The sequence below is a fragment of the Amborella trichopoda genome, chromosome 9 (assembly GCF_054954075.1).
Source record: "Amborella trichopoda isolate Santa Cruz 75 chromosome 9, AtrichopodaSantaCruz75HAP2 v2.0, whole genome shotgun sequence".
NCBI classification, from domain to species: Eukaryota; Viridiplantae; Streptophyta; class Magnoliopsida; order Amborellales; family Amborellaceae; genus Amborella; species Amborella trichopoda.
In genome coordinates, this window is record NC_142344.1 from 32,792,898 (window position 1) to 32,864,986 (window position 72,089).

Sequence of the window (72,089 nt, forward strand, 5' to 3'; positions counted from 1 at the left end):
GGTACAAGCCTAGACTTGGACCCATAGCGTTTTAATGATCAGACCAAGTGTGGACCTGGAATGGATCAAAGATGAGTCAGGAACGAGCTTTCAGCTCAGACCAAGAGGGGGCCTAGGTTCGGACCTGGGTGTGAACTTGGTTAAGACCTGGGCTATGCTGGGTACAAGCCTGGACTTAGACCCAAAGAGTTTTAAAGATCAGACCAGACGTGGACCTAGACTGGATCGAAGATGAGCTAGGAATGAACCTTCAGCTTAGAACAAGAGGGGGCCTAGGTTCGAACCAAGATGAAACCTGGTTGGGACCTGGCCTAGGCTGGGTACAAGTTTGAACTTGGACCCAGAGGGTTCATCTAGAACCAAAAGTAGATTCGAGCTGAGACCCAAGATCAATAAGCAAGAAAGCACACGAAAACGTTTGACCTAATATAGTACTACAGGTAAGCTTGGCTTGAGAGTGGGTTCTAACTACTGAAATGTGGCTAAGCTGATATAGATCCCCGCATAGGTCCTGGCCTCCTGTTATAGGATTTCGCTAGGTCCTACTATACACAGAATTGCTTTGAGGCAAAGGATTATGGAGGGGTGCTCACAATTAAAGTTGTGCAAATCCCAACCGCCTCGGCTCTCAATGATAGGTTCTCCTCACGATGTTAATGCAGATTTTGGGGGTTTTTGAAAAATTTGTTTCCTGATTTTCCAGGATTTCCAGTCGGTGTGTGCTAGAGTCTATAAAGAAGAACGAGCGCGGCCCGAGTCAATGGTGAATCGAACAGGACACGGTTCAGGGAGGGTGCAAGCACCTATCGATGTATATTTTTTTTATTTTTTTTACTTATTTTATTTTAAACTTTGATGAAATATAGTTATACTAAGCATGGTGAAAGTAGAGAAAAATGATTTCAGCCAAAATTAATAAATTAAAATAAAAAAGAAAAAGTCAGGAGCAGGACAGACTTATCTGAAGCAAAATATTTGTTTTATATTTTGAAAAATTTTATTTTCATCCAAAAATTTGTGAAAAAACATAAAAAATACCTCTGGGATATGGCGGCACGGGTCATGTCGCACATGTAGGTTGGGCGGCACGGGTTGTGTCGCCCAAAAAAAAAAATTATTTTTTATTTTTTTTATCTTGTTGATCTTGATGAAATAAGACTACTGAAACTTGCAGAAGAAGAAAAATCAGACTTTTTGATGAAATAAAATTAAAACAAAGTGAAATAGAAGAACAGTAGATATAAAAAACTTATATCAAGCAAAATATTTTTTTGATATTTTTAAAAATTTTATTTTGCTCTGAAATTTTGTGAGCAGCCACAAAAGAGACCCAAGACCTAGCCTAAAAAATTTCAAAAAAATTTGAATTCGGTGATGTGGGAAATAGCAAATAAAATATTTTTTTATGAAAATAAATTAAAATAAAGCGATAGGAGGGGACTGCAGATTTAACAAATTTTCATTTTTTTTGTATTTTTAAATATTTTATTTTGACCTGAAACTTTGGGAATAATCACAAAATGGTACTTAGAACATGCCCTCAAAGTTCCAAATGATTCTAAGACTTTTGAAATTTTGATGCTCAGATCATGCTCGATATGCCCCACGTTGGGCTCCAAACTGTTTACCATGAAAAATCAGAGAGATCTTAATTGATGATCTCTCGGATCTGACACTTTAAACTGATAAAAAATAAAGGAAATAAAATGGTAAGGAGTGTAGGAACAATCGAATTCAGATCTGGCTCTCAGATCTGTGGTGGAGCCAGCTTGATCAAAAGCATTTAAAATATGATTTTAAATCAAAATAACCAAATCCAGATCAAGATTAAGAGAAGAAAACAAAAGAAAAATAGTAAAAGGGGAAGAAATGTTATCGGACCAGGCCGGATGGCCTTAGCTTCTCGAGCCCTTAGGGCTTGCTTGTATCAGAACCAGCTCCTCTTGCCCTTCTGGTCCAGATCTCGATCAACAAGTCTCTAGTAGTGAGTTCCATCCTAAGGGTATATCTGGGGTTTCTCTCAAGAGGCCGAGGCTCCATAACACTATTTCCAGGGTTTTCTCTCTGTGTTTTTCTCTCTGTCTCTCGTAGTCTAGGGTTTCAGTCTCTATATCTAGTCTCTCATCTCTCTCCCAAAAGAATCTCTTGTTTTCAGTCCCCCCTTGGCTTTCTCTCTCTATTCCCCCTAAATGGTCCCCAAAAGAAGCTAAAAAGTGGAAAATTTTGTTGGGGAGAATATCCTCCTGTAACCCACCAAAGGCTCAGTCAAAACGTGTTTTTAAGAGGTCTCGAATCTGGGCGGCACGGGGCGTGTCCCACGGGCGGCACGGGGCATGTCGCACGGGCGGCACGGGGCGTGTCGCACAGGCGGCACGGGTGGTGTCACTTGGGCGGCACGCCCCATGTCGCACAAACAGAAAATGCTCCAAATTCAAAACTTTCTTTTCAGGTGTGTTTCTTAGCCACTTGTGAATCTCTCAGAGAAAATTTGGGTTTTTTACTATTTTTAATGTTGTTTTCTGTAAAACAACGTGTTTTCAGGGTTTTAGGTCAAAACAGGGCGTAATAGGGTTTCTGGGCTGACATAATGGTTCTAGGTCCAAGGGTAAGTTGTGTGACCTATGGATTTTGGGTTCACTAAGTCAATGTGATCCTAAGAGTCTAAGAAAACCACATAATTTGTCAGATTTAAAATGGGGTGTCTACAACATGTCACCCGATCGCCTAAATCCGGGTAGGGGACATCGAGGCATCTGACCATTGAGAGCCACTCTTGATAGTGGGTCTAGGTCCCAAGTGACCCAGAGTGTGTGAGAGACTCAAAGTAGCTTTTTGTTTGCCTCAAGAAGACGAACCAACAGCTAGGTCGTTAGTCATAGTGGTTGTGTAAGTGTGTCGAGTGATCTTGTGGTCCTTTGACTGAGATGGGCCAACGATTGAACCATCGATTTGGGGTGTGTGAGATGCAATGTCAAGACAGGCAGCACGTGTGTAGAAAGAAGAGTTAGAGGTGACCTTCTTGGTACCCACAAAAGAAACGGCTTTAGAAGAGTCGATAGAGGAGGGGGAGTGGCCTTAAGGGCATGCTTAGGCTTGAGACTGATGGAGGATCCATCAGTATCTGTGTGAGCATGAGAAGTGGTGGTTTTAGAACCACCCATGCATTTAGCATCAATGGACAGGGCATTGATGCTGTTAAAGGGGGAGTAAGGAGTTTGAGAGCCCTTGCTCGCCTTAGGTTGGGCCAGAGCACGAGTGTGAGCAGTATGGTCGCTTCGCAAAAGAAAGGAGGGAGTTGTAGGTTGAAAACCCTTACCCCCAGGGGACATGTTCATGGGTGTGGGAATCATGGAGTTCCCAACCCGAAAATAGGAGTTAGTAAACCCCAAAGCCATTCTTAAGTGTGAATTAAGTGTTGTGAAGGTTTACGAGCAAACTGAACCAATGATAGGGTGGCGCATCCCCAGTAGCATCGCCAGTTGGCTGGGCCTAATTCCGTGTCGTCTCGAATCGGCCTGAATATGAGTGATCCGGTTGAAGGAATCCTCTCTCAAACAACTGCGAGGCCCACACGCTTGTGTACACGTGGGTTTGTAGTGTGAATAGGAACCAACAAAGAGAAATATTTTAATTGACAAAGAAGTGCTCGAGCACCTACCTTGTCGTTTTGGGTTCGAGGGACGCATCCTGGCGATTCACTCTTAGATCATTTCAAAAGCCCTCTGGCTGTCCTCGAAGCACGATTTGAATTTGGCTTCCTCGCTTCCTTGCACAGCACTCGAATCAACACCCTAAAAATGATGGCCTTCAGGATACATCTTCTGGGGTCTCCTCCTATTGGTAATAATAATATGGTAGATTGGGGGTCCAAACTAAGGGTTAGAGGGTAGATAAAGGTGTGTTCAAGACAATGTAGGTTCAAATGGGTGAAGTGCAAGTGGAAGAATGTGAAAGGGGTGCAGAAGAGAGTAGAGATAAGAGTGTATGGTAGAGAAAAAGAGCATGTAACGTGAGTGTGAGTGGAATTTGTAAGAGAGGGAGTGTATGATGTGAGGGTGTAAGTGAGAGTGTGAGTGTGTGTGTGAGTGAGAGTGTGTGAGTGTGAGTCGGACATGTAAGACAAAGAGTGTGTGATTTGAGTGTGAGGGTGAATGTGTAATATGAGTGTAAGTGTAAGAGTGAGCGTGAATGGAAGTGGGAGTGTAAGAGTGAGTGTGAATGGAAGTAGGAGTGTGAGAATGAGTGTGAATGGAATTAGGAGTGTGAGATTGAGTGTGAATGGAAATGGGAGTGTGAGAGTGAGTGTGTATGATTGTGAGTGTGTGCGATTGTGAGTATGTAATGTGAGTGAGAGTGTGTAATATGAGCAGGAAAGGAAGTGGGACTGTGAATTGAAAGTGGGAGTGTGAGAGTGAGTGTGTGAGTGAGAGTGTGAGTGTGTAAGTGACAGAGTGTGTGTGAGTGGGACGTGTAAGAGAGGAAAAGATTTGAGAGAGAAAGGACGAGAGAAAGGTTGTGTGGAGGGGAGAAGGAGAAGACAGAGAGATACTTGATGCTTTGTTGAGGGGATTGAGAGAGATAGGGGTAAGTGGGATAATAAGGGGGAGAGATTAAACAAGATAAGAATGAGAGAAATATATACGTATAAGAGAGAGAGAGAAAGGCATTTGAGAGAGAGATATGTGTAAGAGAGAGGGGGAGATTTGAGAGAGAAAGGAGGAGAGATTGGCGGCGTGAGGAAAAGGAGAGAGAAATACTTGAAGGAGAGGAGAGGGAAATACATGAGGGAGAAGAGAGAGAGGTACATGAGGGAGAGAAAGAAATTCAAGGGATTGGGAGAGCTAAAAGATATAGAGATGATTTATTGGGAGAGTTGAGAGGATCAAGATGGTGAGAGAAAGGGTAAGATTTAAGGAGAGAAAGAGATAAGTACTTATGGAGAGAATGGAGAGAAAGGGCAGATGGGGAAGTTAAGAGAAATCTGATTGGGAGAGAGAGAGAGAGATTTGAGAGAGAGGGACATAAACACGCAAGAGATAAAAGAGGGAGAGAGTTACGGTTGTTGCTAGGCGCGGCCCTTGGTACAGAGGAAGATAGCCACACAAGAGATAAAAGAGGGAAAGACTTAGGGTCGCTCTACGTAGAGAAGGGGATAAGCACACAAGAGATAAAAGAGGAAAAGAGTTAGGGTGGCTGCTTGGTGCGGTCCAGGTAGAGAAGGGATAAGCACATAAGAGATAAAAGAGGGAAAGTGTTAGGGCCGCTGCTAAGTGCGGACCTTGGGTAGAGAAGGGATAAGCACACAAGAGATAAAAGAGGGAAAGAGTGAGGGCCGCTACTAGGCGCGGCCCTTGGTAGAGAAGGGATATAAAAGAGGGGGAGAAAACAATGGCAACAAAGGGGAAGGTATGCGGGGGCTGCCCTCAGGTGCTACTCTGGTTTTAACAACTTATAACAAGGGGGGCAAAGGAGAGGAGACGTGAGGGGGGAGCTGGGGCCACTGCTACGTGCGACACTGGCCGCATGTGAGAGGAGAGAAGAGAGAAGAAAGAAGAAAGAAGAGGAATACAACATATAAGAGTCGGAGTTGCTGCTAGGTGAGGCCCTGGGCGTGCGTGAGAAGGAGAGAGGAGAGAAGAGAGAAGAAAGAAGAGGGAAACAAGGGAGAAGAGCCGGGGCCACTATTTGGTGCAGCCCTGGGCATGTGTGAGAAGGAGAGAGGAGAGAAGAGAGAAGAAAGAGAGAAGAATTGGGGCTGTCGTTAGGTACGGCGTTGGGCTTTGGTTCAGGAAAGAAAGAAGGAAGAGAGAGATGGGGGAGAGGAGAGAGAATGGACTTGGGAGTGTCCTAGCGTAGGTGCACCCCCATGAGTCCTCTCTCATGCACATGAGAGAGAGAAGGGTTAAGTTTAGGTCAAGGTTAGGGTATGGACTAGGGATGTTGGCCAGGGTTTATGGTGTATGGTGTAGTGTAGGGTGCAATGTTTGGTATAGGGTCCAGGGTGTAGTGTATGGTCTAGGGACTATGGTGTCGGGGTTTTTTCTCTCTCTATCTAAATTTTCTCTCTCCTCTCAATTTGATCAAGAACTTAGAAGCAAGGGAAAATAATAAGCTAAAACTCACTCTTCGTTTGCGACGGAATTCAGGCAATCAAATGTTGTAGAATCGATGCTTGATCCATCATTTACATTTTAATGCCCTTTGAGCATCTTAAAACGGACTCTTCATGAAGAAACAAAAATCCGACCAAGGCTATAAACTTCGACCACCAATCTGGTACGAACATTTTGATCACAAATTGAAGAGGACAATTTCACGACCATTTTTCACTAAATTTCGTACAATTTGGTTTCCGTTTGAGCGCATTCCAAATTTGGGAAGTAGCTTGAAAATGGGAATCTGACGATCGAAAAAAATTTCCTTTGTCAACCTTGAAATTTGCACTATCCGGCCTTCAATTGTGTGCAAAAACTATACCAAATTGTAACCCTTCACGATACGGTCGTAACGGACCCATATTTGTGACGATCCGACACCGGGATCTTGAGTTATAACTTCATGAAGTATGTAATATATTCTTGTATAAAATCTGATTGTTAACCTTTCGAGCTCATCTTCTCTCTAGAAATTCTCTTGTCTAGGGCCATGTCATTATGCACACCGTATGTCAAAATAACCAGGTCGTCGAGACCTAGCTTGTGTCAAAATTTGAGCTTGTTTTGAATTAAAACAAACAAGTTATGAGCATTTGAAAATCATCATGACATGGGAAAACATAGTTTCCATAAATGGAAACTAGTTCACCTAGGCTGCACCGTAATAGTATAAAACCCACCCTTTTATGTTAAGTTAGGCCCATAATGGTCATGGAAGGTCTAATTGACCCCAAATTTGGTCCTTGAGGTTTTGACGTTCTGAATTTATGACTAGTCTGGTACTATTTTGACGCCCAGAAAATAGGGTTGTAGTTATAAGGTTCCTTTTTAGCATGAAAGAAACTGGATTTGAGAGCTGAGCTTCATCTTGATCATATCAAAACTTATTGGAATGTAACGAAACTTTGTGAGTGTCCTTTGGGCATCCCAAACTACCCTTTTCATTCCTTTTGAAGCTGTTTCAGTACTCTTTCAGAGGTTGCCCATTTTTAGGCTTATTTTTGTAGTGTTCTCATGGTTTGGCAGTGTCTTGGGTATCGGTGGGACCAGGTTGCTACTGGCTCTCTCCATATGCAACTCAGGGCTACAAGTACATCAAAAATGATGTATAACATTGTTCTCTCTACACCAATTTCAGGGAAGCCCCCCATCTTATATGTGGATGCAGTAGATGAGTCACTCGGTGCCTTGCTAACTCAAACAATGGTGAAGGTAAAGAGACAACTATATACTATTTGAGTCGAAGAATTTAAGGAGCTAAAGAGAACTATTATGCCATAGAGAAGATGTGTTTGGCTTTGATATTCATAGTATAGAAGCTCAGACACTATTTTCTCCCACATCCGGTTCCGATCGTCTCTCGAGTTGACCCCATTAAATTTCTCTTATAGCACCTTTATCTGTTGGGACGACTCTCGAAACGGTCATTACTCCTCATGGAGTTTGACATTACATATGTGTCGTAAAAAGCTATCAAAGGACAAGCCATTGCAGATTTCTTGGTTGCACACCCTCTCCCAACTGGTTCTCCCTTATGACTTACCAGATGAAGGTGTTTCATACCTAAGCTTCGTATGATTGGAAGATGCACTTTGACGGGTATTTCAATCCAAAAAAGGTAGTGTTGGAGTAACGATCTCCACCCTCGTGATGACCTTGTCCCATCATCATCCTATCTCCTGGAGATAGAGTCACATAACAAAGCAGAATATCAAGCGCTCATTATAGGATTAGAGATTGCTTCCCATACGGGCTTGAAATGCTTGACCATTTATGGAGATTCAGAGCTAGTTATCAGGAAACTCAAAGGGGTGTACGATGTGAGGAAAGATAAACTCAAGCCTTACTACAACACCGCCAAATTCTTGATGTCAGAATTTGAAGAAGTTGCTCTTGAGCATGTACTGCAAAGGCTTAATGAACAAGCCGATACACTCGTCAAGTTACGGGCAACAATTCAAATCCCACTAAAGGAGCCCACACTAATAAGGGTAGCTGAGTGGAGATGTGTTGAGTTTATCAAAAAAATCGACGATGAAGATGAAGTGCAGTCATTTAAAGAATGCCCTCCTCACCCATTTGGTGCATTAATTGTAGCCATGTCGGCCTCGAGCAGCTCTCAAAAATCTCCCACGATTGTGGAAGAAGAAAAGAAAGATGAGGACGAGTCAGAATCTTAGGATCACGTGTGTGCAGAAGTTGAACCAATAACAAACTGATGCACCCCTATGTTGTACGTCATGTTTAGCGTACTTCCATGAGCCCATGTGAATAAGGAGAGAGCCGGCTACAGTCTGGTCTCGCGAGTTCAAGAAACACCCTCAGACCAAGATTGTGCTAAAAATAAAGCCTCCAGCCTGGTGACCTGGGTGTGCCTCCTTCTCACTAAAGAAAGACCCTTCACTGTAGCCCTATGCTAGCGGTTGCAACAGGGGACCAGACCACCGCCATTACGCTTAGAAATCAAAAAAACCCCGAGGACCAAATTTGGGCTTAATCAGACCTCCCTAAAGGGGTCTACGCTCATGTGGCCTCGCAACTTATAGGTTTTACCATAGCGCTGTGCAGCTTCACCAAACCAATCCCAAAAATGGGGACTGCTACAATGCTTTTCAGCAATAACTTCGCCAACCCACAACACCTTCCTCCTAAACCAGACAGAGCTAAAACGTTGATATGTTCCAGATCACGCCAGCCCCGTTATTTTGACATACGAGACACACTGTGGCGTGACCGAGAACCCCCATTGCTCTTGAGAAGAAAGTGACCGGATAAACTAAGGAGCAAACAGGGTTCAGTGAGCTCTGGACTCAATGAACCATATCTCAACATCCAAGATTGACACGAGGAGTTCAGCAGAATCCCCTCACAAAAACTACATTCTGGTACAACTCTTGCATTCAATCCATGGTTCGATGAATGCAAGTCCTCAGGTCACCAAACAAGCAAATCCAGTAGGTTGCCGGAATCCCTTACTCCGGCAACCTTCAAAATTTGGCAAATGCACAAATTGACACCAAATCAGCCCAAACTTGGTGCAAAACGACTATAGCAGCCTCCTTTATGACTTGCAAGCAGAGCTAGGAGCCAAAACGCAGCCCAAAGATGCATTGGCAAACAAAGTTCGCAAAAATGGTCGAACTTTCACCCTAGGGAAAAAGGCCACCACAGCACAGTTGGAGGGCATCAAAATGCTCACAATCAAGAGAAGAACGAAGATATGTCTCTAAAATAGCCGAACAGTTTCCACAAGTTGAAGAAACATCTTCCAAAGTCTTCCCATGGCAGAGCAGCCTGCATGTGGGGACGGTCTCATCATTCGGGCAAAAGATCACAAGGACATTTTGGATTTATTTTTTAATTGTAATTAAGCTTGACATTTGAGCGTTCACCCCTATTTGGTGAATCCTCTATATAAGCAAGCTTAACTTGCTTGTAGAAAAGACCTTGGGATCATCCTTTTTGGAGATACTCCATAATCTTAGCCCCTGAAGGCTAAGAAGAGTCAAGGCTAGATAACGTTTGTTGGTTTGTCTTTCTTCGTGAGCCCCTGAGGGAGAGGAGAGTGAGGGAGAGAAATTTTTGAGGAAAAGGGGATACCCTGAGTGTAGGTCCCGCGGGCACCCCGGTCGCATGGGTCCCCCCACCTCTCCTAAGCCAAGTCATCTCTCTCTCTCTCCCTTTCTCTCTCTCTCTCTCTCTCTCTCTCTCTCTCTCTCTCTCTCTCTAGCCTCCGCGCATGTCCCCATCCACGCGACAGCCCGCTTCCATCCGCGAACCTACGAACATGAGCGAACCCGCGGCTCTTGTCCCTTTGGTTTTTCCACATCCCCTCTAGCGGCCAGCAGGTCCCCTCCATAAAGGGGGACCAAGGAGGAGGGATTTTCGGATCCCATCCTAAAAGCACAGAAAGAGTGATAGGAGAGAGGTTGTAAGCTTGAAGAGGGCTCCCATCCAAACAACGCTGAAGAATAGCCATAGGGCTAAGTAATTGCTCTAAGAGGGCCATCCACCCGGGCATGTCCCCGAACCCCCAAAGCGGCGCAAGAGCTTTAACGCTCCAGTCGCAAAATCTCTCTCACAGTTGGCTCCCTATCCACTAGCACTAGGGCCCACACATGCGTCGCGTGTCGGACCTCCAAGGTTGTTCGGGAGAGGGTTTCTGCCTCCTCGCATGGAGGGAAACCAGGACCCCCGACATCAACTGGCGACTCCACTAGGGACACGTCACCCTATCGTTGGCTCGAGCTATCTCCAGGTACCAACCTCTTCTTTTTCCTCTTTTCACTTTTACTATGGGATCCGCTTATCCCTCTTTCCTCCGGGTTGGCGAGCTTTACATCCCCATACCCGCAGCTACTCATGTGCATGCTCGACCATTTGGGCCTCCCTCCCGTGCATGCCCTTTATGTGGCCATGCTGGCCCAGCCATCTCAGCCTCGGCTGAGGAAGTTCGGGTCACGGTTCCTCAGGCCCCTCACCCCGCCTCTTCTGGCATCCAGGGAAGACCCCTCTATGTCCACTGTGCAGGTGACTTTGCTGTCGTCCCCTCACTAAAGCACCCCGTTGCTTACGGGCACCCTGTTGCTTAAGGGCACCCCACCAGCCACTGGTCCCAAAGCAACCCCTGTGCCGCCCCTCCTCCTCACTTCGTAGGTCCTAATGAGACTGCCATCACCGCGAACAGCCAAAAGGCTACCACACCCGACACCCCCATGCACATATCACCCGCTGGCAATCACCATGTCAGCTCGCGCGGTTACTCTACCGCGCGTGCTCATGTCCAAACGCTGCTTGGCGGCCTGACCACCATAATAATGAATCAGGGCAGGCGGCAGGCTACCCCGGTCCCTCAAACTGCTTCGGGTCGCGCTCGACCCAAGCATGGCGTTGGTGGTTCTCACGCCACTGACACCATGCATGTGAGCTCCAAGGCTGGGGGCAACTTGAGAGCCGACCCGCGGCCAACACGCGACTTTTGGGACAATCAAAAGCCCATCAAGCAAGCGTGCATGCATTCAGGGGACCCAACGATCTCACTGGCTAAATGGGCGGTGGTCACACGCGCTCCGCCCCTTAATACACAAGGGGTTGGCCCTATGGCCACCCTAAATGCCACCGTGGATCACACACACGCATGCAGGGCCGAAGAAATCCTCGACAGTAGAGAAGGGAGGATGGCGGTTATTAAACCACTAGCCACCTTCTCCCTCCCACCGTGGGCTCCCAGCTTGCATTACTAACGGTAGAAACGCCTGCCTTGGGTGTTTCACTTTGCTTGACCTCGTCGTTGCTGCCTACTCATCGATAGAACAGGCCTACTAAGAAGGAGACCAGACCATCCTCCAGATCGGGGGGAGAGTTTATTGGAGCATATAGGTCGACCAGGCTTTGGAAATGGAGCTTTACTTCCATGTAACAGAGATGACATCCTTGACCTTCGCGGACCTGGCCCGAGGCTTGGAAGCGGGCCAACTATGGGGTGGCCAAATCAACTCCCGTGCTGGTCAATTGATAAGCTTAACCAGCGCAACGACACCAACCACCTCCCAAACCTAGCCTAAGGCAATCCCTTCGCCTGTGTTGGACGCCCCCCAAGTCTCAGGGCCGCGAAGTCGAGGGGCAGTGCAGCAACAACCGCCCCTAAGTCAAGACTACAGTAGGGTGCCCCCATCGAAAAGTTATCAGCAAGTTGAAGAGTCTAAACAGGGGTTCGACCAACAACACACCATCAGCAAAATGTGGGTGCCGACCCTTCTGGGTATGCTGATTGAACAGGACATGGGGATCCTCCCTCCTAGCAAGCGGCCTGACCATGCAAAATGGGTTGGTCATCCCAACTATTGTGATTTCCACCGAATGTTGGGACATCCCATCGTAGACTGCCTTCAGTTGAGAAACTACATCGAGGCGTTGGTCCGAAAAGGGCAGATCAATCTTGAGGACCTTGAAAAAGCTGTCGGGACACCAGGAGCCCACCCCGTGGCCACTCTCCACAAAGAGCTGGACAACGAAGTGCTCGAGATTGAGTTTCCGCCCTACTAGCCATTTGCTCTCACCTCCTCGACTTATGATGCATGACTTCATCCCAAGGCAGGCTCAGTTCGCCAAGGGAGGTTAGTGCATCACCACGATAACCCCTCAAGGTTCTCCCCACATGAGCACAAGCTCCTAAAGGCGCACATTATTGTCAGTCCCAAGGACAGGGCTTTAAATAAGTCTTATGCAGTCACGGGGGTGCGACTCTAAGCAACCCCCCAAGAACGCAATAAGCACTGACATAAGTCCACGGTGCCCCGGGGAAGAACTAAAGAGGCACCTCCTCAGTAAGTGCCCGAATTTTTTCTGTGACTTCTCTTTCCTCAGAAGAGGTGGAGAACGAAGTGCAAAAGAAATAAAAGGCACGAAGAAAAGAGAAGCCACAAACGCATCACATTCAAAAGAATAAGACAAAATCGTTGTCTTATTTACATGAAAATGAGGTTACAAAGTCTGGATGGGCCGCCGGCCCTACACAAAGAAAAAGGGGAAGAAGACAACAATCAAAAGTGGTCAAGTGCGCAGCATATCTTCTCCCCCAGTGCCAACATGTCGTCTAGCTTTGCATGCTTTTGCGCCTTGAAAAGTGAGACACTCTTTTCAATGCTTTCGGATGTCCCGAGGTGTTTCCTTATCTCGAACATCAGATGTCTCAATCGTCGCGACCTCTCGGTCATAGCCTCCCTATTCTGTTGATGGCGAACTCCTAAATCTTCTGCGCAGGCCTGTAGGGATGAAATCTCATTCCTTATCGCCGCTATCTAATGAGAGAAGCCAACCTCCTCCTCGAGGGAGGGGGCATTCACGGCCGAAAGGTGTTGTCTCTCCTCCTCACATGATCGCAAGGAGTGCGCTCCCTCGCCAATTTCTCCTGAAAGGAAGTGATATGTGCATCCAAGGCTTGCGACATATCAGTCCCACTCATGACGGCTGCGGACCCCCAACCCGTGAGTTCCTCTGATAATTACCTCAACTGGACTGAAATTTCCCCTTCAGGGTGCACGGCCTTTAAACTCGCCACGTAGACCCTAAGAGCTTCAATTCCTCCCTTCAGATCAAGGGGGGCACATTCTCACAGCCTCTGGAGGCCCGCTCGGATCATGCGCCTCACGGTTAAGTCCCCAGCATCAAGCATTGAGGAGGCTGGAGTTAGGGGCCCAGCAGAAACGCGAGGCTGAGCATTGGCCAGGGGAGCCCCATTAGCAAGGACTAGAGTAGTCGGATGGAAGGTATTGTGCTCAGAGAAAGACTCCCCTACATGCATCTCCTCCATAAACTGCTCGAGACCCAATGATCTCAGAGGGAGGGCCACTATGCCTGGCCCTGTCCCCTATGACGACCCAAGTATGGCCGGGACAGGCGCCCCCGGGTCCACCACAAAGCCTTCTCCTTCACTCTTGACGATGATCAGCGATGTCATTATGAGAAAAGAAGTTGAAATATGAAGGGCTTCCAATTTCACCTGTTTAGCTGCTGCCGCCACGACAAAAAAAAAGAAAACCTGGAGGAGGAGGTCGACTCCTGTTGGCCATGGTTCCTACTCTACAGTGCTGCTTCAAAAAGAGGCGAACGCCAAAAAGGAGGCCTGAGCAAAAGGCACAAAGGGTGTTTGCTCATACTTGGGATCCCTAGGTAAAAGCGAAAGGAAAACACCCATCTTTTTATAAAGTTCAGCAGCAGGAGAGCCAATCGATGGGCAACGTGCCCTTCAATCGCAGAAGAATGCCGGCAGCACGTGAAGCGAAGCGTTGAAGGCCGGACACAAAAGCACCACCGGCATGCGAATCAAAGTGTCGCATGAGCCAGCACCACGTGCCTCGAAGGCTCATTCAGAGCACCCAGGGCATGCCCCTACACCACTCTCCTTGTGGACAAGCAAACCTTGTTCCTTGTCTCTCCCAAGTGTAGAACCCTCTGCGGTCCCAAAAAAAAAAAATGTGGGGTCTTGTGAAAATCAGCAATGACATATTCCTCAAGGGTTGGGGTGAGAACCCGCAAGGGTATCCCAACGATCACATGGCAAGCTGCGACTACCCCACGGGCACAACGGGAACTTCATCGGCAGGGATAAGGACGGCACTGGTCCACACAAAAAAGAGGAGCAGCAAGCAAAGAGGCAAACTAAAAAGGAAGGAGTTCTTTTTATTCCATGAATGAAAGGATTACAGCTTTGTGGTTACAGTTTATAACTACAAGACAAAAAATGTCAATCCGTTCTGGGGTAAATCCCTCCACGAACTCCGCCACCTCCTCACCGGGGTGGCCTCCTCCAGGAGAGGGTATCACCCTCTCCAAGAATGCTTTGGAGAAGAAAGCGAGTTCCTCCTCCTCTTTCTCGTCACCTTACAAAGGTGAAGAGTCGGGCACTCCTCAGAGGAATTAATACATGAGTCAGGTCTAAGGGCACCACCCCCACCAACAACGACAACAGGCCCCCAGCATCCTATACACGACCGCGGGCCTCACGCCATGGGTCTCGTACAAACAGAGGAGCTCCGCAGCAACAAGCTCACCCTCTGTCATGGGTCCATCGTCTCCTCCGCACGGGTGAACACCTTCTCGACAACGCTCAACGCCTGTGCACATACCAAAGGCCAATGTCAAGCAGTTAGCCCCCTTAGCGGGCATCGCTCACCGACTAAGTTCTTCAAAGAAAACGAAGTCTCTGCACTGCCTCCACACACAGGAGCATCAAGAAAGGGACTTCGTCACAAAAGGGAAAAATTTGCCCTCACGCTCTCCTCCCTAGCCCAAGCAGCATGCCGACCAGCTGCTCGACCATGTTTCACTACAACGGCACCTTGTTGACTGCGACATTTAAACCTTCTCACGCGTCACCCACCAGGTGTTGCTCATGAAGCGTCACAGTTAAATCTCACGCTGCTTGCTGCCAGCCTGGCGTTATCAGCAGATCACTCAAGCGAATCTTGTGCTAAGGAAAAACCATCCACCTGGAATCCTCCATCTGACCTCACCCTACCATGCAAGTGCCTCGTCAATCGAATGCCACCTCTTTAAGCACGCTTTCTTTGGGGCAGTCCATCATACGACCTCTCGCGGGTACCTTCATCACTTCACTCCACTCCACCCCCCCCCCCCCCCCCCCCCCCCCCAACCAACCCCCCGCGGGTGCCTCCATCATACCACCCCCCGTGGGTACCTTCTTCTTACCACCCCCCACGGGTGCCTCCATCATACCACTCCCCGCGAGTGCCTTCTTCATTCCACCCCCCACGAGTACCTTCACTCCACCCCCCGCAAGTGCCTCTTCATTCAACCCCCCGCAAGTGCCTTCATCATACCACCCCCCGCGGGTACCTTCTTCACACCACCCCCGCGGGTGCCTCTTCACTCCATCCCCCATGGGTACCTTCTTCACACCACCCCCCGCGGGTGCCTCTTCACTCCAACCTTCGCTGGTACCTTCACTCCACCCCTGGCGGATACCTTCTTCATTCCACACCCTGCGGTACCTTCACTCCACTCCTCGTGGGTGCCTCTTCACTCAACACCCCGCGAGTACCTTCACTCCACCCCCAGTGGGCACCTTCATCACTCCACCTCCCTGCAGGTACTTCCAACATCCCACCACCGCGGGAACCATCCCACACCTCCTGCGGACACTCCATCATCAACTCCGCATGGGCACAAACCACCTGGGTCACAATAAAGCTACTCTTCGAGGCAATACCCAAAACAAGAGGAGAGGACCCCCTGCCTAGGCCACCAGCCGCTACAATCAACTCGGGCCAGGGCCACACCCTCAAGACTCCTCCGTCAAGGCTCACTACACTAGTGACCCCTCCTCCCCCTTAAAAAAAGAAATAAAAAGAGAAAGAAGCCGGGACATATGGCAACCATCGTGAGTAAAATTAAATGAGCTTCAGGCAGACATAGCAAAAAAGGCTATGGGTAAAATTGCCCAAAAAAAAAATACAGGGGCATGGTGAAAACCTGCAAAGGGTACCATGAGTAAAAATGACAGGTGGGAATGGCTACGAAGCCATGAAAAAAAGAGTCCTAAAAGAAATCCCGGCATGGTGAAACCCACAAAGGGCACCATGAGTAAGAGCATAAATCAATGGGTGGATGTGGCCTCGAAGTCACGAGTAAAAACGCCCCAACAAAGGGTATGTTGAAAACCACTCTACTGTTTCCATATCCCCTCGATCCAGGTGACAACCCACAAAGGGCGCTTGGACCGAGCCTCCCTCTTTCAACCTTCGGGCCAAACCTCCGCATTTTGGCCCCTGTGCCTTACACCAAAAACTCCGGCTCTAGTGCCTTCAAAAAAAACTCCAGCCCTTGTGCCTTCCAAAAAAAAATTTGGCCCCTGTGCCTTCAAAAAGCAAAAATTATGGCCTCAATTCCTTAAATAAATAAATAAATAAACTTCTACCCCAGTGCCTTCATAAAAAAAAAACTCTGGCCCCTGTGCCTTCAAAAATTAAAAACTCCAGCACTAGTTCCTTCAAAAAACTCCGGCCCCAGAGCCTTCCAAAAAAAAAAAGACCTCCAGCCCCAATGCCTTCTAAAAAAAAAAACTTCCAGCCCCAGTGCCTTCCAAAAAAACGTTCGGCCCCAGTGCCGTCCAAAAAAACCTTCGGCCCCAGTGCTTCCAAAAAAAAAAACTTCCTGCCTTTATGCCTCAAAAAAAAATACTTCTGCCTCTGTGCCTCCAAAAAAACTCCGACCCCTATGCCTTCCAAAAAAAAAACTCCCACCCTAGTGCCTTCCAAAAAAAAAAAACTTCTGGCCCCAGTGTCTTCATAAACATTTTCGGCCCCAGTGTCACCTTTTTGTTTTATCCCGGGCCTTAGTGCAGCCTTCTTATTTTTGGCATTGGAGCCTTAGTACCTCACGCCACCCTTTTATCCCGGGCATTAGTGGGTCCTCCTTATTTTAGACATCGGAGCTTTAGTGCTCCGGTGCCACCCTTTTATCCCGGGCCTTAATGTCGCCTTCTTATATTTGGAATTGGAGCCTTAGAGCTCCGGTGCCACCCTTTTATCACGGGCCTTAGTGCCGCCACAAAAAAAAAAAAAATCCTCTCCTCCTCTTCTCTTCCATTAAGCTCTTACAGCCAGGGTGAAGTCCCCTAAAATAGGACCACCTCAGAGGCTATCCTCCTATCGAGTATGGGTAATTCGAGTGACCCCCAACTAGACTTGTAGGACATAAGCCAAAGAGGTACCTTGCCTGCTGTTCTTCTCATCAAACTCTAGCATCCGGGGTGAAGTCCCCTAAAATGGGACTGCCTCAAAGGCCATCCTCCTATCAAGCCTGAGCAATTCAGGACGCGCCATGAAACCCACAACCAGGCCAGCAGGATGTAAGTAAAGAGGTACCTTGCCTGCCTTTTCTTCCTCCACCAACCTTCAAGCATCCAGGGTAAAGTCCCCTAAAATGGGACCACCTCGAAGGCCATCCTTTTTTCATGTCTGGGTAATTCGGGAGACCCCCAACTGGACCTATAGGACGTAAGTCAAGAAGTTCCTTGTTTTCTCTTAGCGTTTTTGTTTGGCTAAGAATAAAGCTCACAAGAAGGGCCCCTGCCAACTGGAACGTTAGGACCTCCCTGGCCAGAATGGGATAAAGCTCACAAGAAGGGCCCCCACTGGCTGAAAAATCAGGAGTTCGTGTTGAGAAGTCGTAAGCCCATCGACGGCAGAATATCAGCGTGATCTCCACAAAAACATAAAAACGGATTCTGGCAAGACCCTGAGAAAGCCCCTCAACAAGGCACCGGACCACTAGAAGCAACTTTGGTTGCCCCCCAGTCAAGGGAAAAGCTAAGCAAAGTTTACCCCTTAAGGATTACGCTGTGCCGGTGATAAAGAGAAAAAATATTGATCGAGAAACAATAAACACATCTTGGCAAGGATTCGTCAGAGGAGCTACGACGTTAAATTTTTTTGAATGTTGCACTTTTCGCTTCTCTCGAAGCGCAACATTCGGCAGGGCAAGTTGTTGTACGTCATTTTTTATGTACTTTCATGAGCCCATGAGAATAAGGAGAGAGCCGGCAACAGTCTGGTCTCAGGAGTGCACGAAACACCCGTAAACTAGGATTGTGTCAAAAATAAAGCCTCCAACCTGGTGACCTAAGTGCAGTTCCTTTGCACCAAAGAGGGACCCTTCACAGAAGCCCTATGCTAGTGGCTACAATAGGGGACCAGACCACCGCCATTGTGCTCAGAATGTCAAAAAAAACCCTAAGGACCAAATTTGGGCTCTAGCGGATCTCCCTAGAGGGATCTACGCTCATGTGGCCTCAAAACTTATGGGTCTTACCATAGCGCGGTGCGGCTTCACCAAACCAATCCCAGAAATGGGGATTGCTACGATGTTTTCCGACAATAACTTCACCAACCCACAACCATCCTCAGAAACCAGACAAAGCTCAAACATTGATATGTTCCAGATCATGTCAGCCCCGTCATTTTGACCTACGAGACGCACTGTGGTGTGACTGGGAACCCCATTGCTCTGAAGAGGAAAGTCACCAGATAAACCAAGGAGAAAACAAGGTTCAATGAGCTTCGAATTCAATGAAGCATAGCTCAATAACCAAGCCATGGATTAACACGATGAGTTCGGCAAAATCCCCTCACAAAAACTACATTTTGGTACAACTCTTGCATTCAATCCGTGGTTCGATGAATGCAAGTCCTCAGATCACCAAACAAGAAATTTCAGCAGGTTTCCGAAATCCCTTTCTCCGATGACATTCAAAATTAGGCAAATGCACAAATCGACACCAAATCAGCCCAAACTTTGTGCCAAATGACTGCAGCAGCCTCCTCTCTGACTTTCAAGTAGAGCCAGAAGCCAAAACGATGTAGCTCAAAGATGCACTGGCAAATAAAGTTTGCACAAACTGTCGGACTTTCACCCCAGGGAAAAAGGCCACCACAACACAATTGGAGAGCATCAAAATTCTCACAGTCAAGAGAAGAACGAAGATATGTTGCTGAAACAGCTGAACAGTTGCTACAAGTTGTAGAAACAACTTCCAAGGTCTTCCCATGGCGAAGCAGCCTGCATGGAGGGACGGTCTTGTCATTCGGCCAAAAGATCACAAGGACATTTTGGTCATTTGAGCCTAATTTTGGATTTGTTTTAAATTTGTTTAATTGTAATTAAGCTTGAGTTTTGAGTGTTCACCCCTGTTTGGTGAATCCTTTATATAAGCAAGCTTAACTCACTTGTAGAAAAGACCTTGGGACCTTCCTTTTGGAGAGACACCATAATCTTACTCCTGAAGGCTGGAAAGAATCAAGGCTAGATTCTGTTTGTTAGTTTGTCTTTCTTTGTGAGTCTCTGAGGGAGAGGAGAGAAATTTTTTAGGAAAAGGGGATACCCTTGAATGCACGGTCCCACGAGCACCCTGGTCGCGTGGGTCCTCCCACCTCTCCTAACCTGAGTCATTTCTTCTCTCTCTCCTTCTCGCTCTCACCTTCGGGCGAGTGACCCCCGTCCACGTGACAGCCCGCATCTATCCGCGAACCTGCGGACACTAGCAAACCCGTGGGTCTCATCCATTAGGTTTCTTCACATCCCCTCTAGTAACCAGTAGGTCCCCTCCATAGAGGGGGACCAAGGAGGAGGGATATTCAAATCCCATCCCAAAAGCATAGAAAGAGTGAGAGGAGAGAGGTTGTAAGCGTGAAGAGAGCTCTCGTCCAAACCACGCTGACGAACAATCGAAGGGCTACTTAATTTCTCTAAGAGGGCCATCCGCCCAGGCGTGTCCCCGAATCCCCAAAGTGACGCAAGAGCTTTCACGCTCCAGTCGTAAATATCTCTCTCACTGTCGACCCCCTATCCGCTAGCACGATGCCCCACGCGTGCGTCGCGTGCCGGACCTCTGTGGTTGTTCGAGAGAGGTTTTCCGCCTCCTCGTACAGAGCGAAACCAGGACCCCCGACATCACCTTATAAAGGAGTATTTGAAACATAACCGGCTTCCTGAAGACCCTATTAAGCATAACAAGATCTGAAGGTCAGCCACACGATATGTATGTCGTGACGGTATCTTGTTTCAAATTTCTTACAATGATATGCTGCTTAGGTGCATTGACCAGCAAGATACAAATTTGTACTCAAGGAAGTTCATCTAGCCCTACGCTTTATGACACGAACATCAGGATAGGCTATTAATAAAGATAAAGCAGAATTAGTTGTAAAAGGGTTTAAACAAAAGAGGACATTGATTGACTAATATGTACTTGTGGCAAGAATTGCTACTATTAGATTATGCTTAGCAATAACCTCTATCAACCATCTTGTCATACATCAAATGGATGTAAAAACTAATTTCTTAAATGGTGACTTAGATGAAGAAATATATATGAAACAACTCGAAGGGTTTGTGATACCAGGATATGAGAACAAAATCTATAAATTAGTTAAATCTCTTTATAGACTTAAACAAACACCTAAACAATGGCATAAGAAATTTGAAAACATGTTGATGTCAAATAGTTTTAAAAGAAATGTGGCTAATAAGTATGTTTATAATATGCAATTAAAGTCTTTATGTGTCATTATTTGTCTATATGTAGATGATATGCTTATCTTTGGCACTAATCAAGAAATTGTGGAGGAAAGTAAAAGATTCTTCACATCTAGCATTGATATGAAGGACTTAAGAGAGGCTGATGTGATACTTAGTATCAAAATAGTGAGAAAAGAAAATAAATTAATTTTGACTCAATCTCATTACATTGAGAAAATACTCAAAAAGTCTGAGCATACTGATAGTAAGTAAGTTTCTACCCTTATAGATTATCATGTTAAATTAAAGAAAATGATGGAAGATGTATATCTCAACTTGAATATGCTAGAGTGATTGGTAGTTTAATGTATGCAATGACTAGCACGAGGCCTAACACAACATATACAGTGGGCAAACTTAATACATATACAAGTTGCCCAAGTAATGAGCATTGGGATGCTATATCTCGAGTTTTAAAATACTTGAAAGGAACTTTCCCGGAGAGTTTGAAGGGTATAGTGATGCTAAATGGAACAAAGAAATCCAAGTTTCACTATCAACATCCAGATGGATATTTACATTAGCGGATGGTGCGATATCACGCGGGCCACATAAACAAAAGTGTATTTCGCACTCTACTATAGAGTTTGGAATAATTTCTTTTGACTCTATTGGCAAAGAGACCGAATAGCTAAACAATTTATTACATGACATTCCTATTGGCTAAAACCAATACTTGCAAAAACAATATATTGTGATAATCAAGCTACTATAGTGAGAGTTTGTAATGATGTATATAATGGGAAATCTATACGTATTGTGAGAAGGCATAACTCCATCAAAATGTTAATCGGAGATGGAGTGATTGGTGTATAATATGTATGATAATAATTGATCATTTGACAAAAGGCCTTATAAGGGATGACATTAGTAAGACGTCAAAACAAATGGGGCTAGAGTCCATTGACTAATCATCTATAGTGGAAACCCAATTTAGTCTTTTGTAACCTCAAAATTCTAGGTTCAATATAGTAAAACAAATTTTATGTATGATTAGTTTGGTTAGTAGATGACAAAAATATTATAAGTACCTATTCTTAGAAAATCCATACAGTGGATAAGTCTCGTGATATCCATTATGCTAGTAGGTTGAGTTATACTTTTAATATGGTCTATGGACGATATATAAGTCACAGTGTTTTAGATACGAGTACGATTTGTATACAGCTGAGGCTCTAAACAATCAAAGTAAAGCACACCTTCAAATAGTGTCGAGAAATGTGGTTTCAATACTGAAAATCTTTGTGATAGCCTTAAAATATATTTTCATCTTTTGTTATAAAATTTAAAGCTTCGAAAATAGTGTAGGTCGAGCAGATCTAAGAAAAATAAAAAATGTTCAAAATTGACGGTTCAAAAATGCGCTATAAGATGTACTATTTTTAAAACTTGAAATTCATTTTTTCTCTCATGTCCATGCATCTTGATGTTGTGATAATCAATTTGAGGATTTGGGCATCAAAACAACCTATTCTAGGGAAATTTTTGAGATGGGCTCTATTTGATTGTTTAGAGCTTCGACTCTATATAATTTTTTTCTTTTATATATGGGGGTACTCTTGATAGACACACCTATATAAGTATGGAAATGAGATCGCTTCCTATGAGATAGGACGTGTATCTAGACCACTTATGAAATACGAATATATGCACAAGGCCCAAACATTATAGCAGCTAAAAAGACACCAGACTTGAATATTATTTGTGAGTTATACTGCCGGTCAGTTACATAAGCAACACGGTTCAAAACTATATGCTATTACGGTACTTGATGAAGTTTGCAGTGCACACACACACTCTAAGTGAAAGTTCAAATTGAAAGGTACTTCCATGGTATGCAAATAATATGTTTCCTATGCTTTTTCTTGTTATTTTAAAATTCTGAAGGAAAATATTAGTATTTTAGTTTGAAAAATACTTGTGTGTATTTCAAAACAACAATATGGTTATGTGGTATTTCTTAAGCTACATTTTGCAGAGATTTTTTTATAACCATTTGCATATCTCTAAAAACACCATTCTCTACAATTTCCAGGGAGCAAAACCAATGGACTCCTCTTTCTCTACTCGTTTTTCCTTCTTTCTCTCTCTAAACAAACCCAAGACTCTGGTGCTAATGTGTGGATTCCAAGCTTGCGTGCATAAAGTTTAGGAATTGTCCTTTTTATACACATCAAAATAGTATCGAAAGGGGCCAAATATCGTTTTGAGATAACATTCATATGTGCCCCAAAATAAGATGTGCTCGAACCTTTGATTTTTTGAAATAGTAGTACCTTTTACCCCTATTTCGCCCACGAATTTTTCAACACTAGAAGCACTTCACACCCGCGTGGAGACCTCACAGACTGTTGAAAAGCGTAGCAGGCACTACAACATGCTAGATCCTTGACGGGGTAGAAAAAGTAATATATAAAAGAAAAAGATCCTAGAAGATGGTAGAAAAGGAATATATAAAGAAAAGGATGGGAAAACGGGTACCCGGTGGGCACGTCAAGGAAAGGACGTTAGGGATTGGTCTTTACCCTCTTGGCAGCCGGTGGGCACGTGAAGGAACGGACGTTAGGGATTGTTTCCTTACGTAGATTTGAATACGATTACATGAAGAGTGCATATATTGTCCTTGAGAGCGCATTGTGTATCTACTCCCTTACTCAGAAAACCTATTTAAGATGGGTTTTTTGGCTTGACATTTTGGAAAAAAAAACGACTAGATCATATTTTTAAAAGAAAATTTTTGAATTTTAAATTGAGTTTTTTAGCAGTCTCTATTCAATCTTGATATATTATTTTTTTTAGTGTTTAAAGATTTTATTTCATAATTTTTTATTATAGTGATAGCAGTCTTTGGTAAGTTGAAAAGTCCATGTTCGGAGTCTTTTTTGTCTAGTGGGATGAACTTACCATAACCTTTAAAAAATTGAAAAGTCTTTATTCAATCTTGACATATTTAATCTTTTATTTTTATTTTTGGAACATATCACTAAAGGACGTGGTCGGCATGAGGCAAAGGCCGCACATGTACAAATACGGGCTTGACAATAAATATATTTTTTAAATATAATTTGATCTTAAAAAAATATATAATTTTTAACATGAACATCATAAATATGAAAATTAAATAAATTTTAAAAATTAAAAATAATAATTATATTAAAATTTTTTTTGAATTGTTAGCTATAAATGTCTATAAATGAACCACTTATTTGTATCCATATTTAAGATAAATGATTTATACATCGACCGTATATTGTACAAATCCAGTTCAGCCCAGATGGAACAATTGTTCATCACTAAAATGGTACTTATTTTAAAGCATCCATGACGTGATCAAGTTAAGCAATTTAGTATTTACTTTATGAAAATGATTGATTTATCCACTAGAGTAATAGCACGTCAACTATTACAGTGTAAGTACCCAAAATGTTCATGTCTTGTCTTACACTTAGAATTGACAAATTTTTTGCTTTAATAAGGTGGCTCAAGGAAAATGATTTAAATACTCATGTTAGTTCTAAGCTCATGGGATTTATTTATTTTTAACTAATACCTTGGTTATATTTAAAATTAAAAAAAAAAATAGTATTTGCATCACTTGGTTGGGATTCAAATGATGAAGCCTTGCACGACTTTTTTCATTACACCGTTTCAAAATGGGTGTGGTTTGTATTGAGTGGAGGCTCTAAACAATCAAAATAAAAGATGTAGCAGAGAAATATAGTTTCAACATTAAAAATATTTATAATAATTTTATAAAATATATTTTTATTTTTAATCATAAAATTTAAAACTTTAAAAATAATATTTATCCCACGTCAAAAACGGCCACTTCTAATAAATTTTTTGAACTGCGCCTTGATTGTTCAAAACTTGACCTTTATATAATATTTTTTCCAAATATTAAGTGACATAACCTAGTGACGGCACTTTGGTAAGTTCATCCCACTAGCGCTCTATGTCATATTACTAAAATACCCCTAACAATAATTAAATATATTCCCTCACTCTCTCCCAAAATATCTGCCCTAAAGAACACGGGTACCATTTCACCAGACCCGCATAGGAGTCGCGCTGAAAAAAAAATTAGAAAAAGGCGGAGATCAGAGAAACAGACAAAGCGCTTTAATGACAGCGCTGTATATAAACAAACAACCGCTCCATTAATGCCACAAACCCCACTCTCCCGTCCTGATCTATCCATCCCCCTTCGACCTTAGGACTCAACCCACTTGGTTTCCTAGTGAGAGAAAGAAAAATAGAGAGAGAAGCTAGAAGATGGGGAGCGTCGCTCATGTTTGTGCCAAGGCGGTGAACGGGAACGAGACGGGAGGCAAAGTCATTAGTTGCAGAGGTAGATAGAGGACATTTCTCTTCTTTTTGTGTTATTCAGTTTCTCCTTAGGGCCATGTTTCTCTTCTTCTTCTTCTTCTTCTCATCTGATTTCTCTCTCTACGAAGCTGCTGTTTTATGGGGTCCAAAACAGCCACTCTATATAGAAGAAGTGCAGGTCGACCCGCCTCAGAAGATGGAGGTTCGGTTAAGGATCCTTTACTCCTCTGTTTGCCACACTGATCTTGGCTTCTGGTTGGGAGAGGTCAGTTCGCCCGTCGTCTGCAACCCTAGATAGAGAGAGAGTGATTTCTGTGGTTTTATTTCATTTGTAAAAGCTGAAAACTTTTATTGTACAGAACGAAAGCCAGCAGGCATTCCCTCGAATATTGGGTCACGAAGCAGCAGGGTAAGTACACTGTGTTATTTCATTGTCTCCATTTTTTGCATGAATCAGTCTCTCTTTCTTGGGTGATTTGTTTTTTTTGTAAATCAAAGCAAAGGCCTATATCTCTCTATAAAAGTTTTGATCCATTTGAATCTTTCGCTCTCTAAAAACGCAATGGAGTTTTATTGGTTGGTTGACAGGGTGGTGGAGAGCGTGGGAGAGGGGGTGACGGGCTTGAGTGAGGGGGACCACGTTGTGCCCATTTTTAACGGAGAATGCGGAGCATGCTCATACTGTGAGTCTCGAAAGACGAACCAGTGCGAGAGGCTGAGGTGCAAACCTCTGAAGACCGTCATGGATAGTGATGGCAAAACCAGGTTTTCTTTAAATGGAAAACCCATTTACCACTTTCTGAATACCTCCACATTCAGTGAATACACGGTTTTGGACGCTGGTTGTGTAGTTAAGATCGACCCCACTGCCCCACTTGACAAAATGTGCTTGCTCAGCTGCGGCGTCTCCACTGGTTCTCTCTTTCTCTCTCTCTCTCTGTCTCCCTCTTTTCCCTGTTTATTGGCTAATGCGTTTGGAATATAGGGGTTGGAGCTGTGTGGAACACAGCAAACGTCGAGACCGGAGCAACTGTTGCTGTGTTCGGATTGGGTGCCGTCGGCATAGCTGTAAGTTTGCATTTATTTTATTCAATTGCGATTTTGATTATTGTTTATTGTTTATCCATGCATCATCTCGGTCACTATCAGCATGACCTCCAATTTTGGGAAGTAATTAATTAAGGACGACGTTTTCTATAAGGCCTAGGCTTTATGAATACAAAATAAAGCCTCACTTAAATTCCGCGTCTTGAAACCACTTTCAGCATCGGAAATCTTGCTGCGAAACTAATTTCTTATATCGTCTATAAAGTTTGAAACTTAGAAAATGATATAGATCTTAAATACCTATTTTTAGGATGAAATGGATGGTCTAGATGATTTGTTGCAATATACACTCTTTTCAGATTTTGAAATCTAAAGTTTTTTATACGACCATATTGTTCAAGCTGAGATGATCAATTTTAGTAATTTTCAACACTTGGATTGTAATTTTTGATGAGTTATAAGATGAGGCTTTTTTATTTTGATAGAGCTACAACCCTATCAAACTGTTTTCCATTAATGAATAAAAATATATCAAGCGAAAACTCAACCTTGCTGCCTCGACATCTTAATTGCTTTAATTTTTTTCGTTTTTTTTTTTTTTTCCCTTCGAGTGGATGGGTTACGTAAGTCACCAATCTCTTAAAAGATATCTAAGGGCTGCTCAAAGTTTCCAAGTAAAATACCTTATCACGAAAATTATTTTTCCATGCGTCACATGCACTTAGAACAGTCTTTTTTTCTTTTTTCTTTTTTTATCTTCCATAAGGATTTCAATTTTTTTTGTTCTTAAAGTACTTGTTTGAGCACGAGATCAGGACTAAATCTCCAAAGTGTAATTTCTTCATTTTTTTCAACTATAGAACGAGATCAGGACTAAATCTCCAAAGTGTAATTTCTTCATTTTTTTCAACTATAGAACAAAAATTTATGGTGAAACCAAATTTCCGATAGCGTGGTGGGAAAGTTTTTCTATTATTATTTTTTTACAATAGAAATTTTTATGTTGGAAATTTTTTTGTTTTTTTATTTGCCCTAAATGATATTGCAACAATTTGGGTAATTTTTTCTTTAAGAATAAATGAAGAGGAAATAGTTCCTAAATAATTGAAATGTGTCATTATTGATTAGGTGGATGGACCGGCTCATCTCTACAAAGAATAAAAAATAATAATAAATAAATAGATAAATGACGGGAAAAAAAAAACAAAAGGTGGATTTCTCTAGAATCTATTTTGTGATCTTTGGACCTAAAGTCGTACAACCGCAAGACGTGAAACTGGATGGCACGATGTGTCGTTTTTCGTAAAAAAATATATGATCTTTGACTTACATACTAGTCATAAAAGAGCCAATGTGGACTCCTCGTTGTTTTCAGGATTAAGATGTGTTGAGAACCGAGGATACTCTCCCCGGCTTTGTTAAACTTGTGCACGTTTGCAATGCTCTTACTTGTTGAAAATTCATTTACCCATTTAAAATTTTTTAATAATAAAAGAAATTTTTTAAGTCTTAAAATGTAGAAATAAGGTGCATCTCAAAAATCTATGGAAAAAAATTGTTCTGATGTTGGAAAACCTTATTATCGATTATCTCGATACCGAAATATATATTTATGAAGAAAATAAATTTGACTCGCAAAAATAGTCTATCTTGCAACACATTATCTAGAGCGTCCATTTTCAAGATTTTCAAATGTTTATAGATCTACTTAATTTGAACAATTTTTGAAGTTTAAAATTTTATAGTTAGAGATGAAAATAAATTCTCAAACCATCCTAAGAATTTTTAACACCAAAATTAATGATAAAATTTGGAGGTGCTTATTTGATTCTTTAAAGTTGCAACCTTATGCAAACCGCACCTTCGTATAAAATTTTCAGATCCGTTTTGGATCAACTTTTGAAGTTTTTTTGCGAAATCAAAAGTAAGTACTTGGAGTCAGATCCGTTTTGGATCAACTTTTGAAGTTTTTTAGCGAAATCAAAAGTAAGTACTTGGAGTCAGTGTTTGCCAACTTGGTTCGAGTTCTGAGTACTTGAGCCAAGTACCCTGGCGAGCTCGAGTTTCCTCGAGACGGGTGTCCCACAAAGATATTAAATAAAAAGAAAAAATCTCAAAAAATAAAAAATTTATTTGTGATATGTTGTTTTTCTGTTTTTTATCATTTTGGCAAATATTGAAAATTTTTTTGGCCATGAGTACTTGTTTTACATTTTTCTTTTCTTTGTGAATTATTTCTAAAATACCTTCAGTTACAAATTGGTTTTTTCAAACTCAAACCTTTGGTACTTTTTAACCACATTTAGAGGTATTTTGTTTAATTTTACTTTAAATCTATTTTTCCTATTTTTATTTTTTGTAATTTTTTATTTTACAGTACTCGAACGTACATGGCCCGACCTGTGGATTCGAAAATTTGCTTCAACTATATATAAAATTGGGTTTCAGCATTAAATTATTTGGGTGATTGCCTGTACGATATTTTTCTAGGGAGATATATGCCGCATGATGAAACTTTTACCTTTGTCAATGTGGGTCACTAGGTTGAGTAGGTCACATCTTTGGAATTTGGGTCTTAAAATTACTCCTAGCTGGGGTTTATCCACAATTTGTTCACATATAATTTTATTTCAAATGAATTAAATTTGGAGTTTTTTTTTGATAAAAAATTTTGGGACCCACTAGAGAATCACTTGATGAGCAATTTTTAGGGGCAGAAAAAACAGAAAAAACAAATGATGATGGGTGCCTAAGCCCCTTGATTGATCGATGGATTAAATGTGGGACTACTTGTGCATGACGTTTTTTATGCTTATCTACAAAACTTGTCTTTTTTTTGGTTGGTGGCTAAGTTGATTTGTTATGCTTATCGACATAAAATTTATCTTTATTTGTTTGATTGCTAAGTGGAGTGGGTCATATCTTCAAAATTTAGGATCCAAAATTGCTCCTTTTGCTCCTGTGGGAGCCAACAATCCTTTTATTTGAATGTACTAGTAGAGAAATCTGGCATTCCATGAGCCATAAACCTAGATTGCCCACCCACCCACCCACCCAACGCGATTGAGATTACATCCTGGGGCATTAAAACATTAAGTTATCATACATGAATTGTATTAAAAGTCCTTTGGTTATTATAGCAAACCTCGAAATCCGTAATTACAAAAATCTGAAGCATGGGTCTTGCTTTATGTTGACCAAACTCTTCCTGTTTCCTTGCTTCTTTAAATCTGTACTCTTTCTCTCTCTCATTTCTTCACGCCCATTTCTCCATCGAGATAACCTAACTACACTACTTCAAATCCACACCGATTTCTTCCCTCCATTTCTTCAGGGAAAAAGTTTATATAAGGTTGCAATCTTAAAATGTAGAATTAAAGATGCACATCAAAAAGCCATAAAAAAATGTTGTTTTAATGTTGAGAAACCCTTTAATTGATCATCTCGACATCCAAATGTATGAATATGAAAAAAAACAAAAAAAAATTGAGTCCCAAAAATAATGCATCTTGCAACACATTATCTAAAATGTCCATTTCTATAATTTTCATATGTTTATAGATCTATTTGATTTTAACTATTTTTGGTGTTTAAAATCTTATAATTAAATCTGAAAATACATTTTCATGTAATCTTAAGAATTTTTTATACCAAAATTACATGTTATTATAAAATTGGGAGGTGAGCCTTAATTGGATTGTTTAATGTTGTAATCTTATAGAAGCCACACCCTTATATTGAGTCAAGCCCACTTGCGCAAAGTTAATGTCCTCACCATCGTCCCACCTTATCTAAACACAACTTGTATCATTTGCAAAGATTATCCAATGTGAGTCTCTTGCCAGGAGGAGCATGATATAAGTTGCTACCACAGGAGCACAAAAATACAGGTCCCTTTAATCTTGAATGTACATTTACTCCCTGGGTAAAATCTTACCTAGAATTAATTGTTGCTGGTCTTCCTTCAAATTTTAGGGGTGTGACCTATTCAACCCATAGATTAACCTCTACCCTCTACCCATTTGAAAGAAATAATATCTCAAGATTAAATAAACACCATCTAATTTTTAGATGGTGAGATCTAAGCGTTTGAAAACTCAAAAGGAAAATTGCTTCATGCGGGCTAGACCGCATTTCTACATATGCAGCTCAAAAAGTGTAAAGCATTCATCTTAAAAATGGATGCAAGTAGGTGTTCCATCTAAAAACAGTGGAAATTAACGATCCAAATGTTTTCTTACTAGAATTATTATTTCTAGTTTTTTAAAATGTATTTATTTTTTCATATTCATGATCTCCATGTTAGAGATTACATGTCCTTAAAAATTAATTTTTAAAATCTATTTAAAAAATAGATTTATTAAGAAGCCCGTATTTTTACATGTGTGGGTTTGGCCGCATAGAAACCTCAAACTTAAATTTCAATTTTTTTAATATAATTATATAATAATTTTTGAGTGGTTCCAAAAATATCATATTAAACTTTCCCAAGTATTTTTATTTTTTTGGGTTTTATATAAACTTTCCCTTTATAGAAATGAGGCAAGTATAGGCCCTCATAATATCAGGCCTTTGACCGTGCTTTTAGTAACACCTTTTGCACTTTTGAACAAGACAGGCTGCAGAGGGAGCAAGAACTCGAAAGGCATCAAGAATAATTGGAGTGGATATAAACCCCGATAAATTTATTAAGGGTAACATGCAAACGTACCATAAATTCTTGTTTCTATTATCGTTACTTGTCTCACAATGGAACTTGTTCTCTTCTCATCTCATTTTAAAAATGTTTTTACTCAGGCAAAACAAAGGGTATTACTGATTTCGTGAACCCGAATGAATGCGACAAACCTGTGCATGAGGTAGGTTTCTTATTTATTGATTAAGTGATCGAAATGTTTGATTGACCCATGGAAGCACGTTTGGTTGTGGTGAAATTATTTTATGGAAATTAATTTCATATGAAAAAATTTTCTTATGTGATTAAGTGTGGAAATTTTTTTACATCAATTAGTTGTCAATTGATGTAATAATATGCGCTAAGACCAATTGGTATGAATATATTTCCACATTTAACCACAAAAGAGAATTTTTTAATGTGAAATTATTTAACGTGCCTACAAAATTGGTGAGATGTATTTCGAAGGGTAGAGTTTAGGTGGGAGGGGGAAGTACCTGTTATTGGGAGCTCACCCCTCTCAATTTCAACTTTCTACACATCTTTTTTCCAATACTTTTTCTATTATAACCAAAACCTCAATACTATTTTTCCTTGTATCGAAACATTTTGAGATCAAAATTTCTTTTTTCCCCTTCCCCTTTTTTCTTTCTGTCCTTTTAAACACGTGACATTCTCTTACTCTCTCTACCTCTCGCTTTTTCTTTCTTCTTTTTTCGCTCTGTCTCTACCCTGCCCCTCACTGTCTCTACCCTCCCCCTCTCTCTCTGTCTCGCTCTCGGTCTCTTTCTACCCTCCCTCATTTTTTCTCTCTATTACTCATATATCCTTATTGCGGTTTGGCTCGTTTTTGTACCAGACCAAAATTTTTGTGCGTTTTGGAATAAAAACATGTCGGACCGCATTGGATTCCAATTACTTTCATATGCCTATAATGCGGTCCGGCATGTTTTTGTGTTGGTTTGCAAAAATTTTTTTCGGTCCGATACAAAAACTTGTCGGTCCGCATTATGGGCATGTGAGTAGTAGAAGGAGAAAGAATGAGGGAGGGTTGAGAAAGAGAGAAATAGAGAGAGTGAGGGAGGGTAGAGAGAGAAAGTTGGATAGAGAAAAACGGTAAGGAAAGGTAAAGAGAAAGAATGAGGGAGGGTAGAGAGAGAAAGTTGGATAGAGAAAAACGGTAAGGAAAGGTAGAGAGAAAGAATGAGGGAGGGTAGAGAGAGAAAGAGTGAGCGAGGTTAGAGAGAGATGGAGAGAGAAATGGGTGAAAAGAGAGAGAAAACGGGTGAGAGTTTGTTTTGGTGACTAGAGACAGTTTGATAGAGTGAAATATAGAAATGTATGTTGAAAAGGGAAAAGGAGAGAAAAAAAGGCATTTTGATCTCAAAATGCTTTGATTATTTGACTCGGGGTTATATACAAAGGAAAATAGTATTGGGATTTAGGGTATAATAAAAAAAGTATTAGAGGGTAGGATGTGTAGAAAGTTGAAATTGAAAAGTATCTATAATTTTTCCTAAAAAAATAAGAAATTTATTTGAGATATATTTTTTTTATAAATTTTTTATCATTTTGGCAAGGATTGGAAAGCGATTGGCCCTAAATGCTTATTTTTACATTTTCCCATCTTTTTTAAACATTTCGAAAATACCTCTAGTTGATTTTTTAGAATCTATTATGTTATTACTTTTTTAAGATCATTTTTTTAACATTATTTTGGAAGTGTTCTGCTTAATCTTACTTTAAATATACATTTCTTATTTTTTGATTTTTTTATATTTTTTTTATAGTTTTTAACTTTAGTTTTTCTTACTGCAATACTTGCCATTAATGAACCTAGTTACTCGAACTCGGCCTGAGTCGCATTTTCTAGCACCGTTTAGAACATGAATTTAAAAATGAAAATGAATTTTATAAAGTTGCCTAAGATATCCCATAGCCTTGAGGCCCTTGAGGTTGAGGCCACTGCCACAGACTTATTAGGTTCTTGGTGGTTCAATGTATATATCTGGTAGATCCTTGACCGGTTAGATAATGAAAATGTTAAAGAAAGAGATGGGAAAACGGGTACGAGTATAAAAGGTTTTGAGATTTTTGTATTGCTTAATTTTTTAGACAAAAAATATATTTCCTAGATAAGAATAACTATCTACTGTATTTCTAATTTTCTATACAAAAATATATATTTTCTTGATAAGACTAACTATCGGATGGGGATAACAAATCCAGGTGCTTAATTGCCACTTTACCAGAAAAGGACATTGGGATTTGGTACTTCCAAAGATATGAATAGGATTATAACAAGGGTGTATATACTGTGTTCGCTTGGGAGCACACGGTATATCTACTACTGCATTAAAAAAAACCTGTCTAGGAAGATTTTTTGTTCAAAGATTTTGGGAAAAGCATAAGAATTACCAGATCACTATTTTTAAAAAAAAATTTTGAATTTTGAGTTTTGTAACATTAGATCTAGCCCTTGAAAAATTGGCCGTTCACTATTCAATCTTGATATAATATTTTTTTTAATTATTTGAAGAGTTTATTTCATAATTTTTTATTTATTTTTACTGATGTTAGTATATGGGTTGTAGAGATTATATTTCCAAAATTTAAAGTCTGAAACGTATTTGTAGCCCGTGGGAGTCCACGGGAGTAGGAAATCTTTTGGCCTAAATGACTTTGACATGAATTTTGGGGTCATAAATGCTTTGGCTTGGTTGTTTAATTGAAGTGAATGACCTTTTTGAATCACATGCATGCACAAGTTGATTTTTTAAAATCTATTATTTCAAAACTAACCCCAGTCACAAGTTGATTTTTTAAGGGTAGGGTTTCTATAAGGATGCAACTTTAAACAATCCAATTAACGTGCACCTTAAAATTTTATCATAACATGTAATTTTGTTATAAAAAATTATTGGTGTTATCTTAAAATCTACTTTCATACCTAATTAGAAAATTTTAAATTCCAAAAATGGTTAAAATCAAGTAGATCTATAGATATATATGAAAATCTTGAAAATGGAAGATCTAGATAATGTGTCGGAAAACACTATTTTCGGGAGTCAAAAACCTTTTTTTTGTCATATTTATACATCTCAATGTCGAGATGATCGATTCAAGGGTTTATTCAACATCAAAACAACGTTTCTTATGGATTTTTGAGGTGCATATGTGATTCTGCATTTTAAGGTTGAAACCTTATATACACTTTTCCCTTTTTAAAATATGTTTTATTACTATTATTTTTTAGAGTAATGATCCTATGAGACACTCCCACGCCTATGTGTGTAGGACCTCAAAGGATCGCCATTAAATTTGGTACAAATATCTAGAAAAGTTATCCCATGGGTGTAACACTTGATTTTTCTAGAGATCTGTGTCAAATTTAATGGTGATTCTTTGGGGTCTTACACACATGGGTGTGGGAAGATCTTATAACCCCCCTCCCCCTACACACATAGGACTCAAGCACGGATCTATCCAAAAGATCGCCATTAAATTTGACACGGATCTATAGAAAAGTCAAGTCCTACATTCATGTGATAACTTTTTCAGAGATCCGTGTCAACTTTAATGGTGATCTTTTGGAGTCCTACACACATGGGTGAGGGAGGGTCCTATAGGATCAGTACTGTTTTTAATATCATTTTGAAGCATTTTGTTTAATCCTTAAACATACATTTCCTATGTTTTAAGATTTTTTATATTTTTGTTATAATTTTTTAACCTTTTTTGGGATGCTACAATACTCAGCACTAATCTGCCCGAGTAATTCTCTTGAGTCAGGACTGATTACTCAGCCCAAGTCGCACTTCACATCCTCTTGGAGACCTCGTAGGTGGTTGAAAAGGTTAGGAGCATAATTAGCAAGTATTCGTTTAGAACACGATTTTTTCAAAAAATCTCCGATTTTTTGGAATCCAATTAGAATTCCGAATTTTTAAAATGATATTCAAAAAATCATGTTTTTTTAGTGGAACCGATATAAATCTGCATTTTATATTTTTTCGAAAAACCTTTTCAAAAAAACTTCTTCCCTGGAGCTTTATTTCTTTTTTAAGTTAATATTATTGAATTCTAGTATATTATCAGATGGAGTAAATTTAAAATCTTGATTTAACAAAAAATTCGATCAAAAATTTCATTAATGAGTTCCTTAAAAAAGTGCTCGAAAAATATACAAACAATATATTCCCCCAAACAAGAAATCAAAGCAATAATATATCTTCAAATAATAGGGTAGAATTCAAATAATAGGGTAGAATTAAAGGAAGAGTAACCCAATGGAAAATCTTTTTTTTTTCCCTTTAAACCTAGAGCGTCCTTAGAATGAGCAAGAGAGGGATTCAATGATACTTAAAATTTTAGGTAGAGTTAGATTCGAATTTTCTGAAGCATTTTGTTGTTTTTCTTTATGCATAGAGAAGTTTGATTAATTTCATATCTTATTTTTTATTTTTTATTTCATTGGTCATACAACATAGCATTTTGGATGACCCACTATTTTATATATTTGGGCTTTTGCATTTTCTTTTAATTAACTGCAATCTTATGTTTGGTGCATTTTTTTATTTTTTTTTAAAAAATAATCCTATACCTTGGTTCATAGTTCTTGTTATTTGCTAATTAGTTCTTGTGTTTAGTATTGTTGTTGTTGTTTCATTTTATGTTCGTAATAAATCTACGATATGTTTTGTGATGTGGCAACATACTAAATATTGTCACAGGAGTTATTAAAAGTTTCAACAAAAAATTGTCAAGTATTACTCTAATGACACTAATAAGGTTATAAAATTATTATTTAATAGCTTTAAATATGTGTACAATAGTTGCAAATCATACCTATATCGTGTTATTTTTACATATCTGATTTTTTCATTATATTTTTTTAACCAAATCTAAAATTAATTTTTTTTTAAAAAACCAAATCTAAAATATTCATTAGTCTATAACTTACCATTTATTTTGGCAATCCATATTTTTTATCCAATTTTTTCTTCCAACTTTTTGAAACAAAAACGATTTGTTGCGATCTTTCGGTCTGCCGACATTTTGTTATCTCCTACTCGTCAACTATGGGTAAGAGGCACTTTCTAGATCCTTGCCGGGGTAGAAACGGAATATACAAAAGAAAAAGATGGAAAAAAAGGTTACGAGTATAAAAAGTGCGGTTTGTAAGAGCTTAGGCTCTAAACAATCAAATTAGAGCCTACCTTCAAATAGTATCGAGAAATGTAGTTTCAATGTTGAAAATCTGTGATAGCCTTAAAATATATTTTTATATTATTTATAAAGTTTAAAGTGTCAAAAATAGTGTAGATCGATAAGTTTATGAAAATTTGAAAATCTTGAAAATTGACCGTCTAAAAATGCAATACAAAATATACTATTTTCAAAACTTGAAATCTATTTTTTGTCATGTATATACATCTTGATGTCGAGATGATCAATTTAAAGATATTTGAGTATCAAAACATCAACTTCTAATGAAATTTTTGAAGTAGGCTCAAATTTGATTGGTTTGAGCCTCTGCTTTATATAACTCTCAGGTATAAAAAGTTTTGAGATTTTTATATTCATCTAAGACAAAAGAAGATGTAAACGGGTGTCCCTTGCCTTTTTATTGGGGATCGCAAAAGATGTACACGGGTGTCCCTTCCCTTTTTATTGAGGATCACAAGCTTCAACCTGGTGCTTACTTGCTATTTCTCGAGGAAAAGACGTTAGGAACTGGTCCTTCCTTTTTTTATAGGATTATATGAAGAGCGCATATACCGTGCTCCGTCGCTGCCTATATACTCCCTCTCACTCAAAAGCCCTAGAAGATTAATTTTCTTTGTCTAAATTTTGGGAAAAGCATAAGCGTTATCGGAACATATTTTAAAAAATTTGAATTTTGAGTTTTTTCACGCTTAGATCTAGCCTTTTAAAAATTAGACGGTCTCTATTCCATCTTGATATATTATTTTTTCTAATATTAAGAGAGTTTATTTTATAATTGTTTTTTATTTTTTATTTATAATGATGTCAGTCTATGGGCTGTAGAGATTACATTTTCAAAATTTGAGATTTAAAAAGTATTCCTAGCATATATTTTGCCTTAGAGAGTAAATGGATAGTATACTAGTAGGAAATCTTTTGGCATAAACGACTTTCCGAAGGCATGAAATCTGGGTTCATAAATGCTTTTGTCTTGGTTGCTTAATTGAAGTGTCTTTAAATTGAGTTTTTGGGCACAGGTAATAAGGGAGATGACAGGTGGTGGGGTGGACTATAGCTTCGAGTGTGCAGGGAACTTGGACGTGCTCAGGGAGGCTTTTTTGTCTACGCATAATGTAAGTTGTTTTATATTTAATTTTTTTGGAACATATCACTAAAATGGTACTTATTTTAAAGTCTCAATGAATTGATCAAGTCAAGCAATTTAGTGCTTACTTTAAGAAAATTATTGATATATTCACTAATATAATATCACCTAAACTATTATGCTCTAAGTACCCAAAATGTTCATGTCTTGTTTTAGATTTAGAATTGACAATTTTGCTTCGCTAAGGTTGCTCAAGGACAATGATTTAAATACTTTTGTTAGTTCTTAGCTCCAAGCCTGATTTTGTTTTTTTTCTAATACCTTGTTCTATATTTGAAATCGAAAACAAAAATAAATATTTGTATCATTTGGTCGGATTTGAATGATTGAAGTGATGAAACTGCTCCCGTTTTTACGTTACTCCGTCTTAAAATGTTATGTAATATGGAACATGGACCTAGTGAGGGCATTTTGCTAAGTTCATCTTACTAGTGCTATCACGCACTACAAGAATACCTTCTCAATAAAAACAGGAAATCAGGATCATCAGATGTAAAATTTAGTGGTTGCATTTATTCTGTTTGACTAGGCTAAAGTTCAAAAGGAATTTTTACAAATTTTTGACATGCAACTATAGGTTAGGTGATCATGACATCCTTGCACTAAAATTAACTAATGATGTTATAAAATCCCATAAAGATATGTTCACACAATGGGTACAATGCTATTTGGACAAGAAGATAGCTTCAAAATTTAAGCAGCACCAGTCCAAACATCAAATCCATAGTTTTTAAACCTGATTTGATTGAGTCGGAGTTCTTCAGCTCAAACAGATCAGGGAGCAAAATGTGTCAAATATATGATGCAGTTTTCTCCAATTCTATACGATGACTCGGCCTCCAGAGTGGAGTTACATTCACTTGCGCCTTCTTGGTTGAGTCCAACTCGTGTCCGGATTTGTGAACCATGGACTAAATTTCACATAATTGTGTTTCTACACTGCTAAAAAGTTCCCCAAGGGGTCAACCTTTTCCTAGATACCTCAAATCTCAAGTACTAAACTAGTACATGGCATGTTTGATGTTATGAAAGTCTTTATTTTATATAAAAATGTGAGAAAGGTGAGATGAAATGGAAGTTAATTTCTTTCCTATTCACCAATGCCAAGCTTTTGATTTTTTTTTTTTTTTGGGTTAATCAGTGGGATGATGAGACCCTACCCTTGTTTGTTTTGTATTAATAATCCATGCTTCTTGAAGACATAGTTGGCTTTGTTAAGGCTTGCTTTTCGAGTTATTTAATTCATTGCATGATGAAAACAATAGGGAGGCGGATTGACTGTTATACTTGGAGTTCACCCTACGCCAAGGATGTTGCCCGTACACCCTATGGAATTAATGGGTGGAAGAAGCATGGTGGCCTCTGCATTTGGAGGCTTCAAGAAAACCCAGCTGCCTGATTTTGCTGTAAAATGCATGAATGGGGTAAGCCTTGAATTTTCCTCTTCTTAAATACATGGACTAACTAATCCTTAATCACTTTTGGGGTATTTAACAACGGGACCCGGTTTCTTTACGGTCAAACCCGCATATGTAGAAATGCAAGTCTCTTGATAAACCTATTTTTGAGATGGATTTTAAGACTTAATTTTTAAGGATATGTAATATCTATATGGAGATATGAATATGAAAAAAAATAAATTAAAAAAAATAATAATAATTATTATAGTAAGAAAACATTTGGACCGTTGGTTTCCATTGTTTTTAGATGGAACACCTACTTACATTCATATTTAAGACGGATACTTTGCACTTTTTAGACCGCACAGTAGAAATGCGGTTCAACCCGCATGAAACAATTTTCCTTAACAATATCAATATTAACATCAATTAAACTTGATTTTTGAAATTGCTGGCACGTTCCATTTCACAAAATCAAAAAAAAGAAAATATAATTGTGACCAAAATAATTAGTGAAAATTATACATATATCTCTTATTTTTAATGATATTATGGTATGACCTAAATTTTCTGTTATTTCCACTCTACCCATTTTATATGTGTTGTTACAACTTTCTGTCGGTATTTTTAACAATGTCCAAGTTGCCCTTTTGGATTTTCAATATCTGGAGTTTATGTTCATGCCAAGTGCCACAAATTACACTTTCGGAGTCTCAGTAACCAAAAAGTTTAGAATTTCGGATTCTCAATGTCTGAATTCTATTTTGAGAAAGGTTTCTATGCTTCCCCTACAACATAGAAGATCTCTGCTTCCCCTACCATCCAGTTGTCTAATTTTGATCAAAGAGAGCCACTCACCGTTTGATCTTAGATCCGATGTCTCAAAGTATTTTATTTTTAGTTTTTTTGTACAAATTGTATGAATATGAAATTTGGTACGTGTCATATTCTCATTGGGGCTTACCTATAAAAAATATTAAAAATAATTTTTCGATAAAATATAATAATCAAATACCCCTTGAAAATTTCAGGGGTATTTTGGTCATTTTATTTATTGAAAATATTTTTTTTTATATTTTTCACTAGAACGAGTTTAATAGAAGATTGGATGTCCAAAATTTGGTGTAAAAATAGTTTATAGAAAAAAAATTAAAAATAAAATAGTGTAGAGACGTGACATTATGATTGGGGCAAGCTTAGCCTTCCATTCAGAATGGACGGTTGGATAAGGGAGAAGTATATAAGTTTTATGGTGTAGGGGTAGTATAGAAAGCTTGCCCTTTCTTTATTCATTCGTCAATAAACAATAAAAAACCATTAACTTTTTGAAAGCCAACAATTTAAAACTCTTTTACGCTCATGAAAACGTATCTTTTGGGACTGAATTTTTTTTAGTTCGTATGTCGAAGATCCGAAAATAGGGTAATTTCGGACTTTGGAGGTTTAAAATGTTTTTTTGGACCTTGAATACTTTAAATTTTGTTTTTATTTCGGATCCCTAAGATCCAAAAATAGGACAATTTTGGAAATGAACGTCGGGCTCCTAGGTTACCTCTTTCAATTTGAGAAAGGTTATTGTAAGGACGGAAATGATCATTATGGTATAGCTCGGCATAGAGATTATGTAGAATTCACATAAGAAAAAGGTTTTTACTTACGGGAAATGATCTAATTCAACGGTTGTATCATAGTATAACGTAACTACATTTCTAGAAAATCATGTTTGGGGCTCTCATCTCAATAATCAACCTAAAAATAAAAAAACACTAATTTGCACCTATATATGGTGAAATGAATCCTTTCCAACAATGAATCGTAACCATCCATTTGATGAATTTCAAGATCATGCATTTATGAATTCAAAATCTATATTTTTTTAATATTGTTAATTTAATGATAATAAACTTATTTAAAAGTTTTAGAAAGAAAAAAATATCATTTTAAGGTTTAGATCTAAACATCTCACCAAAATGGAGGGCTCATGTGAATTGAGCTAAAAAAATACTTTCTAGGCTACTTTTTCAAATTTATCTTTTTTGTGATGGTTCATTAGATTGAAAAGTGTGTATATTTTAAAATTTGAATCAATAAAATGGCTCTAACATGATTTTGATTATTGTTGTATTATATTACTATACAACCGTTGCATGAAATCACTTACATTTACTAAAGGAAAAGTATACAAGGAGACCATTTATGTTTGGTACAAGGTAGTCACAATTAATCTTTGACCATTGGATGTGAAAATCAACGGGTGCATTATTCCATTGACCGAGTTCAAACTTTAAAAGAAATTTTCTTCAACTTTGTGATACACCAAAGCTATCAGATTACACACCGGATAGTTTTAAGCAATTGTTACTTCCTTGCAACAAAGGTAAATGGTCTCATTGTATGCAATCCTTTTACTAAATGATATCATAAGAAATTCAAGGATCGAAATATCTAAATATTAAATTCTACATTTATAAACAGCGAGACTTCCTAAATATGCAAATATAAGATCCCTAAATACATTTACAACCTGCAAGATGTGGTAAGAAATTATGTCAATAACAATAATTTATTTTGCATCAAGGACTTAGGTCTTATGGTAAACTTTTATGGAGACAATGGGCCTTCCTTTCATCTTTATGAAAAATAAAAGTCATAAGGAAAAAGTTATCATTGTGATAATTATGATATTGAAGCCATTGAAATGTTTATTATGGCTTATAATGATTATTCTTGGTTAAGTATAACTTATGACTATTTGAAGTTTGATTAATCCATTTTTGGAACCAGGAGGTAAATTTGGAAGGGTTCATCACGCATGAGATGCCATTCTCAAAGATCAACGAGGCATTTAAGCTTTTGGCAGAAGGAAAATGTTTGAGATGCTTGTTGCACCTTTGATGAAATTGCTTGGCAATCAGCAAAATCCTAATCGTTCAATGCTTTCAGGTCTTTTGTACCATTCTTTGAAGGATGCATGTCCTATGCTATATAGTTAAAATAATGGAATAAAAATCTAATGATTATTATTATAGTATTTGTTTTTTGGCTTTCACTGTAATCATGTTATATTGTAATACATAATGTTGTGAAAAGGTTGAATGCTCATTCAGGAGTGTACTGTGCATTCACTCAGGCAAAGCCCAACCTAGGAGTACCTTTTTGGTGCCCCAAATTTGGGGATTAATGGCTTAAACCTACCAACTGACCTTCAAAATAATAAAATTGAAATCATACTCTATTTGCCTGTAAAAGATAACGTTCCGAGATTGAACAAGTACCTAACTCAAAATCCAATTTCATTTATTAAATAATGATGTTGTGATTCTTAAAAAGAGTCTTAAATTTAGGATAGGCAAACCCTATGGAATAGGTGGAAGCATGGCATACATGCTCATACATAATTTCTTTTAGAAATTTTGTCCTTTTCCAGATCCGGTCTCATTGTCAAGGATTGCAGAACTTGATCCTCAGGGCGTTTGTATAGAACATTATTATTACCTTGGTGTGTTACTGATTAGCAATTTGTATTTTATATCATGAGACTAATGAAATTTAGTAGCTTCTGTACAATGTTTTACAAACTATCAGGGCAAAGAGTTGACAAAAACAAACATTCTATGGTTGTTCAAGAAACTTGACACCATTAAACATGTTTAGTAGTCTACCCATAATGAATTAAATGGGTCTGGTTGTCTACCAAAACATGCTCAATGTTGGAATATGTTGCTGACCAAGGCCTTAACACCATTAATCCATATAATTGAAGGCACCCTCCACGCACAAATTGATCTCGTTTTCATAAGCTCTTCCATTGATTTTTGGAGCATTTTGTATTTATATTTTTTTGAGTTTTTTACAACCAAATCAGTCAATTAGATCTTCTTTTTGATGCTTCAAATTGTTGTTTTTGTAAGAGGAGACTATGACCGAATTTATGTTGACTTGATTTGTGAATTCTTTGAACTGGTTTTGTATTTTACGAGCCGTGATTTCTCCCAAGATTTTCTCACCTGTTTTAATCATTTGTTGTATGCAAATCTTTCCATGTTTCAAGTATCTATTAGTAGAATGATTCATTCTAAAATTGATTATTTTGGTGAGATCTTGGATGAAAGATTTATATCTTAATCTTTGTGCTCGTGCTATTGATTTTTGCACCAAATCAACAATGATTTGGGCCTCCCATTCTTTCATTTTTCCAATGGTTTTGAAATCATTTTATGATCCTTCTCATGTAAATATGTTTCATGAAAGTGTAGATGATAGTTTTTAATTTTTGAATTTAGAATCAGTCCTCAAACTTCTTTGATTGGATTTGATTGGGATCAGAATTTTGCCCACTAATCTGTCTAGCACCATGTGTCATAGGGGTGGGAGTATATGTCATCGATGTGGTACTATCTAGGGCGGCTCATTTTCCAAACAGAATCCCTCATGGTTTAAGGGTACCCATCTCTGCGCCTCCCTTGGCGGAAAGTTTTCCTTTCTTTCCCTCTGCTTAACCCCTCCTATTGTTTCTCTTTCTTGAATCTTTCATGTCATTGCTTTTCTTTTATTCACATTAACCTCCTCTATGGCACACATTATCTCTCGGCTCACCTCCAAAGGATAAACACCCCTTTAATTGCCGCTTCTTAAAGCATTTTGATATATTATTTACATAAACACCCCTTTAATTGTTTAAATGGTCATAAGCCCCAATTTTAATAACCTAAGTCCGAGTCCATCCAGTCTAGAAGCCTTGAAACTATTTTATTTTCCTCCATTGTTGTATAAATCCACCCGAGAAGAACCTCGTCTCCAAAGTCCAACATGAACTCTTCATCGATTCGCTCATTCATGATGTTCCTTGGTATGCCATGTTAGCCTTCTTCCACTCACCACCCCTTCAATCCTCCTATTAACCTCAATTCTTAAACTTGACAATCAATGGATTAATTGAAATCACTATACACATTTGCCCTCATATGTGATAAACAAGACCGGCATTCAGGAATAAGAGACCTCTAAAAAAAACAAAAAAAGACCTTTGGAAGAATGTGTTGGAAAGTTTGGGCAATGAACTCTTCTTAACTATTAAGTTCTTTCAATCTTCCGTGCAAAGGAAAAAGCATAGTACACGGGCACAGGGCAAAATTTGGGTCGGCATAAAGAGAACTTTTGTCAAAACTAACCGATGAGACCCATCAAAACTTCTCACTGGAATCATTATAGAGCCGGCCCTAGGGTCAAGTGGGACGGTTGAGAAGTTATTGTGAGTTATAACACCCCTAACCCTCCTGTATTTATTACACATGATAGTGATGTTTATGGCTCTAAAGAGAAACACCAAGAAGAGGAGTAAAATAAAGGCCACAACTAGAAAGAAGAGAGTGCCAAAACCTTGATCAACTCACAGAAGCCGAAAATTTGTGTGGAGAGAGAGAGAGAGATCTTAAAGAGGGAGAGAGAAATTGTCGATGGGAAACTGTTTTGCTAGCAAGCCTTTGATTTACCCTACTGGACAGATCGATGTGCACTTAGAGAAGTCCAACTCCGACGGGATTTACGCTGCTAGAAAAATGAATGTACCCATAGAGAGGCTCATCTCAAATGGGGAATCAGTGAGAGTGTGCCAAGTAAAGGTTCGGATGAGAAAGGCTGAGTTCATGGATTTGATCTCAGAGGTAGAGATGAGCAATAGAAAGGTTGAGCTCGGATGGTTGATCATGGACAGATGCCGGAAAGAAGGAACCAAGTATATCATTAGTAACTGCGAGAGTGTGGATCCTGTGAGCCTTGAGCCTATAAAAGAGGAGACCGGCTACTAGGTTCCCATTACTAGGGTATGTTGCATTATGCTATATGGAACTCTAGAATGTTATCTGAAATTGTAACAACTTAGTTTGTTTTGTGTGCCATTGTGTGCATATTTTATATTTGGACATTTTGTTTAGGCATATTAATATTTATAAACTATTCGCTCATGGGTATACAGTTGACTTGGGCAAAACATTCCTCACCCATACGGCATGGCCAAGTAACTCGGCGGAGTCCACATGAATTCTTCTGAGTCCCAGTAAATATAATATGATAGAAAAAATAAACTACCTCAGACGAGTTATTTGCTATCCCGACCTTTCCATGAGAATTGAGCCTCATAATGCAGGGACAAAGGTCTCTACAGGCAGTTGTATTGCAATTTTAAGTTTATTTACATTGAGACCAGGTTACAATAAAAGAGGACTAGTTTTCTGCTAAGAGAAATGACTCTACAGAAAGGTCACAACCTTCATATCGAAACCCAAATCAAGATTTCTAAACTTGGAAATCAAATTTTTATTTCCATCAGTACCTGTTTGGCATTTGTTTTTTATTTGGCAATACAAATCTTATGCCTGAATTCCATTTCTAATCAAGATTGGAATTTCAAGAGTCCCTCAATTCCATTCACCTGTTCTTTGATGTTCTTTGATGATGCGCTTACCTAAGTCACTGAACTCTAAATTTTCCTGCAACGGCTGCTATTTTCTTTTCCTCATCGTGTTTTAATTTTTTTAAATTTCTATTTTCTGGATGAATTTTTTGGTATATCTTATGCCTTACATAACTATAATTTTATGCACTTATATACTTACAAGTACATCCTGTAAAGCATAAGATATACCAAAAATTCATCCAGAAAATAGAAATTTTAAAAAATTAAAACACGATGAGGAAAAGAAAATAGCAGCTGTTGCAGGAAAATGCACAAAGGGCTGATTTTAGTTTTCTCCAACATATTTCTTTGAAGAGAACAATAACTTATCCCAAAACTAGTTTGTTGCAATGGCGACCTTCCCTTTTGGAGAAAATTATGTAGGGACCATATTGGGGTCTATTACCATTTGGTGTCTCATTTGCCCAATATTACGAGCACCACCCCTTGCCCATGGCGTTTTTTTTCCCTAAATTACCCCGCAATGAAAACACCGGTCAAGGAGGCTATTTTTCTGCTCATTTCCTTTTAAGTGAACTGCTATTTGTTGTTCGGTATTTGAAGTACCGGACAACCATATGGACAATAGATTCCAGCGCTTGTGCTTCACCCCAAACAATGCTATATTACCTTATTTGACATTGACCACGCTCCCCCAAGATTCAGAGTATGGAACTGCACGATACTGATGTTGGATTCACCAGGAAGCAGTTCCCAGAGATACCCTTTTGTTTAAATTTTTTGGATATGGCTCTAATACCTTGTTGAAATTTTATGGATGCTCTGATACCACTGATAGGCCTTTTTTTCTTTTTTAAGTATGCGTAGCTGCTACCACTTTGGGTTCTTTTCAAAAGCATGCACTCACTTTTGGAGATAATCATAAACTCAAGGTTTTTTCCACATATATCATTTCACATATTCATCCACAGGTTACATATAAGTTACATACACTCGTTGCTTTCACAGGTTGCACATATCTACATCCACAGGCACAAGTTGCATACAAGTTACATGCTCTCATTGCTTTCACAGGTTGCACATATCTCATTACATGATGCCGATATATAGGCGTCTAGAACAATTATGCGACTACCCACAACTCACAACTCATGACTCACAAACCTGATTTGATAACTACCTGCAAAGCATACATGTTTAGATAACTCCAATTACCCATTACCCATAAAGCTACGTGATCTGATAACTCCCACAAAGTAACTACCTACTAACACTATATAGAGAGAGATAACTACCGATTATTCTACTTAGAGAGAGATAAGAAAGACACGAACATGGACCCCACATCTCCTATTAGTTTGCATCATCTTCAACATTCCCCCATGATGCAAAATTTTCTACTCCTTTTTCTGTTTTTAATTTTCATGTACATGATTTTCAATAAAATTGCAAAGGTTTTCATTTTTCTCTGTCAATGCCAAATCTAGGGTTTCAAGCTTTTCAATATGCTTCTTCATTTCACAAATTTCTTCTTCCCTTACAATCTTCATATTCTCTTCTTCGTCATCTTTAATTTCAATGACTTCTTTCATTTTTGCCAATTGTGATATGACAAAATAGATTGTACTGTGTTCGGCTTAATTTTCATATCCATATAGGATCCTGAAAATTCTTTTCATCTGACTTCTACCTCATAGATAAAAATAAGATTGTAGTCTGGTTCCCCCTTGATAATTTTGTAAATTGGTTTTTCAATTTTTTTTTTTTGACAAAATTCATTCAACTTGCTTTTTAGAGTAGCAATTGCCATATTTCTTGACGTATTTTCTGCTAAAACAAATTGCAGCAATTAGTTTTCTTTTTAATTCCCTTTTTTTGAAACATTTTTCTCCTATTTTTTTATGCCTTCTCATGACATAACACTCTAGGATTGCTGTCTTCCCTTCCTTTTTTTTTTTTCTTCAAAAAGAACATTTCTTTTTTTTATGCCTTCTAGTGGCATCATTATGCCTTTTCATGACATGACAAACTAGGACTTCGATGCCCTGTTTTTCTAAACACAATTTCTTTTTTATGCCTTTTGATTAGACACCCTTATGCTTTTTCATGGTATCATCATGCCTTTCCATGACATGACAAACTAGGACTGCGATGTCCTATTTTCATTTTTTCCAAAAATCATTTTTTCTATACCTACACTAGACATGGATTTCCCATCATGCCTTTCCATGGCACGACATACCAGGACTACAGTATCCTGTTTCTTTTCTTTCCCAAAAATTATTTTTTCATTTTTCCTATGCCTATATAGGCATGGATTTCCCATGAGGACTACTCATGTCCACCTTTCAGAATTTTTTTTTTAAATTTAATTTTCTGAAAACTTTTGCAAAAATACGATATCAAGAGCTCTCCAATTTTGTTTCCCAATTTTTTTTTAACATCTCCATCTTCTTTTTCAAAGAACATCACATTTAAGAAATTTTTTTTCTGTTTTTTTTAATGCAAATCACCTAATATTTTAATCAAAATATTTTTTTTGGTTTTTTTATTTATTTTTCAAAATTTCTTCATTTTAAATTTTCAATACTCATAAAATTCACCTTTGAAAATTGTAATGAATAGTTGAAAATTATTTCGACTACTAGGTGTGCCATATGGAATAAAGCAGGAAATTAAATAAAGATATTTAAATTGTTATAACCTTTTCCGTGAATTTTGTTTCTGACCTGCTGGATTAAATTGCCACACCAACTTCTTTTGTAACTTGCGATTTCCTTATTTCCTTTTTGGCAACCTAGGCTCTTCAATGCCCATCCTCAACTTGGACTCTCCACACCAGTGCCTATCTTTTTTTTTTTTTTTTTTTACAACTTGAGCTCTCTATGCCAATGCCTATCCTTTTCATTTCACAACCTGGGCTCTGATGCCCATCTTTTTTTTTTTTGCACAACTTGTGTTCTGATACCACGTTAAAAGTTTTTAGATAAAGCTCTGAAACAATGTTGAAATTTTATGGATGCTCTGATACCACTGATATCGTTTTTTTCTTTTTTTTTAATATGTGTAGCTGCTACCACTTTGGGTTCTTTTCAAAAGCACGCACTCATTCTTGGAGATAATCACAAACTCAAGGTTTTTTCCACATATATCATTTCACATATTCATCCACAGGTTACATACAAGTTACATGCACTCGTTGCTTTCATTGGTTGCACATATCTACATCTACAAGCACAGGTTACATACACTTGTTGTTTTTACGGATTGCACATATCTCATTACATGATACCCATATATAGGCATTTACAACAGTTATGTAACTACCCATAACTCATAACCCACAACCCACGACTCACAAACTTGATTTGATAACAACCTACAAAGCATACGAGTTTAGATAACTCTAACTACTCATTACCCATAAAGCTACTCCCACAAAGTAACTACCTACTAACACCACATAGAGAGATAACTACCCATGACTCTACTTAGAGAGAGATAAGAAAGATACGAAGACCCCACATCTCCTTTTATTTTGCATCATCTTCAACAATTTCCTCTTCCTTGAACAATGGCATGAAGTGAAAATGGGGTTCCATTTACAGTGGCAGTCTCAGACTCTGGTTTCGATGATGATGACTCTGTGCGGCTGGGGCTTGGCCGATGCTCAAGCTCCTCAGATAGTAAAGGAAGCTCTGCAACTTCTTGCACCATGTTCCCTGCCAAAGAAACCGATAAAGAGACCTCAATGGACATGGACCTGAACTTCTAGCTCCACCTTGGTAAGTCTGCTAGCCCGACAAAGAAACATTCTTATTCAACCTTATAAAAACCCACGGGGCAACAATGACTACACAGAACCAAGTTGTCTTCTGCAACTAAGCCGCTCAACTGGACCATCGGAATCTGGAATCACAAGCATTGTTCTCATTTAGAAGTAAGAACCATGAGTCAGAAAAATCCAAAGTGACTGACAAGAGATCGTCCGCCAATGTGGAACGTGTTGAAGGCCATGTACTGCTGCGGGAGCAGAGAAGAGTGACAAACTAGGTTATTATAATGACATCATTAATAATGATGATACAGCATACTGCAAGGCCCATGGGGGCGGCGACAGTGCCAATTCCTGGGCTGCACCAACAGTGCCAAGGCACGCACGGACTTGTGCATCTCTCATGGAGAGGTCTGTTGATGTGGGCATGACGGCTGCACATGTGCAGCTCGTAGCAAGTCTGGGCTGTGCATCAGGCGTGGTGGGGGCAAGCGGTGCCAGCATGAAGGATGCACCAAGAGCACTAAAGGTTTCTCGGGGCTCTGCATCTTTAATGTTGCGGGCCGGCTGTGTCAGTTCCCGGTTTACTCCAAGGGCGCAAAAGGAAGCACACACTTTTGCAAGGCCCATGGAGGGGGGAAACGGTGCATATTGCCTAGTACCTGGATGCACCAAGAGTTTTGATGAGCACGTCATTCTGCAAGGGACATCGTATCAACATTTACCAATTTTCTCGGTCTATTTCTAGAAAGCTGTCCGGTACTTCAAACACCAGACACTAAATAACAGTTCATTTCAAAGGAAACCAGTTCTCGGTTTGTCTAGGATGAGATGGGTAGATCTCTATCCCAAAATCTATGATGTAATTTTCATTGGTGTAATGGATTTCAGTTTCCTGTGCAGTGGATTTAGCCCTTATGGGATGAACCACATAAGTCTTTGTGTTCTTGTGGTATGTGTTTCATGCTTTATTTCTCGAACTTTATTTGTGAAAAATCAACACATCAGATTTAGAGCTTCCACACACAACATTTAGGACCCAACATTTTTGTCTTTGCCCTATTTTGTACCCTCTTGAGAAACCCTGCAAGTAGCTCCTATATCTAACTTACCTCTTCATAAAAAGTAGCAAGACCCACCTACTCCGCAAGTCTCATGTAAAAGGTTATATAAGAATGTGCTATTGATATAAACATTTTACAATATATATAATGAATGGCAAATATGCATGTCCTTTTTGTGCTTGAATATTTGAAATTTTATTCATAAAATGAGTAAATTGTTTATGAGATAATTTTAGATTAACACAAAAAGAAATTTGATGTAGAAAATCAAGTAACATACATAGGATATTAGATTGAGTATTAGTTTAAGGAAAAGTCTTTCCAATGCCTATAGGTGATAGGGATCAGTGATTTCATCCTTGCCCTATCCACTATTTGTTTAAATGGGATGAAAGGAGAGGTTGGGATTGAATAAAAAAAAAAAGCACGAAACAAACGCTTCAAACCTTCAAAAGTTTCAACCTACCTCTCTCTTTCCGCTTCCCTTGCACTGTGGGCTTCCCTTTCTCTCGCTCACCCTCCCTCTGCTCTGCGAAGCCTCTTGCCCTCTCTCTACGAAGCCCTCTGTCTTGCTAGCGCTCCCATCTCTATTGCCCTCTTCTCTCACTGTGAAGCTTCTTGCTGCCAGAGCCACATACAAAGTTCTTTAACAAACCAGATGAGTCCTTCCATGCCCTCTCTCTCTCTCTCTATGTACACACATAGTTCTTCTCTATTGCCTAACCCACAATCTCTCAATAAACTCTAACCCCAATTCAAGAATAAAACCCAATTTTTTCCAAAACCAAACCAACACTTTTTATTCAAATCCTAATACAAAATATTGTAATAAAACCCACTTTTTTACCTAATAAAACACCAAAAACGGGAGAGAAAATCACAGACAGAAAGTAGAAGAGAAAACTATATATGAGATGAAATTTTGGATTTGGTTTAAAAAATTAGGTGATTTCAGTTTATCACAGTTTAAATCGAACCTTATCACGAATACACACCAAATATTGTTCTTTGATGTTCAAAACAATCCCAAAGTAGAAATAGTGAATGAAGCCCTCTATTTTATAGTGCTAGATGCAAAATCAGTGAGTAGAAAAAAGTTTTTACTTAATAAATCACAAAAAAGGACTGCCTCAATGTAAAATGATTTTGTTTTTTTTTTCTTCCTTCTTGTTGATAGCAATTGATTTTTTTATGGTATTATGTTGTTTATTTTGGTTTGATTTGTGGATTTTTTACTGATCGTTCATTAGGTCAAATGGGTAGTTTTAGTTCCTTTCTCTTTTGTTGTTTCTTTTTTTTTTTTTTTCATTTTTGATATAGTCCTGAAGTGATTGTAGAGCAAAATTTTAGAGTGGTTTTTTGTTTTTCTTTTACCGATCGATTGCTTGTTTTTTGTTTGGTAACGTTTGCTAATACTCGGAATTAATGAGTAGAAAATATTTATTGAGAAATGAATATTAAAAAAATCATGTTTTTTAATTTGCCGTGGAGCATGGATGTAGAACATTTGTGATTCTAAGTTGATGTTGTTATTACTATCATTAGTACTATTTTGTTCTTCTTTCTCTCTTGGAAATAGCACTCTCTTTGTTTCGTTCCTCAAAGAAGAAACAGACTTTGTTGGCTTGCATATTATACTTTTTTTTCTCCCTAAATTTAGAAATTTTGACTTCAATAAATAGTTTCTAGGTTTTCATTGCCTTGATAAGTTTCATTTGTAAGATTTTGGCTACTTTTTTAATGGATGATTTTGGATTTCTTCTAATGTTTATTACAATTGTTAGGCAAATTACTTTCTCAAAAAAAAAAAAATCTTAAGCAAATTAAGTTGGATTTAGAATAACATTGTTTTCTGGCATCATTTTATGTATACAAGTGAAATGAACTTTTTTTTTAATGTTGCACTTTTTGTAGTGCAGCCTCCCAATATAGAGGAGCTCTATTATCTTCTGGTGAGATTAGCAGGGTTGGGCAGGACCTACAATGCATGTGTTATGGATGCCTTAACATCAGTATCTGCTTCTTCTCCTCTCAACATTACAAATTTGAAAAATGGGCATGAGTGTGGTGCTCGAGCTATGGTGGATGAAGCTTGCCATGGTTCTCCATCTGATGGAGAAGGAGATCCTATACTTATAGATGCAGAGCCAGCCCTAGCAAGAGGTGCAAGTATCGAACCGGCAATAAGAATGGCATTTACTGATGAAGAAGAAGCTTATGATTATTATAATAAGCACGTAAAATTGGTAGGATTTGGTATAAGAAAGGGAAGGACCATATGGAAACATGATGGAAGAATTAGTCGGATTTTAGAATATTGAAGGTAAGGTTTTCGTAGTGAGATGTATGATGGGAGTGAAAATGCTTGCCCCCACACAAAATGTGGATGTCAGGCAAAGATCTGCATTAAGAAGGATGACAAAAATAGATGGGTTATTGCGAAGGTTGTAAAAAAACATAATCATATTCTCATAATGCCCAACAAGACTAGATTCATTCGCTCTCATCAAAAGATACTAAATACATTGAAGAAGGTGATTGACACATTGGAGTCTAGGGTTATGATGGATTTCCTCATTGAAGAGGCCGAGAGGCAGAAAATGTCACTTTCATTAAGAAAGACCTTGAGAATCACATAACTAAAAAAAAAAATAACTGAAAGGAAAAGAGGGTAATGTTGTTAAGAATTGGTTGCATATGAAGAATGAATTGGACCCTAACTTCTTTTATAGAGTTCGACTTGATGAGATGGGGAGGTTGTTTGGTGTTTTATGAGTTGATTCAAAGTGTATATTATCATACCAATTTTTTAATAACGTGGTAACCTTTGACACCACATACCAAAGAAATGAATACAGTATGCCTTTTGGCCCAATCCTTGGAGTTAATCATCACACTAACACAATTTTTCTCGGATGTGATCTCATCTTCAATGAACTACATAAACCTTCACTTGGTTATTTGAGAACCAGCTAAAGGCAATGGGAGGTTGCCAACCAAGTACAATTATCACTGATCAGGCTTTAGCTATAATGACAACAGTTAAGATCGTTTACCCAAATACTAATCATCACTATTGCAAGTGGCACATCATGAGAAAGTTTAAAACACATCTAAGCAATGTTGAGCGTGCGCACCCATTATTCTTAGAAGTATTCAAGAAGTGTATTGCAGCCTACACAATTGAGCAGTTTTTGGCTGATTGGTTGGCTATGATTCAGAAATATGATCTTCAAGAGGAAAGTTGGCTCAAGTGGTTATATGGTTATCGCACTGAATGGGTTAATGCATACATAGTTGATAGATTCACAGCCGGCATGAAAACCACACAACGAAGTGAAGGGTTCAATCGTCATTTAAAGATGCATGTCACTTCTGGTACAAGTTTGCAAAAATTCATGAATGCTATTGAAAAGTTACAAAAAAAGAAGTTCATCAAAGAAAAAGAGAAAGATAGTAAAGATCTTACATCCACACCTGTTTTAAAGACAACCTTCCTGATCAAGGAGCATGCAGCAAGGACACACACTCATAAAGTATTTAAAAAGTTCAAAGAAGATGTTGTAAGGTCCTCAAATTGGCTTAGCAAATTAATCGAAGGCAATGATGAATTTGCCAAATATAAGGTGGAAGACATTCACGGTGTGCCAAGCCCTAGGACGGTTACATTCATTGAATCAGGGAAGAAGTGTACATACACATGTTAATTCTTTGAGCGTGTTGGAATCCCTTGTTCACATATGCTCAGAGTATTCAACATGAGGAATAAATTGAAGATCCCATCTAACTACATTTTGAGCCATTGGACAATAGATGCGAAGAAGGGTGTCAAAGACAAATGTGGTGCTAGTAGTTCGACTATTTCTAAATTTCGAGTTTCATTCGATGTCATGAGCTTTATGACCTTGTGAGAATAATTGTAGAGTCAGTATTATAAAATGATGATCTATTTGAAAAAGTGAAGTTGAGTTTCTCCAAGTTAGCTGAGGAGGTCAATGTAATAAGAGAGTCTTTGTCGAATACTTATGCACCATCAACCTCCACTCATTGCAATGCCGATGAAGATGAAGTATGTGGCAGTATTAGATCAGTTGCATTCAGAGTTGTCCACTAATTCCACTAAGGGCACTAGAGTCTATGAGGATATTCACTATCCTTTCAGGCTTCAAGCTAATGCCTCCCCCCTTATCCTCAATCCACCATGTGCACGAGCAGTTGGATGACCAAGGACTAAAAGGATAAAACCTTCATGGGAGGAAGGGCCGAAATCTTCTACGCAAATAAAACAGCCGGAGGAAAAACCACCCACTAGAAGAAAGTGTAAAATTTGCAATAAAAGTGGACATGACAGGCGTAACTGTCCGGTGAGGACGCGTGGGATGTAAGTGCTTGTTTGCTTTATGTATTGAACGTAATAAGCCTAATTGTTTCTATTTAGCTTTAGTTTTCATTTATCTTTTGCTTTTCGTATTGGACTTACAATACATCTTTCTCTTATAGAGCTATTGCAGACCTCGAACTGAGTTGAAGCCATGACATACAAAGGGGCTGCAATTGCATGGAGGATATGACAAATTGTGACACTGCATTCGCCTCAAGGATTTTTTTATGTTGACTAATTTTTTGAATTTTGGAGGCATGTAAAAACCCATTTTTGTAGTTTACTTTGGGGGTTATGTGAATATTCAATGAATTTTACGGGCAAATAAGAGACCTATTTATGGGGCATGTAAGGGACTTGATTAATTTTTTGAATTTTGGAGACTTGTAAATACCCCTTTTTGTAGTTGACTTTGGAGGGTTATGTGAATATTCAATATTCATGTAATTTTTATGGGGGTATGTACAAGACCTCTTTATGGGGCATGTGCAGAACTCATTTGGTGACTTTTTAGTGACATATGTGTGACATTTCTTTTTTTTCCATCTATGTCATTAACGTGTACAATGTGGGTTTAGTTGGATAGTGAAATGCATTTATATGCCCTCAGTTCTCACTTTATTTTATTTTTTATGCTGAACGTTTGATACATTCTCACCTTTTATCACACCTGAATTCATGCAGAATAGCTTTATAACCATTACGGACCTGCTTTGGATAACTAGCTCTCTTTCATAGGCTTTAGATTTGAATGATCTCTCTCTCTCTCTCTCTCTGTTTATGTGTGTCTCTCAAAAACAACAAAAGATATAAACTGAATAATACCATAAACTAGATAATTTCATTCACAAAATATTGTCATTGATTAAACAACGATTAATTATAATCATTTACAAATCACTGGAGAGGATAAACACCTCATGAAATGGGAAAAAACCAGATTCAAATAAAGCTTCAAAAAAGGTAACTCAATTGAGCTGACTCAACCACCAACAAGTAGTTTATTTTTTTTTGTTTATTCAAGTTTCATTCCTCTATTCTAATAATGCAGCGAAGGCCGTCCCCTTTGAGCATGTATTAAAAAGTTTTATTGTTCTCTGAGAATGAGACTGAATGTGTGATGAAGTTCTCCATGTGACGTGTACCTTCTTCATGTATTTGTCGACAATATATCGAAGATCAGAATGTAGCTTATAGTTTCCAAAGAATGGTCCTTTGAGAGTCATTTTATTGAGCACATTCATCGGGTGTGTCTTGAACACTGCATCCTTGTGAAGAACCCCTACAAGCATAGTTACACTGCATACTTCTTCGTGTATTTGTCGACAAACATGCAGTATCTAGATGACATTTAAGATTTCACCTTTAATTTACGGTACGTGACCACAAGCATTGGAAGCACAAAATAGCAACAGAAGCAGGGGTACGAGAGAAGGATAAGTAGTTTCAAAAAGATCTATAGCTTAGAGAACCATATGGTTATAAAAGAAAGTCAACATATATGTATCTAGGCACACTATTGTGCAAATGTATAATCACATACAGAATCTGCATGAGTTCTATTCATGACTCTGACAGAGCCACTATTTCAATCTATAGGCATCGAGTGCATAGTACATGTGTAGCCTATTCCAAATACTCACGGTAGGTGCAACTTTGAAGCGGGAGCCACTACCTATGTATTAATGATACTAGATTCAAGACATCATCAATTCTTTGTGGCCATTTGGAAGCATTTCAGAAATTCAGAGAGAAATAAAATACTCAATTACACTTTTCATTAACAGATGTTGTACACTGTAATAAAAATAAACAAATAATATCATCATTATCATCATCCAAGCCTTGTCCCAATTATTTGGGGTTAGCTAAAAGACATAATGTACTCTCTAAAAATAGCCCATCTACAAGTCGTCCAATCATGATCATATCTTTCTCCTTTTTAACCACCACTTTCTCCCTAATGAAATTGATTATGAATCCAACCATATACATCTTAGGAATCGAAACCAAGAACTTCATCATATTAGGAGCATAAAATTCTTGCTTTAGGATCAAGGTGCTCCCACTCTTCAGTTTCAGCTCAAAATCTCCAACTCCAAGTACATAAGTTTTCTGATTTCCTCCCATGTAAATATTTTGCTGTCCTGGCCCCATGGGAGTGAAAGAATGGAAATCATCCTTGGTGTTTGAGACATGGGTCGTAGCCCCCGAGTCAACACACCAAGAGACTCCCTTGTAGTCAGCCAGCATAGACTCAAAAACCACACATGTCAATTCCTTGTTGGTCCCTCCAGATTTATTGAACCGACAACTATTAGCTATGTGGCCCACCTTCTAACAAATAAAGCAAGTTCGAGTCTCTCTCTTTGCTCCCTTATTTCTAAAATCTCTCCTTTTGAAATATCTTTTTTTCCCAAAATAATTTTTTTCCTTTCCTTTCTTAAATTTAAAAGAGAGTGGAGATTTTACCATATGCACGGCTTCCCTTGAAGTTGTTGTCAGTAGTTGCCTTGAATTTTTCCTCTCCTCTTCTGCTTTCATTATAGTGATGAGCTCCTCCAGTTTTGGTGCTTTCTTTCTGACTGAGTTGGAAGATACGAAGGTCTCTTATGAATTAGGAAGTGAATTCATAAGATGAATCACTTGCATAGATTCATTGGGTTTCATACCTGTGTCTTCTAGCTCCCCGACTAGCGCACGAAACACGTGCACATGAACTGTAAACTTGGTACCTTCTGCTACCTTTAACTCATTATACCTCCTCATAGCCATGGTTTGCTTCATAAGAGAGGGTTCAACATACTCTCTGTCAAGTTTATCATAAATCTCACTTGCAATATAGATTGACTTATACTTAGAAGCATATGAGTTAAGTCATAACAAATAAAAGAAGGTGTTTGTATCTCAGATTCCTCTTCTTCTAATTGACGTACTCATCTTTAATGACTTGAGACGAGTCGTCAATTGGACGACGAGGTTGATCCTCAAAGAGTACCTCACGCAAGTTTTCCTCATAGAGCACAAATTTGACTTTTCTTTTCCATGAAGCAAAGTTGGTTCCATCTAACCTTTCGGTTTTCAAGATATCTGAGATGACGGTACAAGCAGCCATATATTTCTATTCTCAAATAAAAATAAGAAAAGACTCTTAATGGCAATCTAGTAAAACTAGCTCTGATACCAATGAAAGAAGGACCTATGTGATATTTTGCCAGGGAATACAATTATTATTATTATTATTTTTAATGATAATAATCACCCCTTTTGGTTTTGGCAAAAAGATCACTTACAGATGGTCTTATTACAATCAATAAATATTTCAAAATAAAATAGCACAACAATAAAATAAAATTCAACCACTTGATGCCATTTATTCAACCTAATACTATGCTTGAGAATATAAAAATAAAAGAGAGCAAGTAAGTAAAAGAGAAGATGCCGGAGATTACCTCAACCGGGCTTATTGCACCCCACACCGAGTCACCACATCCAATGGTGTGGGATCAGCGGTCTAGCTTCAATCTCGAACCGGGAAAGCTAAATTCGGGCAAACTAGGTAACCACCCTTAAATATCTATAAAACCCTAACCCCAAAATTATCTAAAGATTTAACCCTGATTTCCCAAACCCTTAGTATCTTTAGGTCAAGAGAGAGAGAAAAGGAGACCTAGTGTTGGGGCGTGCCCCCTATGGGTCTTAAGAGAGAGAGAGAGAGTTAGAGAGAGAAAATCTGAGAGGAGAGAGAGAGAGAGTTTATGAGAGAGAGAGAGGTGTGTAAAGATGGGAGAGAGCACCCTTATTTATAGTGAAATTTAAGTCTAGGGTTCTTTAGAGTTTCTTATAGTTTGCCTCTTTTTTGAGATTGAATATGGACCGTTGATCAAGGTGACTTGTGGGGTGAGAGATCTGAACCATCTATTCCATAGATGGGCCATCAACATTATGAAAGGTGCATGAACCATTATCTCCCTTTCCTTAAACCATTTTCCTATTAATATATTTAAATAAATTAAATCCATTAAAGATATCATGCATTCCATAAAATTACATTATCCATCTCATGTATTCCATAAGAATATATAAAGAAATATCAAGTTAATATTTACTATCTTAAATAGATAAGTTATGGTCAATATTTACTATAATACAAATTGACCATATGTCATAAGGTACACTTTCCATATTTAAATAACTTGAACACAAAGCTATCAAAAGGAATCCAAAGGGGTGGGGTGTGCCACCCCTTTGTGGCACATGTGGGAGCCTACCCACATGCCACATGGTGGGCTCATGTGCATTATGGGTCCCCATGGAATTTTATAAATAGTTTTTAAAATTAAATAAAACAATTTAATATATATTTGAATTTTTATAACTTTGTAAACTCAATAACTGTATTGTTATAAGTCCAAAAATCATAAATAAAATATTGAAAGATTTATAAAATTCAAATAATAAAATGAACACAATTAAATTAATATGATGGGAAAATGATCCATATGATTTTAGGAATTCAATCTGTAATTATGGGGTACTCCTCTTTCAACTGCAGACTACAAACTACACTTGCTTTATCGAACCGACCAACTGTTTCCCATGGCCTACAGTTCAAGCAGGGGCTCATTAGCGGGTCACCAAAATTTGCCCCATGAGTCAAGGCGTCGCAATCCCAGTCTGTGGATTACAGTCCTCTTCTAGAGACGAATCAAGGTCACCACGACCTGATGCGACCACAGCTCTATGGTGCATAGGGGTATCTCTCGCATATGTATACGCTTCACCCAAAAGGTGGATAACTGGCTTTTTCGAATGATCTATCCATATGCATGTCATGCGATGGAACATGGATGAGGTTTTTGCTACCGTCTTTGTAGACCTAACTTCACACACAAGGGTCACACAGTCCTTCGGCTCACTCATCTAGGCATAAGCTCCGACCTCATCAAGGGCTAATCCAAAACCCTTCTCAGTTTATTCTTTATGCCCAGGTACCTTGGGTTTTCCATCTGACTGTCCTAGATCGTCAAGCTCAGTCCGGTATCAGCAAACATCATTTGTTTAATATGGTCCTTGAGAGACCACACTTTTACTGAGTTTATGTTCCACTATATTAAACGTTTTTCATTACACACTCATAAGGCCTATAAAGGCCACATAAACCCAATATTTCCCACCAATGCTCAAATAAACCAATCCATGTGTACAAGTTGATATTAATATCGGGAAATTGGAGCTTCGGATATAGGCATTGTCCACATGATTTGTGGTACTCATGGAAAAGCATAAAGATGGATACAAACTCACATTCGAAGTACTAATTGCAAAAACGATACAAGTTGAATATTTTAGAAAGGACAAACCATTAATCATAAGATTAACTGATGGTAACAAAGTGCTGAATTCATCTCATAGTGTGTCCTTTTATTTCTACAACATAAAGGTTAAATTATAAAATTGACAACATATTGTCTTCGATTTAAATTGTGATATATTGAAATAACTTAATTTTTTAAACCAAATCTTAAATTTCATCTCCCATATATAGTTTTCTCTTCTATTTTCTCTGTCTGTGATTTCCTCTTCTATTTTTGGTGTTTTATTGGAATATTTTGATTTGGTATTTTAATAAAAAGTGTTGGTTTGGTTTTGTAAAAAAATGGGGTTTTATTCTTCATTTGGGGTCAAAGTTTATGGAGAGATTGTGTGTTCGGAAACATAGAAGCATTGCGTGTGTGGCAAAGAGAGAGAGGGCAAGGAAGAACTCGCATGGTTTGTTGCATAACTGCATATGTGGTTCTGGCAGCAAGAAGCTTTACAGTAAGAGAAGAGGGCAACTGAGACAGGAACGCAAGCAAGATAGAGGGCTTCGTAGAGAGATGACAAAAGGCTTTGCAGAGCAGAGGGAGGGCGAGCGAGAGAGAGGGAAGCTCGCAGAGCAGCAAGGGAAGCCGGAAGAAATGTGTAGATTGAAATTTATGTGGGTTTGAAGCTTTTATTTAGCGCACATGCTTTTTTTTTTTTTATTCAATCCCAACCTCTCGTTTCATCCCATTTAAACAAACAATGGAAAGAACAAGGGCGAAATCACTATTCCCTATCGCCTATAGGCGTTGGGACGACTTTTCCTTAATTTAAGTATAATTATACCTAGTACTTATGAAACACGTTAATTATATTACATAATTGCTATTATTATAAATTTGCATATTGAAGTTATTAAAATGCTAGTTTTATTATTATTAATTTGTGATAAAATAAAACATATAATCAATTAGGATTCTAATTGTTTAAAATTTTATAATGTCCATTGATTATTACTATCACGTTATTAGTGTTATTAGTAGTATTTATATTTATTATTATTTTTTACACTATAATAATTTGAGATACTAACAATTTCTATAATTAAATAATAGAAAATATTGGCATAGGCCCACTAGTTTACAACTACGTAGGAGCCCAACGGGCCAGATTCAATCTAGATTGATCTGACATATACAACTTCATTTCATATTTGAATTTTAATTATTTTTCTACAAATCCAAATCATGTGAAATTTTAGACGTTTATTCTTCTCATCAAGATTCACCTAATAAAAATATTTTAAAAAATAATTCACAAAATATAAATTAATCAAAATACCCTTGAAAAGTTTCAGGGGATTTTGGTTAATTTATTTTCATGAAATATTTTTTTAATATTTTTATTGGATTCTTCTATTCTTATAGAATACATGTTCAAAATTTCAAGTGATTTAAATACGAAATATAATCGTGATCATTAACGGCCCAGATTGAATTTGGCCCGTAGGGCTTATATGTATGTGTAGGCTAGTGGGTCTATGCCATTATGTTCCTTAAATAATTAATATACTAGATTAAATTCTTCCAGATGAATTATTAAAATACCCTTTGGAACGCCTAAGAAATTTCTGGATGTCAATATATTTCGAGTTACAAAAGATCAAGCATAGTGAATTTATGTTCCATTATTGTAAGACCATAAGAAATAATTAATTATTAGTCAGATAATTACAAATTATAAAATTATCGCATTTTTAATTAACTCAACGTAATTTTATAGTCATATCATTGTGATAAATTAATTAATATATTAAATAAATTATTGTCATAATAAAATTATGATTATGATTGAATATATTTGTGATAATATTATTTAATTTAATTACTATTATTATAAAACAATAATAGCTAAAGGAAGATACTACAAAACGCTTATAGGTGAAAATGAACAGTGATTTCGTCTACCCTCATTACCATCCAAACTTCATCGTAGGGTGACAGTTGTCTGGTAGTGTTTTTATTTTCATTTTTTTTTTAGTAATTGGAATGTTCTGAAATTCAGAGCGTGTGTACATCTTAGTGAGGTGAACCTAAAAACATGAAAAAAATAATTCGTAAAATATAAATTTACCAAAATACCCCTGAATGCTTTTGGGGGTATTTTGATCAATTTATATTGTGTAAATTATTTTTTTCATATTTTTATTAGGTGTGTCTCACTAAGATGTACACATGCTCCAAATTTCAAGTTATTTAAATTTGTAGAAAATAAATGAAAATTGAAATACTTTCTGACAACTGTGACCATGGGATGAAGTTTGGTTGGTGATGAGGGGAGGCAAAATTATTATTTATTTTCACCTATAGGAATTGGGAAGAGTTTTCCATACCTAAATGAAGATGCTACAAAATGTCTATAGGCAAAAATAAACTGTGATTTCACCTACCCTCGTCACCATCCAAACTTCATCGATCGGGCACAATTGTCAAGTAGTTTTTCAATTTTCATTTTTGTTTTATTAATCGGAATGATCTGAAATTTGGAGCGTATGTATATATTAGTGAAGCACACCTAATAAAAATATAAAAAGAATAATTCACAATATATGAATGGATCAAAATACCTCTGTAAATTTTTGGAGGTAGTTTGGTCATTTTATATTTTACAAATTATTTTTTTCATATTTTATTTGGTGCGTCTCATTAAGATGTACACACGCTCCAAATTTCAAGTAATTTTGAGATTTAAAAAAAAAAAATTGAAAAATTACTAGACAACTGTGACTGTGCGATGAAGTTTGGATGGTGATGAGGGTAAGCGAAATCACTGTTCATTTTCGCCTAATATAGATCTTATACGAATTAGTATAGGGTTCGGTTTCTATAAGGTTGCAACCTTAAATAATCCAATTAAGGCGCACCTCCAAATTTTATCATAACATATAATTTTTTTGTAAACAAATCTTAGGATTATCTTAAAATCTATTTTCATATCTAATTAGAAAATTTTAAACTCTAAAAATAGTTAAAATCAAAGAGAACTATAAACATATGAAAATCTTGAAAATGGACGGCCTAGATATTGTGTTGCAAGATGTACTATTTTTGAGACTCAAAGACTTTTCTTTTTTATATTCATACATCTCGATGTTGAGATGATCAAATAGAGGGTTTTTCAATATTAAAACAACCTTTTAAATATATTTTTGAGGTGCATCTGTAATTCTACATTTTAAGGTTGCAACTTTATATAAACTTTTCCCATTAGAATATATTATAGAGTTTCCTAAACGATCACACCAAAGAAAGAGCTAATTTTTAGGAAAAGGGAAGGACGTCTTATTTCTTAAGTAAAAAAACGTTGAGGTTATGTGGCTATTATTGAATTCATTATATAATTTTAATTTCAATATTGTAGATGTCGAGAGATTCACGTGCTGTCAAATCTAGTTTCAAAAATATAAAGATAAAGACAAGATAGATTAGAAAAACAAAAGTGAAACATGTTATAAATTACACAAACAAAATGTACCAAAAAAAGAAGAAGAAAAAGAAAGTGTTGGGATTTTTGGCCATTTAAAGGCCTTACAAGAGCAAGCAATGAATCATATAATAGTAAAACCACTACCTCCGCTGGGAGTAGGTCCAGAGGGACTGAAGTTGGCAATATTGATGTGGAGATTCAAACTAGGCTTGAAGAGCCAAGCCATTTGAATTCTAAAACCCTATGATACCATAGCATAAAGCATAATCGAGAAAGGTTAGCATGATTACCCCTTGATGAGGTGAAGAGAAGATCAAAATAGCGAGCCAAGAGCCTGTGTGACCTATGTGTATGATTCGTAGGACTGGAGGAACAAGAGCCAATTTTTCATTGTGACTATCACACATATGATAGCCGCATTGAGAAGTGAACACCATTGAGGGTGTTGCATGTACATATGCGAGAGATAGCCCTCTACACTAATTGCGATGTGTGTGCATATGTTTGTGTGACATAGGCTTGAACCTAAGGTGAACCTGTAATGCATAGACAAGGATTGCATTCTTAATGCCTATTGACGGTTGGTAGTCCAATATGAAACCCCTGTGAAGGACTATTAGATCAGTTTGAGAAAGTGAGTGTGGGACATAGTCACCAGTAGAGATAGACTGTCTCCGCATTTTTTTAACAAAGTTGGATTCGATTTTTATCAAATTAAATTAGAAATAATTAATTTTATTATAATTTATTTTTAGACTATTAAAATAATATTTATAAGTCTCTTGATATTGTATTTATTAAAATTGATTTTTAAATAAGCTTAAACTTCATTTTCACATATTTAATTATCCAGAGGCAAAATAAAAATACTAATTATTTTCAAAAATTACTTTATGGTTATAAAATTATTAAAATGCCTGGGGTCCCATTATACTCTATGGGCCCCACCTATCTAACACATTTGACGTGGTCATGGAGCCCACAAAGTCCTCCATGGGTGGCATACCCCAACTCTCTCTATTTTGTGATGGCTTGTATCATAAGCCATTATTTTGATTGAAACAAGATTTGAAACTTTTGAAAAGAGGCTAATTAAATTTTCAAAAGCAACATTTGTAGAGAAATAATAAAACTAAATATGAAAGTCCATTATATTTTCTTTACATAAAATATTTGATGAGATTAAGTTAAAGAAGCTTAGAGATAAGGTTTTAACACCTTCCATTTGATCATGATGACTAATTTATGAGTTGTATGACTAAGATCTCTCACTTTACAAGTTCCCTTTTATGAATGTTCTAGATCAAATCTCTATGAGGATGACAAAACTCTAGAAACCCTAACCCTAGCCACAAGTTTATAAAATATCTCACTAGGTTTTCTTCAACACACATTACATAAATCTCTTTGTCTCTCTCCTCAAGGTGGCACACCTCCCTCTCTCTCATCTCTCTTTCTTTCTCTCTTTGTCTCCCATTACCCCCCTGCCCTCCTTCTATTTTCTCATCATCTTCTTCAGTCTTTTTCTCTCTACCTTTCTCCTGCAATGACCTGTGACCATAGAGTTGTTGTGATGTCTAGTTTTATTAACAAGTATTGCCTCCCCAATGTTCATAGAAAAGCAACAAAGTGGCTAATATAAGAAGAATGGAAGGATGTGGAAATGAAAATTTTGATAAAAAATTTTGTTTTGAAATAGGAATTTCTCAAGTTAATGATAGGGTATTTACAAGTAAATTTTGGAAGATCTTGGGAAAAAATCATCCATGATTTATGCTTCGAACTAAAAAATTCAAAAGATTAATAGATATGAGTGGGGTTTGTCAAATTACAAAAGATGGATCAGTTGAAAATAGAACTTCTCCTTACGCATAGTCATTAGGTCTTGCTTGAAATTGTGGAAAAATCATAAAGAAATGAGGAAAATAGAAAAAAAGAAGAAAATAAACTTAAAATTAAATGATAGAAAACTTACATTGGACGTTTGGAATGCAAAGTTGGGACCCTTATGAGACCGTGGGCTGATTTACTCCATTTTCTTTCTTTTTTATCAAAGACTTCATTGAAATTCACCTATGGAAGTTTTTCCCTAAGGTTTGATTTACTTAAGGCATGTTCCTCCTAAGGCTTTGTTTTAAATTAAAGTTTCGTATAGAATTAGGGTTTGGGCATAAGGTTAGGTCACCTAGGTTTTTTTTAGAGTTTCCTTAGTCCAAGGCTTACAAGGTTTCAAGGCTTTAGGGTTTATAGGATTTGCTCAGGACCCTCTCTTTAATTTCTAAGGTACTTAGGGTGTTTAGGTTTTGAATTAATGGAACTCGGGGTTTATAGTGGCTTATAATTATGTCATACTTCAATTGGGATTAGGAGTTCCAGATCTATCTGTAGTTTTGATAATAGGTTTTGACCAGTTCATTGGTCAAAGGATTTAGTCTTCTACAGTTTCTAGAATTCTAGAAAACTATCGAAAACAGCCTACTCCAGTTGCATGAGAAATATGGTCCGATTGCACGATAAATATGGTCTTCTACAGGTTATAAACGATCAAGTTCCTAGATTCAATCCATAAGATCAACCAACTCCGATTGCACGAGAAATATGGTCCAATCTATTTTAGATTTATGGGAAGGAACATAATACATTTGCAACCTCCGTATAAGATTAAAGTCACTCAAACATACTCAAACAACAGTATACGAATCAAAGGCGAGAGAAAGGTTGTGCGTGGTGCATAATAAAGACCTAGGTAGCGGGAAAATTCTTATTAGTTGGGAGAATCAATTTTTCCATAGAATCCCCTTAAGGTATGAACTTATGAGAATAAAAAAGAACTTAAAAACGTATTAGTTTCGAGAAAGCAAAAAATTCAGCCAACATAGAATGGGAGAGACTGGATGAAGATGTACCAAAATGTGATAGTATGTGCTTGCCATGTAGGGTACTCAACCGTTCAAGCAAAAACTTATATCACATGGATCAAAGGAACAAGAATACCTTAGTGTAAATAGTAACAGTGGACTCATCTCTCTCTCTCTCTACTTGTTTTTTTAATCTCTTTCTCTCTAAAACATCAAGACTCTGGTATCTAGTATATAGGTTCTAATTTAGGGTGCATGGAGTTTTGGCGCATCAAAAGAGACCTCTTTGTTTTCTTACATTCCGAGGAAGAATTGTCCTTCTTGTGCACATCAAATACATTATTAAAGGGGGCAAATATCGTCTTGAGATAGTGTTCCTGAGTATCGAAAACAAGAAGAGCACCGGCCTTTGTTTTTTTGAAATCGTAGTATCTTTTGCCCTTATTTCACCCAACCATTTTTCAGCAATTCAAGACGACAATTTATGGGTGACAGATAGGAGACTGCCATGAGTTCCCTGAAAGTCATCAACTGTGATTTCACAAGACTCGAGCTCTTCAACGGGCTGAATTTAAAAAGATCGGAACAGAATGTCCTCTTCTTGCTTACTACACTCAAGGTGGCTTACATAGTCACCGAGTCTAATCCTGCACCACCGCCTCCATCTGATGACTCCACATAGGAGCAAACTCAAGCCTATAAAACTACAAACTATAAGAATAAAAATACAATAGTCTTCAACAACAACAATGCCCTTATACTTTGAGCATTGCTCTTTACAATTCAAATGAAATAAAATACATTGAAGTAAAGACTAAACTAACAATGTGCATGGGCTTAACGTATCCAATAGGAAGCCGATTTCAAAATAATCATTGTGCGAACACTGCAACTATATGACTACAACCCTTGACTATTACTTATTATCAATAGCACAAGAAGGGTGTGGTTTTGATCTAATCTCAAGAATAAACCATCTTACCACCGCATGACATAGTTCTCATTCTCATATATATCTCAAAAAGAAATATAATGTAGGGTGTAAGACCATATGACACAAGGCGAGAATTCAGATCCAAAACGGGCTCGAAACAATGCTAGTTTCTGTCCTAGGGCTTGTTTCTAATGTCCGAGTAACTATGGGATCAAAAGGATATTAGCTAGGTGCATGGAGGATATTAATAACTCATTGTTGTGTGTCATAATGTTGCACTTGCAGCAAAATTCATGCTACAACAGTTTGTATCTAATACCTGTAAACTACACCAACGAAATTGCATAAAAGAAAAAGCACTTCAATTAAAACACCAAGATACTTCAATGGGAAAGTATGAGTTAAGAATGCTTACTGTTTTTATGAATCACAAAGGCATAACATGGTCGTAACAGTAGCTCAAAAATAATGAGAGGTGTGTGATGAGGATTTGAGGATTAAGCCTTCATCATGGGATCATAGGCTAGCAATTGTGAAAGGTTTAGGTAATTCAAGTTAATTTCTTTGAATTGCAAGAAAGTAGGTATGCTTGAGTGGGGCGTGTGCCTCTTTGAGTGGTCCTATTTTGTGGATCTTTCATGTGGGGTATGGATCTTAGATTAGATCTCAACCAAGGGTGATCCACAGATTGAGAGAGGCTGAAAACCTAGTCTAGTTAATCACCATTGATGGATATCACATGGATGGTGATGATTGAGTACACCTTTATCACTATATCCACAAAACACTTATACAAATTTCCAATAATATCACTAATTTTCAACTTCGTCATAACCATTGATTTTTGAATCATCAAGTCTCCACATTATATTTAATAGGATCTTAATAAAACCCAAATCGGAGTGGCGTGCCACCCTTGCTTGATTAGTTGGAAAAACTTGCTTCACACTCAAGCTTATATCAAGTCATTATCAAAGGGGAGAAATTATATCACCTTATGTGTAGACACCTCCCTTGAAATTCTATCTAAGGGAACTCTTAAAACGTATTATTTTGAGCCTAAAGGATCACACAAAACTTAGTAGACCATAGGCAACCTAGACTCTTCCCAATATCCCAATTTACAATAGAGCCTGAGAGCTTTCCAAAGGTCTAAGAATCGTCTGAATCGGACCTATGGATAAAAGATCTAATAAATGACAATTTAGTCGCAAGTGTCGTACCTAAGGTGGGGGTGCGACGCGGCCCGACAGGTCCAGGCTCGACCTGATGATGTAGCAAAGGAACTTTATGATGCAATCAAGGTGTTTTCTTTTTTCAAGATAAATCCAAAAAATTTAGAAAAGCTTCTAAAAAAAAATCAAGAAAAATCACCAATTGAATCTTATAAATACCCCTCTCCATAACCCAAAAGAAAGACCAATTAAAGAGAAAAATAAAGGGAAAATTATAAAAACCCCCCAAAATGGACTTTTTACGTACTTTACCCCCCTCCTAACTTGTCCTAGCAACTTTCCACAAAAAATCATGTTTTCTAACAAATACCCCTATACAAAAATTTAATTTAATTTTGACGAAAATACCCTTCTCTAATGTAACAAATCATTTTTGGATCCCAGTAAAAGGAAATGCCGGACCGCACTTGTACAACGCCGGACTGTTCAGTTCAAAATGTCCTACTGCTCCTTCAAAACGCCATAGCAAAATGCTGGACTGCCCCTTCAAAATGCCGGACTGCAACTTCAAAATGCCGGACCACCCATTCCAGCAAAAAATATATGTCGGACCGCCACCATGATATGCCGGACCGCCACTCCAACAAAAATAATAGTCGGACCGCCATTCAAGATGTCAGACCACCCTCTCCAATGAAAATAGGTTGCTATGTGAGGAAGGGTATTTTCGTAAAAAAAAAGAACTTTTGTATGAGGGGTATTTGCTAGAAAACTTTGGGTGGGGGTAAAGTGCGTAAAAAGTCCAATTTGAGGAGTTTTTTCAAATTTTCCAAAACTAAATCCCTTAGAAATTTTTGAAATTAGAAAAATAGCCCAAAAATACCCAAAAATAGAAAAACCCAATAGAAAATTTCAAAAAAATTATAAAAAATCCCAAAAAATCATAGAAAATCCTAGAATTCATATTAAACATTTGAATATCCCAAAACCCGTATAAAACTAATAAAAATTCTTCTCCAATCCCAAAAAATCCCAAGAAGAGCCTAGGTTGACCCTATCTAAAATTCACAGCGTTTCCTTATACCTTAGGAACTCTAGATCTAGGTCAAAGAACCTTAGATCTACCAATTCCAATGAGCAAAGGAATTCAAAAAAAGAAATGGTGATGCAAATCTGAAGAGCGGCCTGATCCGAGCTCGAAACTTTGTGTTTCGGGTCCCTAGAGGTAAATATATATATTTTTGATTAATTTAATTTGTTTTTCTTCATTTAATTCACTGTTTTATTATATGTTTTTGAGAAATTAATTTATAATTAATATTTAATTTAATTTAGAAACATTTTTTTAAGTCAAAATACTGATTTGGAGCTGGCGCTGCTAGTGGACTAAAAAAAAGACTGAAGTTTTATAGATCTGGGATTTTTCTTAGCCCATAATTCAAGGGACCCCACTCTCTCTATCTTTTCAAACATAACTCAGTTTTTCTAAGATTTGAGTAGATCTCATTATAGAGATCGGCGCAAATTGGGGTGTAAACAGTTTGGCAACCACTGTGGGGCACCTTGAGATTTAGATATGTATTTTAGAGTAAAAAAAAAAAAAAGAAGCTTCGTTTTCTTTCTCATAATTATTTTTTCAGCAAAAATATAAAATATAAGAAAATTAAGATAGATTTGAAAAGATTTCCATTTTAGATTCTATCTTGTCTTTCTAGATTTTATTTTATGCTGTTTTTTCTCTCCCCATAAAAAATTTAGGATCTCTCTCAATTTTGATTATGTTTTAGATCAATCTTTATCATCTTTTTTAGATCATATTCTTTTAGATACATCTTTTAGATTAATCTTTATCATCTTTTTTCAAATTCATCTTTTAGACCAATCTTTATAATCTCTTTTAGATAATTTTCTTTTATATCCGTCATGATCATCTTTATCTTCAGATCTTTCTTTTATTTTCATCTTTTAGAAAATCTTTCTTGTAGATCCATCTTGATCATCTTTATCTTTAGATCTTCTTTTAGATTCATCTTTTAGATCAATCTTTATCATATTGTTTTGATCATCTTCTTTGAGATCCATCTAGATCATCTTTATCTTTAGATCTTCATTTATATTCATCTTTTATTTTCATCTTTTAGGTCATCTTTATCAACTTTGTTTTTTTTAGAACATCTTTATAATCATGTTGTTATCATCTTTTTCATATCTTCTTTTATTCGTGCTTATCATATTTAGATAATCTTTGTTCTTCTTTAAATCATACTTATCTTATTTAAGTGCATCTTTATCTTTTTAGAATACTTCGTTTAGAGATAATCTTTATCTTTTTTCTAAACAAAAGTAATTTTCTTTCTTTTCATAAAATAATGTTTTTTGTAAACAAAGGGAAAAGAAGAAGAAGATAGATCTAGGCTTTCATGCTTTATCTATTTAAATTAGAAATAGATCTCATTTTTTTTAATCTTACCTTTTGCTTTTAAGCATTATCTGCATAACTTACAATTTTCTTGTCTTTATCTTCTTTTTTAAAGAAAACAAAACATTTTTTCTTTTAGAAACTTCTTTATCTCATTTTTTAAAAGACATTTTTCTTAGATAGATTGAAAAAAAACAAAATGGGATATAAAAAAAAAAAAAAAACAGATATTTTTTCTGCATAGTCTTGTAGTTATGTACATAGTTCATGATGACTCAGTTATTAAATCTATTGTATAGTTTAGACCCCTTTGGATGACTAGACCTATAGGACCTTATGGCTCAGTTCCCTAGGTCTACCCTATCTCAACTTAGTCGATATTGAGTTTTAGTGTGTCCATAATCCCACACCCAAGGCTAAGCCTAGCTAAACCATATGTAGTTAGAGCATTCGACCCGAGACTAAACAATCAGGGTTGAACCCACCTTCATCTTCTAAGTCTAGGTCTAAGGAATATGCTACCCATTCTGGGGTGCACCTCCTACAAATGTCCAAGTATAAGGGTGACCCTACCCAACTAGGGGCACACCACTTATCTATGTCAAAACCTAGAGTAGATGTTGCCCAATTAGGGGCACACTGCTCACCTCCTAAAAGGAGCCATTCTAGAGGCCACCAACTTAATAAAGTCCATAGAAAACCAGATGATGAACTCATAAGGCAGGCTAACCTATTAAAGTTTGAGTACTGCCGAAGATTAAGTCAAGACCTAAGCAAGGCTAACCAACAAGGAAAGCTAGAGAGTAAGTCATCTTGACCTAATCCTAAGAGTTCATCAAGTTATGCCTCTATTCCTTAAGGTCCACCCTTATCCAATTCTAGGGACTACAAGTCTCTTTCAATGGAGTGTTTTAAGAACTTACATGAGGTGAAGGCTTTCTTGAGGCGTGTTGAACATGTTGAGTCACATGCTTCACCTAGGGCATTGAGTCATCAATCAGATTAGAGTCAAGGGATCTCTCTAGCCCTTGAACAACAGAATCATGTGAGTTCCACCCAGTCAGCGAGCTGGGATCGTCAATCTTCTCATTCTCAACCTTTCATAGAACCAGCTCAACCTCTAGACCGTCTATCCCATAGTCAGTCCAACTTGAGCCTAGTCAGGCCATGTATAGTCACCCACTGATGCAGCCTCTTCAGGCCGCATCGATCCCATATCATCAATCGCAGGTGGTCTATTCATCCCCTGTTCTAACTCAGTATCACCTGAGTTTGCGATACAAATCGGCTCCATACCCTCCTGCCCCAACACTGGTCTCCAATCATTCTTACCCAAGATATCCTGTCAATCAGGCCCTTATGTCTACACCACCTCTCTATCCGGATCCAGTCATTTCGCAGGTCCAGCCTATCCCTATACCAGTGTACCCCAAAGCAGCTGCATCTTTTGCACCTCAAAATTTTCCATCAGGTCTACGCAACCAACAGACTTCTGATGTCAAACCCTTGAGTATGTTGAGCTCGCCTAGTTGAAAGGCGAACTAACCACATTTAAAGAGACCCTGGCTAAGATCAGAGTTCCAAATATAGTTCCTTTAAAATCTTACACCAAGGATGTTCTTGGGGATGTCAGACCTCTTCCTCTACGTTTTGAATTCCCTCATTTTGAAAACAAGTTCAATGAGAAAGGTGATCTTAAAA

General features: G+C 37.9%; 1 protein-coding gene and 1 long non-coding RNA gene across 3 annotated transcripts; both read left to right on the forward strand.

Annotated features, from left to right (window-relative positions):
- Positions 1–24,808: 24,808 nt before the first annotated feature.
- LOC18426543 (alcohol dehydrogenase-like 4) lies at positions 24,809–41,679 on the forward strand. 2 transcript variants are annotated; one of them, XM_011622223.3, is made up of 10 exons: positions 24,809–25,104; positions 25,211–25,347; positions 25,442–25,491; positions 25,671–25,996; positions 26,068–26,150; positions 30,748–30,823; positions 30,927–30,988; positions 37,050–37,145; positions 38,443–38,601; positions 41,362–41,679. In XM_011622223.3, the coding sequence occupies exons 1-10, from the start codon at positions 25,029–25,031 to the stop codon at positions 41,470–41,472; spliced, it is 1,176 nt and encodes a 391-aa protein (XP_011620525.2). In that variant the 5' UTR covers positions 24,809–25,028; the 3' UTR covers positions 41,473–41,679. The 2 variants fall into 2 exon arrangements, with proteins under 2 accessions (XP_011620525.2, XP_088704375.1); XM_088848249.1 differs by lacking the exons at positions 30,748–30,823; positions 30,927–30,988.
- Positions 41,680–44,195: 2,516 nt separating this feature from the next.
- LOC110006595 (uncharacterized) lies at positions 44,196–54,821 on the forward strand. Its single transcript, XR_002279637.2, has 3 exons — positions 44,196–44,399; positions 51,751–54,212; positions 54,332–54,821. It is a non-coding gene; the product is annotated as an uncharacterized LOC110006595 (long non-coding RNA).
- The last annotated feature ends 17,268 nt before the right edge of the window (positions 54,822–72,089 follow it).

Excerpts from the sequence above, each read along its gene's own strand:
- LOC18426543 (XM_011622223.3), top strand. The coding sequence starts at position 25,029 with ATGGGGAGCGTCGCTCATGTTTGTGCCAAGGCGGTGAACGGGAACGAG. Across the intron at positions 25,997-26,067 it reads CAGCTGCGGCGTCTCCACTG|GGGTTGGAGCTGTGTGGAAC; the intron begins GTTCTCTCTTTC and ends TTTGGAATATAG. Across the intron at positions 38,602-41,361 it reads CTGTAAAATGCATGAATGGG|GAGGTAAATTTGGAAGGGTT; the intron begins GTAAGCCTTGAA and ends TTTTGGAACCAG.